Source organism: Arachis stenosperma, chromosome 5, assembly GCF_014773155.1.
Source record: "Arachis stenosperma cultivar V10309 chromosome 5, arast.V10309.gnm1.PFL2, whole genome shotgun sequence".
In the NCBI taxonomy this organism is placed as follows: domain Eukaryota; kingdom Viridiplantae; phylum Streptophyta; class Magnoliopsida; order Fabales; family Fabaceae; genus Arachis; species Arachis stenosperma.
Genome location: NC_080381.1, coordinates 12,640,908 through 12,712,996, shown reverse-complemented (window position 1 = coordinate 12,712,996; position 72,089 = coordinate 12,640,908). Strand labels below are relative to the sequence as shown.

General features: G+C 35.6%; 2 protein-coding genes and 1 pseudogene across 2 annotated transcripts; all 3 read right to left on the bottom strand.

Moving 5' to 3' along the window:
• Positions 1-34,298: 34,298 nt before the first annotated feature.
• On the bottom strand, positions 34,299-37,288 carry LOC130979718 (S-adenosyl-L-methionine:benzoic acid/salicylic acid carboxyl methyltransferase 3-like; annotated as a pseudogene).
• Positions 37,289-48,360: 11,072 nt separating this feature from the next.
• Positions 48,361-59,240, bottom strand: LOC130980436 (uncharacterized). Its single transcript, XM_057904118.1, has 15 exons — positions 59,127-59,240; positions 56,311-56,382; positions 55,605-55,769; positions 55,212-55,302; positions 54,812-55,007; positions 53,153-53,388; positions 52,008-52,458; positions 51,523-51,739; positions 51,343-51,421; positions 50,504-50,573; positions 49,751-50,034; positions 49,157-49,241; positions 48,934-49,074; positions 48,729-48,842; positions 48,361-48,626 (listed from the first exon to the last, which is right to left on the bottom strand). Exons 1-10 carry the CDS (start codon positions 59,238-59,240, stop codon positions 50,557-50,559), a joined length of 1,638 nt encoding a protein of 545 aa, XP_057760101.1. The 3' UTR covers positions 48,361-48,626; positions 48,729-48,842; positions 48,934-49,074; positions 49,157-49,241; positions 49,751-50,034; positions 50,504-50,556.
• Positions 59,241-60,761: 1,521 nt separating this feature from the next.
• On the bottom strand, positions 60,762-67,866 carry LOC130979230 (S-adenosyl-L-methionine:benzoic acid/salicylic acid carboxyl methyltransferase 3-like). The gene is made up of 3 exons (XM_057902614.1): positions 67,746-67,866; positions 67,236-67,643; positions 60,762-61,642 (listed from the first exon to the last, which is right to left on the bottom strand). Exons 1-3 carry the CDS (start codon positions 67,818-67,820, stop codon positions 61,010-61,012), a joined length of 1,116 nt encoding a protein of 371 aa, XP_057758597.1. The 5' UTR covers positions 67,821-67,866; the 3' UTR covers positions 60,762-61,009.
• Positions 67,867-72,089: the final 4,223 nt, after the last annotated feature.

The following is a 72,089-nucleotide window of genomic DNA, read 5'->3' as shown; positions in this document are numbered from 1 at the left end:
AGAATATCGGCCGGTACAACAAAGGCACAGAAAGCTAGGACCAGAATGCTCTCAAGCGGTGGAAGAACAGGTATGAGCTCTACTGGAGGTAGGCTTCATAAGAGAAGTCAAATACCCGCTATGGCTTGCTAATGTCGTTTTGGTAAAAAGTCAAATGGGAAGTGGAGAATGTGCACCGACTATACTGATCTCAACAAAGCTTGCCCGAAAGATCCTTATCTGCTCCCAAACATTGACGCACTAGTAGATGCCTCCTCCGGATACAAATACCTCTCCTTTATGGACGCATACTCGGATATAAAAGTGCAGGGCCGTACTCAACATGAAAAGCCCGACTTGTATCAAAGAGGTACAATAACTCAACGGGCGATTGACAGCCTTGTCCAGATTCCTGGGGGATCCGCAATAAGATCTCTCCCCTTCTACGCCACTCTAAGGAAGGGAAAGGAGTTTGAATGGACAGTTGAATGCGAGCAAGCCTTCCAAGACTTCAAAAAATTTCTGGAACAGCCACCTATATTAAGTCGGCCACGGGAAGGGGAACCATTCATCTTGTACCTCGCAGTGGAAAATCAGACAATAGCCTCAGCACTGGTCCGAGAAGACAACAGTGGACAACAACCCATATAATTTAATACGAAGCTCGGACGGCCATCAAATCTCAATATCTGGCTGACTTCATTGCGGAATTTACGGACATACCAGAAATTCCCACAGAATGGAATCTATACGTGGACGGCTCCTCAAATTAAACAGGAAGTGGCGCAGGCATAATAATTGAAAGCGACCAGGGGACCCAGATCGAACTCTCCCTCAAATTTGGGTTCCCTGCCTCAAATAATCAAGCGGAATATGAGGCACTACTAGCTGGTTTGAAGTTGGCTAGGGAGGTGGGAGCTCAAAAACTTATCATCTTCAGCGACTCACAGGTAGTCACTTCACAAATAACAGACAGCTACCAAGCCAAAGATCCCACTATGAAAAAGTACCTGGACAAAACTAGGGAACAGCTCGGACAACTCGGAGAGTACGAGATTCGACATATACCCTGAAAACAGAATGTCCGGGCCGATGCACTCTCAAAACAAGCCAGCACCAAACCAGGAAGCAACAATAGAAGCCTTATCCAAGAAATTCTATAGAAGCCATCAATCTCAGAAGAAGAAAATAATTAATTACCTCACAACAGAGGCCCTCCCTACAGATGAGAAAGAGGCAAAGAGGTTAAAACGGGAAGCACAATACCATACCATCAAAAATAATACTTTATACAAAAGAGGGATTTCAACACCATTGCTAAAATGCGTGCCGACTTCCAACACTAAGGATATCTTAGAAGAAGTACACAGTGACATTTGTGGCAATCACCTCGGAGCGCAAGAACTCGCCAAAAGTACTACGGGCAGGATTCTATTGGCCAACCCTACAAAAAGAAGCCATAGAATTCGTAAGGACATGTTCGCCATGTCAAAAGCATGCCAACTTCCACACCGCTCCGCCAGAGGAACTCATCAGCGTAACCTCACCTTGGCCATTCACAAAATGGGGACTCGATCTCCTCGGACCTTTTCCTCAAGGATCAGGACAAGTCAAATTCCTCATAGTAGGAATAGACTACTTCACAAAATGGATCAAGGTAAAACCCCTAGCCAATGCCACAGCTCAAAGAAGTTGGAAATTCCTGTATAGAAACATCGTCACAAGGTTCGGAGTTCCATACTCCATCACTACAGACAATGGTACGCAGTTCACAGACGCATGCTTCAGAAAACTAGCGGCCGACTTGAATATAAAACAACAATTCACCTCTGTTGAGCACCCCCAAGCCAATGGGCAAGCTGAAGCTGCTAACAAAGTTATATTAGCAGGGATAAAATGGAGATTACAGGATGCAAAGGGAGCCAGGGCTGAGGAGCTTCCACAAGTCCTATGGGCGTACCGAACGACTCCACATTCCACGACAAAGGAGTCACCCTTCTGATTAGCTTACAGAATAAAGGCAATGATTCCAGTGGAGGTCGAAGAAGGATCACCCAGAGTAATCCATTTTAGCGAAAAAGTCAATTCCCAACTTCAAAGGGAAGAGCTCGATTTACTTCCAGAAATCCGAGAGAAAGCTCGGATAAGGGAAGAGGCGCTGAAAAGACAAATGGCCTCCAGATACAACCGAAAAGTAATACCTCAGGCCTTTGTTGAAAATGACCTTATCCTAATCCGAAACGATATAGGAACAACTCGACCTGGAGAAGGAAAGCTGGCAGCAAACTAGAAAGGACCCTTCCGAGTCATAGAAGTATTGGGAAAGGGCTACTACAAACTTTCCGAACTCGACGGGCGAGAGCTTCCTAGATCATGGCACGCCTACAACCTAAGAAGGTACTATAGCTAGGGATGATAAAAGATCTTGGACAAGGCGCACTCTTTTTCCTGAAAAAGGTTTTTTAATGAGGGGCCCCGCCAAGACCTACAAATCACCTAACTTAGAAAAGTAACACCTCATGTATATTTGCATTTTCCTTTAATAAAATTTGTTCAGATTCTCTACAAATGCTCAAGTCGTATTATTCTGAAAACATTCATCGCCCGATTGTAAAGCTACAGATCGACAGAAAGTGAAAACCGAATTCACTGCGCGATCACGATAAAAACGAGGGCTAAAAACCCAAATTCTACAAAATCGGCTAAGATGAAAACAGAATAATGCAAGAAGTTATAGAAAGTGATCCATAGAAAGGACTTGACGAGGTCCTAATAAAATGGTTTGCTATAAAATAACTTAAAGACTGGCCGGTACAAAAAGTCGGACTAGCCACAACAACCCAAGTTATAAGTAAAGCCCTGGAAAGAGGTCTGGCCAACCCTATAAAAGAGGATTACTATAACTTCGAAGAGCCCGACATGACGAAGTCGGACTCCTACAAAAAGTTACAAAAGATAATCCCTGAACGAGACCTAAAACAAGGTCCAAAAAAGAGGATTATCAAGTAACTCGACAGGGCCCGACGTGACAAAGTCGGCCCGAAAAGAAAAAGTTACAAAAGATAATCCTTGAAAGAGACCTAAAATGAGGTCCAAAAAAGAGGATTATCAAGTAACTTGACAGGGCCCGACGTGAAAAGTCGGCCCGAAAAGAAAAAGTTACAAAAGATAATCCCTGAAAGAGACCTAAAACGAGGTCCAAAAAAGAGGATTATCAAGTAACTCGATAGGGCCCGACGTGACAAAGTCGGCCCGGAAAGAAAAAGTTACAAAAGATAATCCCTGAAAGAGACCTAAAACGAGGTCCAAAAAAGAAGATCATCAAGTAACTCAACAGAGCCCGACGTTACAAAGTCGGCCCGGAAAGATAAAGCTACGAAAGGTAATCCCTAAAAGAGACCTGAACAAAGTCCAAGAAGGAGGATTACCAAGAAAACTCGACAGGGCTCGACCTGATGAAGTCGGCCCAGAAAGACACAGAAATTACAAACGAAATCCCCAAAAGAGATCTAAACGAGGTCCAAAAAGGAGGATTACAAACAAAACCAAACCAAATAATCAAGATGATCATGTCGGACAAAATCCCAGCCTACTAAGGTACCAAGATGAGTGCAAGCAAACATGATATAAAAGCTACTAAGTAATGATAATAAACTCCAGAGGCCATCAAAGACCAGCCCCGGAAGCTCGAGAACTACTTTGTTTTTCAAAATAAAGTTGCTGAACGAGCAACCAAAGGAAGTATCAAACAGTCACCAAAACACCAGTTACAAAGATAAAGAGTTCAAAAGCCCACAAAACGGGCTATACACAAACATGACAGAGAAATCATAGAGGATCCAAAGGCTTTCCAGTAGCAGCATCTTGGGGAGAAGGAGGGCGAGTCTGGAGAGGCACCGCATCCACTGTCCTGTCACCTCGATTCAAGATCTGACAATCAGGATCTGGCTCAACTACGGTCGAGGGGGCTGAAGAAACCGACATAGCAGAAGCTTTAAGAGATGGCGCAGGAGGATGTTCAATGTCATCATCGGATTCATCCGGGAAAATCTTGCCATCCTTTACTACATTATCAAGACTAACGAGAGTCAAATCTGCATCAGGGGCAACAATCCGGAACTGCTCCATCAGGTTCTCATAAGCAGCAGTTACACTGCCTACAAGATGACCTTGGAGCTCGACATAATCAGCTCGGGCAGATTCCAACTCCTCCCTAAGACCCATCAACTCCTTATAAGTGGTAACATAGCTATCCTTATGTTTTAGTGCCGTATCCTCGGCCAATTGCGCAGCAGCCGCCAGACCAACAGACCGGGCCTTCTCCCCCTTCAGCTCCTTTTCCAGCTCAGACACCTTCACCTCGAGCTCCTCCTTCAAAACCTTGATTCGGTCAAACTCTGACTTTGCCTCCTCTATAAAAGCCTTGGTAGCATGAATAGGAAGATCTTGAGCAGTTCGGTATAGAGCCGCTCCCATGTGTGCCAGCGTAATACCGCTCTGGGTAATATAATCCAAATGACGAAGAATGGATACATCATCAGTAGGCATGACACCATAGGGAGCAATCTGTTGATCCACAAATCCAACTGCATCAAATTCGGGAGCACCAAGATTAAACGGCTCGACAGTCCGAGGTCTTTTTGGAGGAGGAGCGATTGAAGGAGCAGAGGTACCAACTGAAGTTAGAGGCGGATCAACCAAACGAACCCGAGGGGTCGGGATCATCCTCCTCGGCCCAAGAGAGCTCGGGACAGACGGCTTCGACAAAGCCTGGAAAGACCCTTCCCTGACCACCTTGGCTGGGACGTTCTGAGCCGCGGTAGCTTTCCTCGCCTTCTTAAAGGCCTTCAACGAGTCATTATTCTTCGACATCTCTGAAAAACAAAGAAAAATACAAACGACTTATGAATACCCAGAAAAGAAAGCAAGAAAACAAAGACAGGAGAACACAGTCTATAAAATACCCAGCACAGCACGAATCAAGGACGGATCTTCCAGAAATTTCTTGGTCTCAAGATGAGGAGGTTCCCCCCAAATATCCTCCAAAGCAGCAACAAAGGCCTGCTCCACCTCATCTAGCATCTCCCAGGTATACCTAGACACAACTACATTTCTCTGCCACTCTAAAGGAAAACGAGGCTCGTCATTCTCATCCAGGAAGAAAGTGCGAGCTCCTTCAACAGCTCGGATCTTGAAAAAGTAATTCTTAAAATCGCTGAAAGACTCATCATACATGGAGAAGACTTTATGCCCCTGGGCCTACCTAAAAGAAATCTAAGAAGCTTTCTTTTTGGTAGTCCCAGGTTTGGTCAACACAAACAAATACAGAAAAAGAGTCAAAGAGGGCTTAATGCCGAATTCATGACAAACCATCTGAAAAATCTTAATAAAACCCCAAGAATTCGGGTGAAGCTGAGATGGGGCCACATTACAAGACCACAACAAGTCGGCCTCAAAGGAAGAAAAAGGAAGAGTAATATCCATCTGGCTAAAAAAAAAAATCATATGCATAGAAGAAAGGACGCTCCCCCTGGGTCAAAGTAGGAAAGCAGACCCGGTCATCAGAGTCAGGTGCCACCAACTCATAATTGCATTCTTGATTCTCACTACTACATATCCGATGGTGTTTTCTAAGTGCCGCATAGAACTCCAAATTAGCCAAAGATATACATAACAGCACAAGGGAGTCCAACCAGTCAGACATTCCCTCAGGAACTTTAGAGGACGCCTCGACAATATTTTTGCGAGAAGACATGGTTAACTAGTCCTACAAGAAGAAAAGAAGATTGGATTACTCAAAAAACACCTCGGACACTAATTGAACAACTCGGGCATAAACGGAGGCAACTCACAAAACTAAAGCATATAGGTGTCAGAGAAACCAGGAAAAGCAAGAAAAGGAAACCCCAGGACCCAATCCAAAAGGTTCCAGGGGCATCCTTTGGAGGCAGAAAGAAGATTCAGGGAAGCCTACAAGCCTACATCTTTTCACATCCCAACAAAAGCAAATAAAGTCATCAAAATAAGCACTGACAGAAATTACAACCTCAGTCCACCCAACAGCAAGAACATGCCAAATGGCCAAACGGAAAAACAAATAAAGGCACAATCTTTCTCAAAAATCAAATGAATCAGACAACAACATACAAAAGCCTTAGGAAGCTTCAAACTGCCAAGGAAACATCAGAGAAGAAAAAGCCAGAAAATGCAGCAACAAAATACAAAAAAGCGAAAAGGTTCAAACTTTCCCAAATATACACTCAAACAAAAACCATACTGCACCAGGAAGTAGAACAATGCAAGCAAAAAGAGAAGATGAACCAACCTGAGAAAGGAGAAGCGCGCGGAGAGCAAAGATAAAGAGACCAAGAGTAGTCGTCAAAAGTAAGAAGAGCACCCACGATCGCCAAGCAAACGTCACAGAAGGAAATGAGAAAATCACAGAGAAAAACAGAAAAGAGAGAAAGAAGGTAACGAAGAAGAGAAACCATTTTTCAAATTCGAAGTTTAAAAATAAAGAGACCCAGAGAAAGCAGAGCATTAAAAGCCCATTAATGAGGGTGTTAAACCCTCGCACGTTTCCAAAGCTAGAGCACTAAATGCAAAAGCGCGCGCTTTTAAAGACGCAGAAACGTTCCGCATTCGAAAAGGAGCTCTACAAAGATAAAGCGACAAAATGCTCGAGTTCGGCTTTCCCCGAGCAGGCTCGAAGTCCAAGACTCGACCTCCAGATAAAGACCGAGCTCGAGCAAGGGCACTGTTCATACCCTGGGTTGAGCTGTCCGACCCGGGATGTTCGACAGACAAAGCGACCGACCTCTTTAGGTCAGGGCAACCCGACCTCTTTCCAAAGAGCTCGGCCAACTCACTAGGAAAGCCCGAAGAAGGGCCCAAATAGAGGAACACGCCCCAAATCCTAAGGCAGCCCAAGCCTACAGAGAGAAGGGCGGTTCCCTTGAAGATAAAGATGACCTCACTTGAAGATAAGATAAGATAACTAACTTATCTTATCTAAGAAGGTCACCCTACGCCATTATAAATACACTGGAGCACCTAGGTATAACTCATACTCTGATTATACTCAATACCTGCTTAATACCCTTGCTAACTTAAGCATCGGAGTCCCTTGCAGGTACCCCCCACCCTCCGGGGACGAAGGATCAACATCATCACCAAGTCCAACGAGTCAGACACAGCAACTCCGACCACCATCATCAGATCGGACTCCGTAGCTCCGACCAGCATAGAAGATCTCGTCCGAGATCGACCTCTAGTTTCAGGTAACCCCCGGAATAGTATGTGACTAGCATTTTATTAAAATATGGCTAACACTTAATAAATAAAAAAATAATCTCACATTATTTAATGTAATCTCACACTATTCAAAATACTAGTGTTGATCAAAAAATATTTTCGATAGAGGCAAAATTGTTCAAAGTAGTAAAGCGGTTGAAGACATAAATAGTTTTTCGAAAAGACACACGTGCAAGCATTAAACGGAGGTTCCCGATGCGGATTTGATTCCGAGGCCTTTCGATGAATAAAGCAAGTCGAATCGAACAAGGTACTCAAGTTAGGTGATCGAAATACGTTATTCGAATAAGTGATTCAAGTAATTATGGTAGTGGAGATGTTAGAGGCTTCCATCACGAGAGAAAATCATGGGAAACAATTAGGCGGGAACGATTACCAAGGAGAATGCATTCAAGATTGAAATCTTGTAATTAATTGTAATTAATTGATAGTTACCTAAAGTGGATTATAAATACTAGGAAGTCTTAAGAAATACGGGTTGGAACTTTTACTCAGAAAATACTCAAGCACACTCACATCCCAGGAAATTCCTAAGTCTACAATCGAGTAACTTTTCTGTAGGGTTCCTTCTATCTTTTCATTCTTTCAATCTATCTTTTTGTAAACTTTACTTTTCAAGTAAATTTATTTTCCAAGTATTCTTCATCTTCATTGTTCAATTTACTTTTCTGCATTTTAGATTTTTATGCCGAAGTTCTTTGACCCAGTCAAATGCATTTTACTGCTTTCTTTCAATTTTAACGTAAACTTTTTCATTTTCATTATGTTTCTTTTTCAAAAACTTAATTTTTCTGTCTCTCTTATTAATTTAAAAGTTTTAATTTATCTTCATTCCTAAATCTCATCTAATCGAAAATACTTTGATGCACTTCTAGAAAACTGGTACCTGCAAAGAGGAGTAGGTTTTGCTCCCAGACCACTAGATATCGAACCACCATCGATTTGCTAAAAATTGACAAAACAAATTGGCATGCCCAGTGGGACAGTTTTAAAATTTCAAAGTGTGTCAAATAAGTATTTTGTGGTGTTATCCAGTGTATGCGATTACGAAGTGGGAAGATCATTCACATGACCAATGAAATGTCAAATGTGAATGGTGATTCGTCTACCAATGATAGCATACCAGTATCTATGCAACAAGTGGACGTTATTTCACATTTGGATGGTGCAATTGGAACTGAAAGCATAGCAGTTACGACTATTCAAACTGGAAACGCTGGACGTAACACTCTTTCACGTGGCATTTTGCCACCATTTCAGCCTCCACTAACCGCTGGCTGGCCTCTATATGGCCTTCCTCCTAGTTATATCCCACCAATGGGTGGTTTTGTTCTGCCTATTTGTTTTGGGAATACAAGTGGAGTGAATAACACTCAAAACCCACAATAGCATTCTGAGTATTTTCGTGATTATAATGTGGGTTCTACTTCGAATGCTGCTAATTCAATGGCAGTATATCAACAACAAGTAGAGAAAAGTCATCATGATTTAGTCAATTTATTGACTCAACAGATGACCACAATTCTGAACCCTATGATGGCTGATCACGAATCAAAATTCGAACGCCTTGCTAGACAGGTTGAACGAATTGCTCGAATCGTTGATTATGATGAGGGTGAAGGACATAATGCCAGAGGGAATAACGAAGGATTCGGGAATGAGTTTCAAAATGAAAATAATATTTTAAATGGAGGAAATCCTTATGTTGTTCTTCATGGACAAAATGCAGATGAAGTTCTGGCCAGATTACGTGCTAATCGTGCGGCGAATGTTATCAAGTTACCAGAATTGTGGAGGAAGTATTGAATCAAGTTGGTCTGAATGTTGGTTTTGTGAACCAACCACACTTTGTGTCTACTTTTTCCCAAGTTGTTCAAATGGCTGAAGTGCCAAGTGGGGTAAAAAATCCAAAGATAGTCACAAAGTTTGCTGGTGAAGTTGGAGAATCCACTACTGAACATGTTGTTTGATATTTGGTTGAGATTGGGAACTTAGCCAATGATGAAAATTTGAAAATGAAATTTTTTTCTTCTTCTTTAACGAAGAATTCATTTACTTGGTTTTCGAATCTTAGACTAAATTTGATAACAACATGGAATCAGTTGAAAACTGCTTTTCACGCTCAGTTTTATCGAGGGGAAATGAATGTGGTAGTTATTGATCTAATGGTTTGAAACGTGAAGATGGTGAAACCATTGATGATTATTTAATACGTTTCAAAAATGCTAGAAGTAGATGCTATGTGTCATTACCTTAAAGTGAGATAGTGAAAATAGCAACCATTGGGCTAGGATTTTATATGCACAGAAAATTGCTTAATGTGCATATTCTTGATTTAGCTCATTTGGCTGAGAAGGTTCGTCAGACCGACCTTATGAAAAAAGAAAAAGAAAAGTATAGGAGTGAGCAACGATTGAAGAGTAATACTTTTACTCGAAAGAAAAAAAGTTGCTTATGTGACCATGGAGTCCTCAGAAGAAGAAATCAATTTTGAAACAGAAGTCGATTTGGCTAAACTTAAGAAAGGCCCTCCTTATGTTTGTTCTTTACTCAAAAATCTTCCTAGTAATGAAAAGTCGAATGATTCAAAACTAAAAAGTGGAAAGAAATATAGTTTTGATATCTTGAAATTTGATCAGATTTTTGATGTGTTGCTTAAAGATAAACAGTTAATTCTGCCTGAGGGTATAACTTTACTTTCGGTGAAAGATTTAAAAGGGAAACCTTATTGCAAGTTTCGCCAAGCATCAAGTCATTCGACTAACAGTTGTGTTCGTTTCAGGGACTTAATTCAGGAAGAGTTAATGGAAGGACGACTAAATTTTGATGATGGCAAGAAAGAAATGAAGGTTGATGCTGATCCCTTCGAAGTTGATGCCAGCTTTGTTGAGCCGTGCTTTGGAGTAAACATGGTTGGCATGTCTGTGACTCTTGATGATTTTGAGTCACAGGTGAGATCGGTGTATCCCCGGGTAGGGGATGGGTTGTTGGACTTTTTGGTTTAACAAAATATTAAAGACCGGGACGTATCTCTGTGTCCACGGTGTAATGCTGTTTTTGATGCCGAAGCAGCGACAATCTTTGAGAAGGAGAGAATGAAGAAGGAATCGGCTCACAAAGAAGAGCAAGCACGCCAGAGGCAACTGATTCGACGTTTTGAGGGTCAGAGTTCTAAGACTCCTCAACAAAGTACTGCTACACCTTCGATCTCAAGCCATAGGTGTTCAGTGGATTCGAAACTGCCAGAAATTTCAGAAAAGGGACCATCTGTATCGACGCAACCCACAATGGGGACATCGAGGACATCCTCGAAATCAGTACCCTTATTATCGTGGTCAAGCCAGAGGTTATCTGAGAGGCAGAGGAGGAAGAAAAAATTCCATTCAAAATAAAAAGCCTCAGGTGGAAGTAAGCAAGGGGGTAACGCCTTCTGTGCATTCTCGAATTGTCTTTACTTCTGATGGGGAGACTTATAACACCCTAATTAGCCTAAGCCTTACCTCGCATCGTAAAGCAAAAGTTAATCAAGGGTTACGATAGTTCTAAGCTTTTACATGTATTATATAGAAGGAATTAATATTATCTAGAAGCCCGATGAAGAATATAGCTCAAAAACAGGATTTGATAAGCGCAAAATGTACTAGCGATGATTCTAACTTAAGGCTCAAAAAACGGGTATAGAATAACAAAACATCATAGTATAATAGTATAATATTATAAGACACTAGCCACGACTCGCGGAATTTAAGCCGGCTAGCCATATACAGAACATGTATAAAACTAGACAGTAAAAACAGCTTATACAAGTTTTGTTCTCTCAAATACATGCCACTAGGCGAAACAAAGTACAAAAGTGAGAGACATATTCAAAATACATCAAAGACTCAAAAGAAATATCTGGATCCTCCGCTTCTGTCACCAACCAAACAACTCACCGGGGTGGGTTGCGACCTGCATCTGAAAAATACAACAAAAATATGGTATGAGAACCGAAGGTTCTCAGTATGGTAACAGTGCCCAGTGACGTATGATATAAGACCCCGGGACGCCAAAGGCAATCCTAGACTCCATATCCATCACAAAAAATTCAACTTAAAGCATTCTAAACCAAAACATCATAGTATGTAATTCCTTAACACGACTTAACCATAGTACCGTAACAGGGTAATCTATCTTAGGGAATTTCTACTCTATTCAAACACCACTGTCCTACAGCCTTCACCACCCGATCCTCCATGCGATCCTATTGCCACCGCCTTCTGAACGTCCTCAATCCCAGTGAAAACACAAGTATATATAATACAAGTAAAACACAAGTAGAAGCATATAAGGCAATTAAGTCAAATAGCAGGTAAGCATGTTATTCAATTAGGAAAGCTATTACAAGTAAATAAAGCATACAAACAGATAGAAAATACATATAATGAATGCATGCCCTACTGGCTGTGATATCACATTGTCGGTTCAACTGCCAACTCGACACATCTCCATGGAGACGTCGCCCTTCGGATTTTCTCATATAGGAACCCCCGAGATATAGTGCTCGGATCACTGTCTAGGTACCGGTGCCTGCACACCCTATAGATCCAAAGGAATGCGAGCGGGATCTCTTGTCTTCGTCCTCACATCTAAGCGCAAGCGGGATTAACTACCGTCCTTATGCCACCGCCGCTACCTCGACAGGTGGGATTAACCACCGTCCCTGCCGGGAGCATAACGTCTCATAATCACAGTAAAAATAACATATCAGTGGTTTTAGAAAACACTTTCAGTATACATAAATCCATCATCTCAATCCGAGTCCTCGACTCATCTCAACCACTGTCCATCATGATTTAGTTTCCAAATATCAAATTTCATCATTCCTCATCTCATGTATCAATCATTCTTCGCCTAACGTCAAACCATTCTCAGCACACTAGAAACCTAGGCCTCCATTTTCTAATCTATCATAAAATCATGTACTAGAACCCTTAAGTTATATCCCATGTTCTAATACTCAAAACTAAGCCCAAAAGCCTTAAAATGGTGTTATAAAAGCTTACAACCTTGTTGAGAAAGTAGAATAGTTGAAAACAAAGCAAAATTTGAGAATCAGGACGTGCATCCGCACAGGGGTGTGCGTGTGCACGCCCAGGAAATTTTTTAAAGGTGTGCGTACGCACAGGGGTGTGTGTCCACGCACAGGGGTGTGCGTCCACGCACAGCTATCGAAACATAAAAGGGTCTGTTCACTCGCATAACCTGTGCGAGCTCCCCAACAGACTGGCCTCCCCAACGTGTGCGTGCGCACAGGTCTGTGTGTACGCACATGTTGCAGTTTTTCCTTTGTTGTGCGCGCGCACAAGCTATGCCAACGCTACAGGTAGATTGCCTGCTTCTGCGTGTGTGCGTACGCACACACCAGAACACTCAGAATTATGTAACTTTGCACAATTTTCAGATTTTCAACACCAACTTTGAATGATCAGAACTTCCTCTACAAAATTCCAAATTTCACAACCTTTATACCGAACTAAGGGGTTTTCAAAGATCTTTAATTCTAAGCAAATTTTAGCCAATTTTGAAAACCGAAGCAAAAGTTATGATCAGACAAAGTTCACCAAAATTTCACTTTTACGCAAAATCACAATTTTTACAATTGCTTTGCAAAACACAACCAAAACCAAACCAACCCAATTCAAACTCCACCTTTCATCATAATCAACCCTCTTTGTCATTTTACACCAAATTTACCACATTTTTCTTCACTTTTTCTCATCCACAACATCCATATCAATATATTTCATATATCAAACTTCATTAACAATTTCCGACTACATTACCAATCATTCAACACCAAAATCATATTCATCAACATAATTCACTCCTCAATTTCACAATTCATTTATTCTCATAATATCACCATCAATCATCATTTCATCAAACATCATCATACAACCACAACCAACAATTCAACAACTATTCAAATCCAATCATATCTTATGGGTCACTAGCCTAAGTGTCCATGAATATTATATACTACATAGAGAAAACCGAAACCATACCTTAGCCGATCCTCAATATGAACCAAATGAGCTTTCAACCAAAATCCAACCACCAAGGTAACTCCAACAAGCACCAACAAGCTCCAAACTCACAATAATCAAGCTATATACATATAAATCACCACAAGATCAACCTAGGGCTCAACATAAACATAATTTCACAAGGATTTAGTATCTCTTACCTCTCCCAATAGATTTGGATGGCAAAACCCAAAACTAAGCAAGGATTAGAGTGAACCTAAACATCCAAAATCACAAAAACTCACTTAGCCATAAATCCTAGGTACCCAAAATTTCGGAGAGAAGAACTGGAAGGATTTCGAGCTTACCTCTAGAGTTTCTTGGATGGGTTTTGTAGAGCTCTTTGCAAGGAACGCGTAGCCGCTGACGACACGCAAATCGGAGCTCTATAACTCAAGATATGAGCTTGGGAAGATTGAGGTGATTAGGATTTCTTCTTCCTCTCTTTCCTTCTCTCAAATCTGAAGTGTGTATGTTTATGGAGGCTAGAGTTCATTAAATGAACCTTTATATATGTTGGACTTCAGCCCAACTTGGACCCGGTTCAACCCGTTAGCATTTTTAGCCCGTTTGGCCCAACTTCGGGCCAAACCTTTAAAATTAACGCTCGATTTTCTGTTTCTAATGTTTTTCTAAGGTTTTTGACGGTTTCAACTTTTTCTTGCGTAGCACCGGGCAGACTTGAACCGGTTCAACCGGTTCAACTGCTGGTTCGTGATTTTTCACAGTTTTTCGCAGAAAGCACATTTTCTGACTCGAAAAGACCCACTGAATCCGAAAATGATGTTTAAAACCTCAAATTCTTACTCTAACTTTTCAGAATCAAATTTGGGTAATATAACCACTTAATTAACCAGTTCGATTAATTGTGGTTCTTATAAGACTTGTCCAAAGGGGATTCCGTCGCCTGCAAAGATGGAAAAGGACAAGGCGATAGCCCAATCCTCAGGAGTCAATAAAAACAAAGATGTGGATGTTGATGAAGAGTATTTTAATGAAGGAGATGATGATATAATCGGAACAATTTCGATCATTCGTACGGAGTATCTGGGTGAATACGAAGGTGATCCAGAGGAAGATTATGATATGAAGGATGAGGAAGCTTTTTCCTTCATTCGAAGTTAGGATGAGCCGGGGTATTTCCTTCGGCCCATTGAAAAACAGATGTCTCATCTCCGCCCACTTTATATAACTACTACCTTGAGTGGGATCAAAATAAACAAGGATTTAATTGATGGTGGGGCATCAATTAGTCTTTTGCCTGAGAGGATGCTAATGAAAGTGGAAAAGCATCCTGATGATTTGGTCTCCACAAATATTGCTGTGACGGATTTTAGTGGGACTTCGACCCCTGCAAGAGGGTTGGTTACTCTGACTGTGATGGTTGGTTCATCCGAATGGAATACTGTGTTTGTGGTGGTTCCATCGAAGACAAGTGATGAGCGGATAATTTGTACCCTTTTTGGCATTGTTTTTAGTATGTTTTTAGTATGATCTAGTTAGTTTTTAGTATATTTTTATTAGTTTTTAGTTAAAATTCACTTTTCTGGACTTTACTATGAGTTTTGTGTGTTTTTCTGTGATTTCAGGTATTTTCTGGCTGAAATTGAGGGACCTGAGCAAAAAATCTGATCCAGAGACTGAAAAGGATTGCAGATGCTGTTGGATTCTGACCTCCCTGCACTCGAAGTGGATTTTCTGGAGCTACAGAAGCCCAATTGGCGCGCTCTCAACGGCGTTGGAAAGTAGACATCCTGGGCTTTCCAGCAATATATGATAGTCCATACTTTGCCCAAGATTTGATGGCCTAAACCGGCGTTCAAAGTCACCCTCAGAAATTCCAGCGTTAAACGCCGAAACTGGCACCTAAATGGGAGTTAAACGCCCAAACTGGCATAAAAGCTGGCGTTTAACTCCAAGAAGAGTCTCTACACGAAATTGCTTCATTGCTCAGCCCAAGCACACACCAAGTGGGCCCGGAAGAGGATTTTTATGTCATTTACTCATCTCTGTACACCATAGGCTACTAGTTCTCTATAAGTATGACCTTTTGCTATTGTATTTCGATCTTTGGAGCTTTTGATCATGTTTTATGATTGAACTCACTTTGGGAGGCTGGCCATTCGGCCATGCCTAGACCTTGTTCTTATGTATTTTCAACGGTGGAGTTTCTACACACCATAGATTAAGGTGTGGAGCTCTGCTGTACCTCGAGTATTAATGCAATTACTATTGTTCTTCTATTCAATTCGCTTGTTCTTTGTCCAAGATATCACTTGTTCTTCAACTTGATGAATGTGATGATCCGTGACTCATCATCATTCTCAACTTATGAACAAGGTGACTGACAACCACTTTTGTTCTACAAGAACCAAGGCTCTAGTGAATATCTCTTGGATTCTTGATACACGATGCATGGTTGATCGCCTGACAACGAGTGCTCGCCTGACAAACGAGCCAGCCATTCCGTGAGATCAGAGTCTTCGTGGTATAGGCGAGAACTGATGGCGGCATTCAAGAAATCCAGAAGGTCTAAACCTTGTCTGTGGTATTCTGAGTAGGATTCAATGATTGAATGACTGTGACGTGCTTCAAACTCCTAGCAGGCGGGGCAGCTGATAGCCATATGCTGTGACAGAGCATGGGAACATTTTCACTGAGAGGTGGGAGGTAGCCACTGACAACGGTGAAACCCTACACAAGCTTGCCATGGAAAGGAGTAAGAAGGATTGGATGAAGACAGTAGGAAAGCAGAGAGACGGAAGGGAAGGCATCTTATACGCTTATCTGAAGTTACCAATGAATTACATAAGTACCTCTATCTTTATCTTTTGCTTTATCGTATACACTATACCCATTTGAGTCTGCCTGACTGAGATTTACAAGTGACCATAGCTTGCTTCATACCAACAATCTCCGTGGGATCGACCCTACTCGCGTAAGGTATACGTGGACGACCCAGGGCACTTGCTGGTTAGTGTGCAAAGGTGGTAGTGATCACAATTTCGCGCACCAAGTTTTTGCGCCGTTGCCGGGGTGTTTGTGTATGGACAACTGACGGTTCATCTTGTTGCTAGATAGTATTTTTCTTCAGAGTTCTTAAGAATGAAATAGTGTTTCATGATGATCTGTTGAAGTCTGGCGGCTGTAAAGCCATGTCTAATCTTTTGGACCGAGGTTTCAACCTATCATCACAAGAGCTGTTGATTTCTATCAATCTTGCTATTGGAGCAATGATCTGCTAAGGTTGGCTGGCCATTGGCCATATCTAGTGTTTTGGACCGAAGCTTTCTTTGAAAGCTTGGCTGGCTGTGAAGCCATGTCTAATTCCTGGACCGGAGTCTTAGACTAACATTGCAATGATTCCTGGAATCCAAATTGAGAATTTTGAAACTTATTTCTTTCATAATTTCGAAAAAGCACAAAAAAAAATACAAAATCATAAAAACCAAAAAATATTTATATTTTGTTTGAGTCTAGTGTCTAAGGATGGCACAAGGGGGAGGATTTTGTTTTCAAATCAATTTTTTTCAAGTTTTCAAAGTTTTTCAAAATCAAATCTTTTCAAATCATCTTTTCAATCAAATGTTTTCAAAATCAATTTCTTCCTTTTTCAAGATACTTGCTAACAATTAATGATTTGATTGAACATTTCAAGTATGTTGCCTTTTCTGTTGAGAAAGGTTTAATGTTTGAATCATATCTTTTCTTGTTAGGCAAGTCATTAATTTTTTTCAAATCTTTATTTTAAATTGTTTTCAATCATATTTTCTCAATCACATATTTTTAAAATCAATCATATCTTCTTAACCTCATCTTTTTCAAAATAGCTTTCAATCAAATCTTTTTACTTCTAATTTCAAATCTTTTCAAAAATCACTTGATTTCTTTCCCACTCTTATTTCGAAAATTAATTAGTGTTTTTCAAAATGTTTTTCAATTTCTTTAACTTAATTTTCGAAATTCTCTTCCCTCTTCCCACATCCTTCTATTTATGGAGTACCACTCCTTCTCAATGCACAATTCGAACTCTCCTGATTAAGTTCGAATTCTTCTACCTCCTTCTTCTATTTTCTGTTCTTCTGACACCTCAAGGAATCTCTATACTGACATAGAGGATTCCACATTTTCGTTCTCTTCTCTTTCATATGAGCAGGAGCAGAGACAAAGGCATTCTTGTTGAAGCTGACCCTGAACCTGAGAGGACCTTGAAGCGGAAGCTAAGAGAAGCTAAGGCACAATTCTCTATAGAGGACCTAACCGAATTCTTCAAAGAAGAAGAAGACATGGCAGCCGAAAACAACAACAATGGAAACAATGCAAGGAAGGTGCTGGGTGACTTTACTGCACCTACTCCCGACTTTTATGGGAGAAGCATCTCTATCCCTGCCATTGGAGCAAACAACTTTGAGCTTAAGCCTCAATTAGTTTCTCTAATGCAACAGAATTGCAAGTTTCATGGACTTCCATTGGAAGATCCTCATCAGTTTTTAGCTGAATTCTTGCAAATCTGTGACACTGTCAAGACTAATGGGTAGACCCTGAGGTCTACAGACTTATGCTATTCCCTTTGCTGTAAGAGCAGAGCTAGGACATGGTTGGACTCACAACCTAAAGAAAGCCTTGACTCATGGGAAAAGCTAGTCAATGCCTTCTTGGCAAAGTTCTTTCCACCTCAAAAATTGAGTAAGCTTAGAGTGGAAGTCCAACCTTCAGACAGAAGGATGGAATCCCTCTATGAAGCTTGGGAAAGATACAACAATTGATCAGAAAATGTCCATCTGACATGCTTTCTGAATGGAGCATCATAGTATTTTCTATGATGGTCTCTCTGAACTATCCAATGTCTTTGGATAGCTCTGCTGGAGGATCTCTTCATTTGAAGAAGACGCCTACAGAAGCTCAAGAGCTAATTGAAATGGTTGCAAATAACCAATTCATGTACACTTCTGAAAGGAATCCTGTGAACAATGGGACAAATCAGAAGAAAGGAGTTCTTGAGATTGATGCTCTGACTGCCATTCTGGCTCAGAACAATATATGACTCAACAAGTCAATTTGATTTCTCAAAGTCTGTCTGGAATGCAAAATGCACCAAGCAGTACTAAGGATGCTTCATCTGAAGAAGAAGCCTATGATCCTGAGAACCCTTCAATGGAAGAGGTGAATTACCTAGGAGAACCCTATGGAAACACCTATAATTCTTCATGGAGAAATCACCCAAATTTCTCATGGAAGACTCAAAGACCTCAACAAGGTTTCAACAACAATAATGGTGGAAGAAACAGTTTAGCAATGGCAAGCCTTTCCATCATCTTCTCAGCAACAGACAGAGATTCTAAACAGAACCCCTCTGACTTAGCAACTATGGTCTCTGATCTAATCAAAACCACTCAAAGTTTCATGACTGAAACAAGGTCCTCCATTAGGAATTTGGAGGCACAAGTGGGACAGCTGAGCAAGAAAGTTACTGAACTCCCTCCTAGTACTCTCCCAAGCAACACAGAAGAAAATCCAAAAGGAGAGTGCAAGGTCATCAACATGGCCGAATTTGGAGAGAAGGAGAGGAAGTGAACGCCACTGAGGAAGACCTCAGTGGGTGCACTAGCCTCCAATGAGTTCCCCAATGAGGAACCATGGGAATCTGAGGCTCAAAATGAGACCATAGAAATTCCATTGGACTTACTTCTGCCATTCATGAGCTCTGATGAGTATTCTTCCTCTGAAGAGGAGTATGTCACTGAAGCAAGTTGCTAAATACCTTGGAGCAATCATGAAGCTAAATGACAAGTTATTTGGAAATGACTTGGGAGAACGAACCTCCTTTGCTCACCAAAGAACTGGATGACTTGTCTAGGCAGAAATTACCTCAAAAGAGACAAGATCCTGGAAGTTTTCAATACCTTGTACCATAGGCACCATGACCTTCAAGAAGGCTCTGTGTGACTTAGGGTCAAGTGGTAAACCTCATGCCTCTCTATAATGAGAAGCTAGGGATCTTTGAGGTGCAAGCTGCAAGAATCTCATTAGAGATGGCAGACAACTCAAGAAAACAAGCTCATGGACTTGTAGAGGATGTTTTGGTGAAGATTGAAGACCATTTCATCCCTGCTGATTTCGTAGTCCTAGACTGGGAAGTGCATGATGAAACCATCATCCTTGGCAGACCCTTCCTGGCCACAGCAAAGGCTGTGATTGATGTTGATAGAGGAGAGTTGATCATCAAGTAATGAAGAATCCTTGGTGTTTAAGGCTCAAGGATATCCCTCTGTCATCATGGAGAGGAAGCATGAAGAGCTTCTCAAATCAGAGTCAAACAGAGCCCACAGTCAAACTCTAAGTTTGGTGTTGGGAGGCCACAACCAAACTCTAAGTTTGGTGTTGAACCCCCACATTCAAACTCTAGTTTGGTGTTGGAGGTTCCATTGCTCTGAGAAAATGTGAGGCTCCATGAGAGCCATCTGTCAAGCTACTGACATTAAAGAAGCGCTTGTTGGGAGGCAACCCAATGTTATATTTATCTATTTCTTTTGTTATTTATGTTTTTTTTGTAGGTTGATGTCATAAGAAGACACAAAATCATTGAAAAAGCAAAAACAATGAAAAACAGAAAAAAATAGCACAACCCTGGAGGAAGAACCCACTGGCGTTTAAACGCCAGTGAGGCTAGCAATTGGGCGTTTAACCCCAGTCTGGCACCATTCTGGGCGTTTATCGCCAGAAAGGGGCACCAGACTGGCGTTAAACGCCAGAAAAGGGCAAGAACCTGGCGTTAAACGCCAGGAATGGGCACCAGCCCGGCGTTTAACGCCAGAAATGGCTCAAAACGTGATTTTGAATGCCATTTGGTGCAAGGATGACTTTTCCTTGACACCACAGGATCCCTACCAACCCCACCACTCTCTCTCTCTTCTTCACTCATTCACCAATCACCTCAACTCCTCTTCTCCAAAAACCCTTCACCTATCAAATCCCATCTTCCTCCTCACCATCCACCACTTCAAAAACCCCACCTACCTCACCATTCAAATTCAACCACTTTCCCACCCAAACCCACCCTCACTTGACCGAACCTTACCCTCCCCCCTCCCCTATATAAACTCTTCACCCCTTCATTTTCACAACCTAAACACCACTTCTCCCCTTCTTTGGCCGAACACAAAAGCCATTCCCTTCTTCCTCATTTCTTCTTCTTCTACTCTCTTTCTTCTTCTTTTGCTCGAGGACGAGCAAACCTTTTAAGTTTGGTGTGGTAAAGCGTTGCTTTTTCATTTTTCCATAACCATTTATGGCATCCAAGGCTGGAGAAACCTCTAGAAAGAGGAAAGGGAAGGCAAAAGCTTCCCACTCCGAGTCATGGGAGATGGAGAGATTCATCTCAAGGGTGCATCAAGACCACTTCTATGAAGTTGTGGCCTTGAAGAAGGTGATCCCGAGTCCCTTTTTCACTCAAAAGAGTGAATATCCGGAGATCCGACATGAGATCCAAAGAAGAGGTTGGGAAGTTCTCACCACCCCATTCAACAAGTCGGAATCTTGATGGTTCAAGAGTTCTATGCCAATGCATGGATCACCAAGAACCATGATCAAAGTGTGAACCCGGATCCAAGAATTGGCTTACTATGGTTCGGGGAAATACTTGGATTTTAGTCCGGAAGTGTAAGGTTGGCATTCAATTTGCCTATATGCAAGGAGATGAACACCCTTACACTAGAAGGGTCAACTTTGATCAAAGGTTGGACCAGTCCTCACATCATATGTGAGAGGCGCACATGGAAGAGAGATTCAAGAGGGAAGCCGGTTCAATTGAGAAGGCATGACCTCAAACCCGTGGCTAGAGATGGTTGGAGTTTATCCAACGCTCAATCATTCCCACTAGCAACCGGTCTGAAGTTACTCTAGACCGGCCATCATGATTCATAGCATCATGATTGGAGAAGAAGTGGAAGTTCATGAGGTTATAGCCCAAGAACTCCATAAGTGGCGGACAAGTCCTACCTTGGCAAGGTTAGCCTTCCCTCATCTCATTTGTCACCTCTGTTATTCATTGGAGTTGACATAGAGGGAGACACCCCTATTGATGAGGACAAGCCCTTACCAAGAAAAGGATGGAGCACATAAGAGACCCCACTCATCATGAGATCCCTGAGATGCCTCAAGGGAGCACTTTCCCCATAAAACTTTGGGAGCAACTGAACACCTCCCTAGGAGAACTGGTTCCAACATGGACAACTAAGGGTGGAGCATCAAGAACACTCCATCATCCTCCATGAAATTAGAGAGATCAAAGGATCATGAGAGAGAGCAACAAAGACAAGGAAGAGACATTGAGGAGCTCAAGCACTCCATAGATTCAAGAGAAAAAGCCGCCATCACTAAGGTGGACCCGTTCTTTAATCTCCTTGTTCTTTATTTTTCTGTTTTTTTCGAAAATTATGCTTTGTGTTTATCTATGTTTGTGTCTTATGATCATTAATGTCTTAAGTGTCTATGCCTTAAAGTTATAAATGTCCTATGAATCCATCACCTTTCTTAAATGAAAACTGTTTTTATTACAAAAGAACAAGAAGTACAGGATTTCGAATTCATCTTTAAAACTAGCTTAATTAGTTTGATGTGGTGACAATACTTTCTGTTTTCTGAATGTATGCTTGAACAGTGCATATGTCTTTTGAATTTGTTGTTCATGAATGTTAAAATTGTTGGCTCTTGAAAGAATGATGAGAAAGGAGACATGTTACTGAGGATCTGAAAAATCATAAACATGATTCTTGAAGCAAGAAAAAGCAGTGAATACAAAAAAAAAAGAGAAAAAGAAGGAGAAAAACGAAAAAAAAAGGAAAAAAAAAAAGAAAGAAAAAGAAAGAAATAAAGTTGTGATCCAAGGCAAAAAGAGTGTGCTTAAGAACCCTGGACACCTCTAATTGGGGACTTTAGCAAGCTGAGTCACAATCGAAAAGGTTCACCCAATGTGTCTGTGGGCATGTATGTATCCGGTGGTAATACTGGAAGACAGAGTGCTTTGGGCCACGGCCAAGACTCAAAGTAGCTGTGTTCATCATCATACTTAACTAGGAGAATCATAACACTATCTGATTCTGAGTTCCTAAAGCCAATCATTCTGATTTCAAAGGATAAGTGAGATGCCAAAATGTTCGGAGGCAAAAAGCTACTAGTCCCGCTCATCTAATTTGGAGCTAAGTTTCATTGATAATTTGGAGTCTATAGTATATTCTTCTTTTTATCTTATTTGATTTTCAGTTGCTTGGGGACAAGCAACAATTTAAGTTTGGTGTTGTGATGAGCGATAATTTGTACCCTTTTTGGCATTGTTTTTAGTATGTTTTTTTAGTATGATCTAGTTAGTTTTTAGTATTTAGTTTTTAGTTAAAATTTACTTTCTGGACTTTACTATGAGTTTGTGTGTTTTCTGTATTTCAGGTATTTTCTGGCTGAAATTGAGGGACCGAGCAAAATCTGATCCAGAGACTGAAAAGGACTGCAGATGCTGTTGGATTCTGACCTCCCTGCACTCGAAGTGGATTTTCTGGAGCTACAGAAGCCCAATTGGCACGCTCTCAACGGCGTTGGAAAGTAGACATCCTGGGCTTTCCAGCAATATGATAGTCCATACTTGCCCAATTGATGGCCCAAACCGGCGTTCAAAGTCACCCTCAGAAATTCCAGCGTTAAACGCCGGAACTGGCACCTAAATGGGAGTTAAACGCCCAAACTGGCATAAAAGCTGGCGTTTACTCCAAGAGAGTCTCTACACGAAACTTCATTGCTCAGCCAAGCACACACCAAGTGGGTCCGAAGAGGATTTTATGTCATTACTCATCCTGTACACCCTAGGCTACTATTCTCTATAAGTAGGACCTTTTGCTATTGTTTTCGATCTTTGAAGCTTTTGATCATGTTTTTGAACTCACTTTGGGAGGCTGGCCATTCGGCCATGCCTAGACCTTGTTCTATGTATTTTCAACGGGAGTTTCTACACACCATAGATTAAGGTGTGGAGCTCTGCTGCACCTCGAGTATTAATGCAATTACTATTGTTCTTCTATTCAATTCCGCTTGTTCTTTGTCCAAGATATCACTTGTTCTTCACTTGATGATGTGATGATCCGTGACACTCATCATCATTCTCACTTATGAACAAGGTGACTGACAACCACTTTTGTTCTACAAGCAACCAAGGCTCTAGTGAATATCTCTTGGATTCCTGATACACGATGCATGGTTGATTGCCTGACAACCGAGTGCTCGCCTGACAAACGAGCCAGCCATTCCGTGAGATCAGAGTCTTCGTGGTATAGGCGAGAACTGATGGCGGCATTCAAGAGAATCCGGAAGGTCTAAACCTTGTCTGTGGTATTCTGAGTAGGATTCAATGATTGAATGACTGTGACGTGCTTCAAACTCCTAGCAGGCGGGGCGTTAGTGACAGACACAAAAGAATCAATGGATTCTATTCCGGCCTGACCGAGAACCGACAGCTGATTAGCCATATGCTGTGACAGAGCATGGGAACATTTTCACTGAGAGGATGGGAGGTAGCCACTGACAACGGTGAAACCCTACACAAGCTTGCCATGGAAAGGAGTAAGAAGGATTGGATGAAGACAGTAGAAAATCAGAGAGACGGAAGGGAAGGCATCTTCATACGCTTATCTGAAGTTCCTACCAATGAATTACATAAGTACCTCTATCTTTATCTTTATGCTTTATTCGTATACCACTATACCCATTTGAGTCTGCCTGACTGAGATTTACAAGGTGACCATAGCTTGCTTCATACCAACAATCTCCGTGGGATCGACCCTTACTCGCGTAAGGTATTACTTGGACGACCCAGTGCACTTGCTGGTTAGTTGTGCAAAGTTGTGTAGTGATCACAATTTCGCGCACCAACAAGTTATAATGCTTTGTTGGGGTGAGACTGGATCTATGGTGTAGGGGTTGTACCTTCTACTGTGCATTAAAGGGTGCTTCTTTGGTCAAAGGATGGCAAGCCTGAAGTCATCAAGGCAGATTCGAGTCTTTATGTCGAATAGCTGCATGTTGATTTCAGGATGTACAATCCTAAGTTGAAACCTCTAAATGTCGGCCGAACACTGAATTCTTATAATTGTGAATGTCGCTATTAGTCTTCAGAAGGCCTCTCGGTGAAGTTGCGTTACCCAGAATTGGAATTTGCTCCAACTGGTTGGGATTGTTCGACTTGAAGATCTCTCAGAGGTTGCCCTATGGACCAGGTTGAGGAAGTTTCCAATTACCTGGTAACATTACATAATTACTTAAGTAATTTTCATTTTGTAGAAAATAAAGATGATTCTTCTGATGAAGTTAAATCACATAGAGTTTGTAGTTTTTCTAGGTATGATAATATCGATTCGACGTCTTCAGTCGAATTTAGTTATAATTTTACTGTTTCTTGTAATGAAAGTAATGATGCAAGCCGGACTGCCGATTTAATAGCAGATGCTCATTGTGTAGAAAATCAAAGTAATATTAATTTAATAGATGATCAAGTTTCTTCTATTTCTGATGACACTATTGATTTCACTTTTGATTGCATCTATGATTTAGAACCGTTAGGTTTCGAAAAATACTTAATAAAAGATGATGATAATTATAAAGGGTTTGAATCTCAAGATCCCTTAGAAGAAATTAATATAGGGACTCATGATGTTGTTCGAATTACATATATATGTAAAGATCTTGTTGATCCTTTTTGAACTGAACTCTTTAATCTTTTACATGAGTTTAAAGATTGTTTTGCTTGGGATCATCATAAGATGCCTAGTCTTGATTGTTCACTTGTGGAACATCGATTAGCATTAAGACCGAATGCTAGACCTATGAAGCAAACTCCAAGACATTTTGCTCCAAAAATCAATGAAAAAATTAAAGAAGAAATAGAACGCTTGATTAAAGCGAAGTTTATTCGAACTGCACGTTATGTTGAGTGGGTTTCGAATATTGTCCCGGTGATGAAGAAAAATGGAAAATTAAGAGTATGCATTGATTTTTGAGATTTGAATAATGCTACTCCAAAAGATGAATACTATATGCCAATTGCAGATATGTTAATTGATTCTGCAGCAGGGAATGAAATCCTTAGTTTTATGGATGGTTATTTAGGATATAACCAAATTTTCATTGCAGAAGATGACGTGTCCAAAACTGCTTTTCGTTTTCCTGGGGCATTAGGCACGTATGAATGGGTAGTTATGCCTTTTGGTTTGAAAAATGCTGGAGCTACGTATCAGCAGGAAATGAATGCTATTTTTCATGAGTTTATTGGAAAATTTATGGAGGTATATATCGATGATGTTATGGTCAAATCGATTTCGGTGAGTCAACACATTGACCATTTAAGAAAAGCATTCATTACCGTGAGGAAGAAAGGGTTAAAAATGAATCCTTTGAAATGTGCTTTTGGTGTATCGGCTCAAAAATTTTTGGGTTTTGTTGTTCATAAAAAAGGAATTGTCATCGACAAAAATAAGGCAGATGCGACAGTGGCATTGTCTGCACCCAAATTGAAGAAAGAAGTACAATCCTTTTTAGGTAAGGTAAGTTATCTTCGAAGGTTCATTTCGAATCTTTCATATCGAACTCGAGTGTTTGAGCCTTTAGTGAAATTGAAAAATGAATCGCAGTTCGAATGGACAGAGGAGCATCAATTAGCGTTCGATTCGATTAAGGCCTATATGTCTAAGGCTCCGATCATGGCGAGTGTTCGTCCACATGAACCTTTGAAATTATATATTGCAGTATCTGAGAGCACAATTAGGTGTATGTAAGCCCAAGACGATGAAAACGGGCATGAACGGGCTGTTTATTACCTTAGCCGAGTTTTAACTGATATCGAAACAAGGTATTCCCCGATAGAGAAATTGTGTTTGTCTTTGTATTATGCTTGTATGAAGTTGAAGTGTTATATGGTGGCTAAATCGGTAAAAGTTATTTCACAAATTGATCTTATTAAATATATGTTAAGTTTTTCAATGTTGTGGGGGCGACTAGGAAAATGGATGTTGGCATTAACAGAGTTTGATTTATAATATGTCCCAGTCAAGACTGTAAAAGGTCAGGTCATTGCAGATTTTCTTGTAAACAATTCGAAAGATTTGAATGACCAGGGGGCAAATGTGATCGATGTCGATGTTGATTATTGGAAGTTATATTTTGATGGATCGAAACATAAAGATGGCGCAGATGTTGGAATTATTATTATCTCGCCAGAAGGTATTCCATCAGAATTTTTGTTTGAATTAAAATACCCTTGTTCGAATAATGTGGCAGAGTACGAAGCTTTGATTTTGGTCTCGAAATATTAATTGGTAAAGGATCTTTGGAAGTTCAAATATTAGGGGATTCTCAATTGGTATTAAAGCAGTTATCAAAAGAGTTTAAGTGCAATATTGAGACGTTACAAAAATATTTAATAACTGCTTGGGAGTTGTTAACTGCTTTTTGAAAAGTTTCTTTGGTTCACATTCCCAGAGTTCATAATGAAATTGCTAATGAATTAGCCCAAATCACTTTAAGATATAGGATTGGTCCAGAAACTCTCAAGAAATTGGCTGGTTCCCATCAAATTTTAGTGCCTACAAATGAAAGAGAAGTTTTGTGTGTAGATGAATGGGAAAGTACTGATTGGAGAAAGCCTATTGCTCAATACTTAAAAGATCCCAGTATTCCAGTCGATAAAAAGATAAAGTTGCAAGCAATAAATTTTGTCTTGATGGCTGATGAGTTGTATAAGAAAGGGATCGATGGGAGTTTATCGAGATGCTTAAGCTTAGATGATCAGAGTATTGCTTTGGAAGAAGTCCACAATGGAATATGTGGTGCCCATCAGGCAGGAAAGAAGATGAAATGGGAGTTATATCGCAATCATGTGTATTGGCCATCTATGATAAAAGATTGTATTGATTATGCGAAGGCATGTCAGGAATGTCAAAAACATGGTTCGATACAGCAGATTCCAGCATCTGAGTTGCATTCGATAATAAAATCGTGGTCGTTTAAAGGTTGGGCAAATATTTGATTGGGTTGATTCATCCTCCTTCATCAAAACATCATAAATTTATCTTAGTAGCGATTGATTATTTCACAAAATGGGTTGAAGCAGTTCCCCTAATAAAAGTTGGTCAAGTTGAAATAATAGACTTTATCGAGGAACATATTATCCATCGATTTGGGATTCCTCAAACGTTAAGCACTGATCAAGGAACTATGTTTACTGGTCAGCGAATAAAAAATTTCGCAGCCTCGAGGAGTGATGTTAGGATTTTTGCTAGTAAAGAATTTTGTAAAAATATAGTCGCTTGTGAGTATAGATTCTAAACCAACAGAAAATCCCTTCGTACAAACGTTTTGGTTGTCACAAGCAACAAATCCCTAAATAAATTGATAACCGAAGTATTCAAACCTCGGGTCGTCTTCTCAAGGAATTACAGGGAGGTATGTTCTTATTATTGGTTATGAGTCTTGTAAATTGGGGGTTTTGAAAGTAAGGAAGAAGTATGTTAAATGACAAGTAAAATAAATAAATAACTGTAAAATAAACTCTTGGCAAGATATGAGAAATTGGAAGTCCTATCCTAGTTATCCTTATCAGATGTGATGAGAATTGGGTTTTAATCCCACTTAGTTAACCTTTACTAAAGCAAGGGAAAGTCAAGTGGACTAATTAGTTTGATCCTCAAGTCCTAGTCAATTCCTGTGGGAAGACTAGCTTTAGAGCGATCTAGATCAATTAGAATCTGCCAATTTCAACCACTGCTGAGTTTGACAACTCAAGAGTTACCAATTAATCAACCAAAGCCAAAAGGGAATAAAATCTACTTGAATGAAAATAATTTGGATAGAGCCCAAGCATCAATAACATAAATTAGAGAAAACAATTATAAGTCTGAAATACCTTAAATTATATTAATTAAGAAAATCATAACATGAATGACATTAAGCCAAATTGGCAACATATATAATTAAAAATAAGAGAAGTCAAAATAAAGGAATATTGAACCTGATATGAAGATGAGATAAATCCTAATCCTAAGAGAGAGGAGAGAACATTTCTCTCTAAAAACTACATCTAAAATTATGAAAAGTGAATTATGAATGAATGATTTGATTCTGCTCCACTCCCAGCCTCTAATCTATGTTTTCTGGGCTGAGAATTGGGTCAAAAACAGCCCAGAAGTCACTCCCAGCGCTTTCTGGTCCGTACAGGTCGCGGCAAAGTGACGCGGAGGCGTCGTCCACGCGTTTGCATGGAATGAGATTCGCAGATGCGATGCATCCGCGTAGAACGCGCGTTCGCGTCGCTTATCTGTACAGCCACTATGGCAAATTATATATCAAATCAAAGCCCCGAATGTTAACTTTCCAACGCAACTAAAACCGTGTCATTTGGACCTCTGTAGCTCAAGTTATGATCGTTTTAGTGAGAGAGGGTCAGGCTGGACAGCTTAGCAGTTTCTTCAACTTCTTGTGTTCCTTCCACTTTTGCATGCTTCCTTTCCATCCTCTGAGCCATTCATGCCCTGTAATCCCTGAAATCACTTAACACACATATCAAGGCATCAAATGATAACAAGAGAGGATTTAAAAAGAAAATAAAAGGCAAAGAAGCATGTTTTCAATCATAGCACAAAATCAGGAAGGAGAATGTAAAACCATGCAAATCATATGAATAAGTGGGCAAAGGCTTGATAAAAATCACTCAATTGAGTACAAGATAAACCATAAAATAGTGGTTTATCAAGGAGTATCAATATGGTTACTTAAACTCCTTATTATGCGCAGGCTAATGGGCAAGTAGAGGCAGCAAATAAGATTTTGATAAGTTTGATCAAAAAGCATATTGAAAATAAGCCTTGAACATGGCATGAGACGTTAAGCTAGGTGTTATGGGCTTATCGAAATTTGCCAAGAGGTTCGACGGGTAATTCGCCCTATAAATTAGTTTATGGGCATAATGCGGTTTTGCCATTAGAAATAAATTTAAATACTTTGAGGGTGTAAAAGCAAAGTAGTTTGCCGGTTGATGATTATTGGAATGCGATGTTTGATGAGTTAAATGAATTAGATTCAAAGCGAATATTGGCACTTGAAAATATAATTCGACAAAAAGAAAGTATTGCTCGAAGTTATAATCGTCGAATCAAAGAAAAATCTTTTGGTATAGGCGAGTTGGTTTTGAAAGTTATTTTGCCAATGGAAAAGAAATCGAAATTTCTTGGCAAATGGTCCCACGCTTGGGAAGGCCCTTTTCAAGTGATAGGGACATATTATGGAAATGCTTATCAGATTAAGGATATCGAGTCAGAAAAAGTAATCAACTCGATTAATGGAAAATACTTGAAGCGATACTATTGTTGGCAAAATTAGAGTTCAACATGCATAATTCCAGAAAAGATGAAAACTGTTACACAAAGAGATATTTAAAAAAAATTCCTGGTGCCAATAGTTTTGTTAAATCAGAGCGTAGTTTTGCCCTTTTGCTATCCAGAGTTGAAAGCGCTTCAACCTGTTTGAGCTTGTCAAATTGGACCTTCTCAAGTTGTTTTTCATATTCTTCTCGTTTAGTCTCAATTGAAACAAGCTCTTGGATAAGATGTTGTTGTTCTTGTTGGGCAGTGGCCAGAGGTTTGGCTATGGTAGCTTGTCTATGATGTATTTTTGCAAGCTTTTCATTAATCTGAGCTAATTTCGCTTCAAGTTTCACTTCTTCTTTGTCATAAAAAGCTTGAATGGAAATAGCATGAGAAATTCTCAGATCGAATTCCTCACGGAAAACTTGGACTAGTCGAAGGGCTGCAATACAACCTTCTATATTTGTTTTGATTTTAGGTTCCTCAGTCTCATTTTCTTGGAATTGAAATTGAAGAGCTACGCTCTCATTGAGAAGTTGTTTGAATTCTTGAATCGAGACAGAATGTGGTGTGTTAACTGGGAGTTCAAAGGAGGAATTCGAAAGATCAGACAAGAGTTGGTTAAGAATTGTATCATTAACCCATGTGGCAGGTGGATGATCTAAGAGTTTTATGAATGATCGAAGCTGTTCTTAAGTGTTAACACTCAATTCGAATGAAGGTTTTGATGAAGCAGGTCTTGGGAGTGTTGGCACTGGTACAGGTACTTCATCTTCTTGGATAACTTGGTCTAGGATGGAGATAAGGTTGGCCAATGTAGCACTCGTAGGAGTGGTGGAGGTACCCGGTATTTCAGATCCTTGTCTAGGGGGAGTTTGAAAGTTTGCCTGTTGAGGTGGACTAGGCAGTTTTGGAGAAGTTTCTAAGACTCTAGATCATGACGAGTCTGAATTTGTCGTCTCAGCAATTCGAGAGGCAGAATTAGAATCTGGAGCCACCTAGTTCTCAGCAGAAAGTGCTGCTTGGTTGTTGGGTGAAGTTGATTCGAGTATCTGAGTTTGTGTTGGAGAATGCTGCGGAGGATCTTTTGTCAAATCAACCACCGGTGTTATATAAGAAGGTGGAAAGGCAATGTGAAGTGGCTGAATAGACCCTGTGACTTGAATTGAATAATGGGATGTGGAGTGCTCTTGATCATGATGCTGTTGCAGGATTGGTTGATTAGGTGCCACAGAAGATGTAATTGAATGAGCATCAGTGTTAGGCTGGTATGAAAGGTACATAGATATAAACAAAGTTCATTTCAACTAAAATGAAACACATATAGAGATGATTGTATTACCAGAATAAGTCTTGGTTTTTGAACTAATTAATAACTGGGATCTGAGTCAGCTGTGTCCTCTGATTGAGGAGAAGCAGCAAAGATGTTCTGAATGTTTTGTTCACTTCCATCAGAACTCTCACTTGATGGTGGTAACCATAACTGATGAGGAAATTAAGATCGAAAGTTAATATAAAAATATGATTTTCAAAATTTGTTAGTTCGAAGTATATAATTATGTGTAAAATAATAAATGGATAATGGTTACCTTTCTGGAAGTCCTGGTAGGAGTCCTTCGACTTTTTTGTAGTTGTCGAGATGAGGCTGTGGTTTCAGCTTTTCTTTTTTGGAGTTTCTTGGGAGAACCCTCGGTAGTAGAATCTATTCGAATGGTAGATTGATGGATTGCCTCTAAAGTACGATTGTACCTAGAGTAGTAGGTAGTCCACCATTCGAGACAAGACTTAGTGATATAGGAGCTGCAGTCATAAACAAGGAAATTAAAATATTCCTTGTGTTGTTGATTTGTTGCAAGGAGGAAATCGAGGTCATATTGAGAAGGTAGAGTAACATGACAAAGTGGCCTATTGTTCCGAGGAAAGGGGATTGGGATGGCCTATGAAAATCCCAATTGTCTGGCTGTAAAGTGAGGAGCGTATAAGGTCACCTTGAGCTTTTCCTTTTTGTGCTGAGGTAATCCTATAGGAATTACTTGAACAGCCAGTAGACTTGCCCAGTTTTGATTAGCTAGTTCACTTTTCTCAGTGTCATGTGGGAAGAGCAATCGATCGAGCCATGCAGGACCACAATTTCGACGCAGAAAAGGGGCAAAATCTATATCCTCATTATCAAAATCTTTATAGGAATGGAAAAGAGAGAAAACAACCCAAAATCGGTCCTCATCTATTTGTGCATTTGAGAAGTTAGGTTTATAATCAGCTAATCGAAAACCTTCGATATGATGTTTATCAGTACCACCACCTCCAGGTTTTGTCATGAATTTTTTGAAAATGGCATTGAGTCATAGTTGGAGGAGCCAGAGAGTTTCACCTGTACTGATTATACTATTGTCTCGGAGATAATGTACGAATTGACCAAGCTCTTCGAAAATGTGCTCTAAAAGAAGTTTGGCTAAGTTGAGAACTTTTCCTTCGTGAAGTAGAGCGGCCAAGGGAAGAAAGAGCTTTGACATCTGGACGCTTCGAAAACAGAAAAGGATTGCATTCAGCCAATAGAACAAGAAGGCTACATGTTCATTATTTGTAATATCAGTGCCTTCTACACCCATTTTATTAGCGATGAAATCGCTATAAGAATTGGTTAAGGTAATATTGTATTGGCGCTTAGGTTGCATGTTAGGTGTACAGTCTGGAGAATTTATTGGGAGCCTTGTGATAGCAGCCACATCCAAAAAGGACATTCCGATCATTCCACAAGGGAGGTGAAAGTTGTTGGTTGTCTTGTTCCAAAAACAAGTTACAGCCCCAATCATCCAAGGTAGCATTGTAAGTGAGAAATGGGAGAGCCTTAGTAATTCTTGTATTCCTAAAGCCCCCAATCAGCACTTTTTGTGGGTTCAAGGCATTTGGTACCAGGCTGTGAAGTCGAACCCTCGAGGATTAATCTTCGGATTATTCCTGAAAGGTTTTTGATTAATGAACTGGGAGATGTTGAAAGCTTGGTTAATCAGTAGATCTTCTCCTTCAGCACTAGGGAAGAAAGGAACTTTTTTGATTGCCCTTTCTAGGGATTCAATCGGTCTGAGGAAACAATGAGTGTCTATACCTACTGTGAAGGAGATTAAGATTCTGGTATCATTAATTTGTAATTGAGGATCGTCAATGACTTCATCATTGACTTGATTTAGAATACGAAGGACTGGTGGAGCTGATGGTGCTATTGCAGGACCTTTACCCTTGTTTTGGGAAGTAGCATGCAAAGAGGAATCGGCCATTATTGAATAGAGATAAAAGGAACAAAAGATTGAAGATTTTGTAACGAGGTTTGATGTAAGAATGATGCAGAGAACAAGGAGTTCAGGAAAAAATTTGATTAAGGGTGAGATTGGTGAGTTTAAAGTGTTACTGTAGACGTTATTGTAGAAGGAATGCCAATAGAGGTAATTTCGCAAGGAAGATGAAGTGGAAGAAAAAGGAAGCGTGAGTATCGAAAAATATGCCGAATGGGTCAGTATTAATGGAAAGTTAAATGATAGTTATTACTAATTTAAAATTGAAGTTTGAATTTGGATCAAGTGTTTTATCGTCCAAATAATGTTATCGAAGGAAAACACATTAATCCAAGGGGGGCAATTTGTTGATCGAAAAATATTTTCGATAAAGAAAAAATTGTTTGAAGTAGTACAGCGGTTGAAGACATAAGCAGTTTTTCGAAAAGACGCACGTGCAAGCATTTAACGGAGGTTCCCGATGCGGTTTCGATTCCGAGGCCTTTCGATGAATAAAGCAAGTCGAATCGAACAAGGTACTCAAGTTAGGTGATCGAAATAAGTTATTCGAATAAGTGATTCGAGTAATTATGGTAGTGGAGAAGTTAGAGGCTTCCATCACGCGAGGAAATCATGGGAAACGATTAGGCGGGAATGGTTACCAAGGAGAATGCATTCAAGGTTGAAATCTTATAATTAATTGTAATTAATTGACAGTTACCTAGAGTGGATTATAAATACTAGGAAGTCTTAGGGAATAAAGGTTGGAATTTTTACTCAGAAAACACTCAAGCACACTCACATCCCAGGGAATTCCTGAGTCTCCAATCGAGTAATTTTTCTGTAGGGTTCCTTCCATCTTTTCATTCTTTCAATCTATCTTTATGTAAACTTTACTTTTCAAGTAAATTTATTTTCCAAGTATTCTTCATTTTCATTGTTCAATTTACTTTCCTACATTTTAGATTTTTATGCCAAAGTCCTTTGACCCAGTCGAAGGTATTTTACTGTTTTCTTTCAATTTCAACGTAATTTTAACGTAAAATTTTTCATTTTTATTATGTTTCTTTTTCGAAAACTTAATTTTTCTGTCTCTCTTATTAATTTATAAGTTTTAATTTATCTTCATTCCTAAATCTCATCTAGTCGAAGATATTTTGATGCGCTTCTAGAAAACTTGTACCTACAAAGAGGAGTAGGTTTCGCTTTCAGACCACTAAATATCGAACCACCATCGATTTGTTAAAAATCGACAAAACAACTAGCGTGCAACATTTCTTCTTACTTAGTATAAACTAGAACGGCTAGGATAGCAGCATAGACTATTTTACTGTTTTATTATTCCGATCCATATAACTTTCCCTCCCCCTTCAAATTAAAGTTGTCCAACAATAATGCATAATAATAGTAATTCTAGATCAATACTACATATGCGTGCGAGTTAATGAAAAGAAACACACGAGCGCGATTGTTTGGTCAAATATAAAGTGATATTGATGAACTCCGTTTTCTCCTTAGACATAGTATCGGCTAAGAGGTCCTGGAACACCCGAAAAGCCTCATCAATGATGGCTTCACCAAAGTGTTGGAGAACCAAAGGTTCTAGCACGGCCCTCATGCACTTGGCTACGTTATATGCACCGCTTTTGTGTTGATTATCACTGCCGCAATGGGTCCAGTGCACGGATGATACCTCGGTGCGGTTGATTTTGAAGGAGCCTTGTTTTAAGATCTGGAGTTTGAGTTCCGATGAGGATGGAATGTAGTTTGGAATGTTAAAGCTGTGAAGTTGATCTTCTTGAATGAGTCCCTTGAAGACCAAGTGATTGAGAGCGTTTGCAAAGAGCTCATAAATGTGAACTGCCGACTCCTTGCTGCTTGGGTCTTCGCTTCTTCTTCCCAAGATTGTGAGAATCATACACCCTCCTACCAACTCCTCTGCGCGGCTCCTTAGAAACCCCGAAATGTCTCTCTCAAATTGCTCGTAGTATGCTTTCAACACCTTTTTTGGTTATATAAATGTTCCCTTTGTTGTTCTTCTCTATACCCTCAGGAACCTACACACAAAATAAATAACCCATATTCTTTGTTATAATTACACCTCTGAAAAGTATAGGTGAACAATGAAAATATTAAACAATATGAAAAATGAATATATCGGATGTTCAATTCATTAGGTGTGCGAATAGTTATTCTAATATTAAGATTTAGGTAGTTAATTTGGAGGATAGTGTGTTTTACTTGAATTAGGCCAATTTTAAAGTTCGTTATTCATATTATTCAAAAAAATCATTTGTTACTTAACATAACCCATAGCATAAATATCTAAATTAATTTTTTATAAATTTTAGTTCATTATTTTTAATGTATATTTACTTTTTAGAAGTCCTTAAAAATTAGATAAATTAACTCATTCGTCACTTTTAATCAAGCTACAACATTTAGTGATCTTCTCCATTCCCCAATATTAACCTAATTATCTTCCATGAGTTTCAACAAAACACAACTATGAGCAAATCTAAAATATAAAGATGACATGATTCATTTTCACTACTAGAACACACCCCGTCAGCGGTGGTGGTGGTCGATGTCGGTTGTCATCAGCTCCTTGGTCACCCAACCTAGAGACTTTTTTAAAACGATATCGTTTAGAAACTCTGTAGTTCTCTATCTCACTTGGTTAAAAGATGTTGCATATTTCATTAAACAGTTGTGAAATTACAAGAATTACTCGTGATGAAAATTCTAACTTTTACTGGCCATGGCATTAAGTCATTAAAATGAATATTAACTAACTCTTAACCAAATTAATTAGTTGACAGGTATGTATGTTTTATTCTATGTCAAAAATGTGTTTTATAATAAACTAATAGCCACCAGAGATATAGCACCATATTTCACATATTTTATTTATGAGTCCTGCTAGGGAGTCAATAAAATATTTGTACAATGTGTAAAATTGTTTATTTGGTAAAATATAAGTTAAAAAATGAATATCACTCGTACTATCCAGAATAACAAGGGTACTAGCTGATTTGACATTAGAACTCTGATATCATGTCATGATATCATTCATCCCAAGAGTTTAAGCTGATGGAAAAAAGTAACACTAATGGTTATATTTCTAATTCATTCTTAAATCTCTATTGTACACATTATACAAATATTCCATTAGCTCTCTATATTTTTTCTTTATTTATTTATTTATTTTTCTTAAACATGATGTAAAATAGAGTCTGTTAGTATAACTATTAATATATTTTTATAGAATAATATAAAATTTTGGAACAGATAATAATTTTATGATACAATATCAAAATAAAAAAAATTATACAAAATTTATTCATCAAACTCAAAAAAAATTGTTGCATAAAAAACGTATTATATATATGTATAATAATTTCATATAATACTTTTATTACTGCTTTATAATTGTCTTTTAAGAAGAATAAAAAATATGACGACTAAGCAAAAATATAAAATAAATTATATGTGAATATAGATATAATTGTCTCACGAAAAAATTTAATTAATAAAATTTTGAATAGAAAAGAGTGTATCGATAAAAAGATATAAATTAAGAAAAGAGCAATACTAGGGCCAGCAATATTTGTGATTGGTAGCCATCAACTAGCCATCAAAATGCAATGCAGGCTATAAGAGGAGTGGACAAAATGCAGAGATCGGGTAGGAAAGAGTCTGCCATAGAAAGAACCAGGAACTCCAGAGATGAAACAAGGACCAATCTTATTAGCTTGGATTTCATTATAGAGCTCATGTTTAAAGGTGGGAATAGACTTGAAGATGGAGTTAAAGTCGTTGGCTGGAAGATCGTTCAACAAGACCTGGTATTCGGGTGAGGGACGGTTCAGTTGTTGGGAAAGTGTTTCTACGAATTTGATAATTTGGGTGACTAGAAAGAAAGTGTTTGGGCCTGAAGAACATCCCAAATCAGCAATGGCAAGGTTTCTTGGGAGTGTGTTGCAATATAGGGTTGTTATTGCTTCCTCTATCATGGGCTTCGCTATCGAAATTGCCTTTTGCTGCAATTAGTTAATAATTAATTACACATTTAATCACACATATATATGTAATATGTTTATTAAAAGCGCATGCTCTTCTTGATGGATAAGATTAATGATAACCTGAAGCAAGCTGTTTCTGGCATAACTGGCTTCCCCCATTCCTTCATTCATATGGAGCACTTGATCAATCTTCATTGCTTAGCTTCCACTCAAATTGTGCAAATACAAAGTAAAATTTGTTTTTGGCTTACAAAATGGAGTTCATGCCTTCCCATTTATAGTGCAAGTTGCTGCCTTTTTCGACTTTGTCGTGTCAACGTCTCAGCATGCATGATCTTTCAAACTTTAAACTTAATTAAACAATGTCAATAATGGATATGCGAATGGTTATCCTAATATTAATATTTAAGTAGATAATTTGAGGGTAGTGTATTTTTATTTTATTGGACTAATTTTAAAATTTATTATTCACATTATTCACAAAAATCATTATTTACCTTACAAAATCTGAATTTAATTTGTTTAAAACTGCTAGTGTCCACACACAACGCATATCTATTATATGTTAAAAAAATTGATTTTAAATTAATTTTATAACCATCTAAAGGACAGAGAAGCATTTATCCGATCCAACGCAAATCTGGAAAGAGAGCATCACTGAATTAGTTAATTACATGATGCCGGTGGGTGCATCTTAAGTATTATTTTCATAGAGAATATTAGTTAGGTAAAGGATATAATAAGGTTTAAAGGAGGTGCGTTGAGGATATTGATACCACAAAATAATGATTATTGTTGGGCTTAAGTGCTTAACAACCCTCATTTTGTCTCGTACTGGCAAAGCAACCCGGATCAGAAATAAAATATAACATGAGTACATGACGATATCATGGTTATTAGACTTATTAGCTTAATTAGAATACATCAATAAGGCATAACAAACTCCATAAATTGAAACGTTGATGACGTGTTACTGTCCCTTTCTGGTGGTCGTAGGTCTTAGTTACTATTGCTAAGGCAGGGAAAATAAATAAATAATTATACAAATTAAACAAGTGTAAATTATAAAATTACCATATAGTTTTAGTAAATATAAATTCACGTATTCTTTTTATTTATTATTTTACATTCAATATTTAGATGATTGAATTTTATAGTTATCACTTATTTAATTAAATTTAGATATTCATTGGCTTATTTTCAATATTTTAGATATTCATTATGCATATAAAATAAATTTAAAAAAAAAAAGTGTTAGGAGTTAATACAACACTATCAATATTGCAGTTAACATTTAACATGAAAAAAAAATCCAAAATGTTTAAAATTAAAATTATTTAAAATTTAATTCAAAAAACATTTGAAATTCGAACTCAATAAATTTTATCTTTAATGAGTTTTATATTAATCTTATCGGTTCTGTTAGGTAGACAATAAAAAATCTGAACAACATAAACAATGGGTTGAAAATTTGTCCCAATAAAATTAAAAACAAAAAACACTCCACCCAAATTATTCAATCAAAAACCGTTGGAATTTTCTCAGCCCAAAGTTTATCTATTATGTTAAATCATTAAGAAAGAAAATACTGGATGCGAAAGTGTACCTGAATTCATAAACATGAATCATGATCGGAAGATTTTGGATTTTGTAGTTCTTTCGATCTTTTTCAACCAAAGCCTTCTGTCCCTAGGCGGCTGAATTGTGACTCTTCTGATGGAGAAAAAGCGACAAAGGTGGCTTTTGGTATGTTGGGACCGAAATCCTGAAGGTACTATTTATATTTGAGCATAGTACCATTAAACCCTAAAACCCAAATAAAATAGTATCTAGAGTCCAAAAGATAATATATCTAAAATCCAAAAGATAATTATCTAAAGAACAAAAGATATAATATATGGTTTTATTCTCATTTAATTCCAAATCAAAAAAGTAATAATGACTTATTCAATTTAGCATTTATAACAATAAATGAGATCACCATTATATAAGTCATTTAATCTATTCTATTATATAAAAATCGGATGTCTGCACTTAATGATAAAGCTGACGTGGCATGTTTCGGAGAGTGTTTCTCAATTTAATTATTTTAACTCATTCAATACAATTTATTGCACTGAATTAATTATATTAACTAATTGATTTGATTAGATATTTAAATATTTCTTTTTTTAATATAATTTATTATAATTTATATTACTTAATTAATTATACTACATTAATTATAATTCGTTATATTAGTGAATTAGTCTTTTCATTTATAAAGTCTAAAATAAAAAAAATAAATTGTTATTTATTATAATTAAATTTATTTATATGCTATATATGAATTAACGTATATTCGATTCTATTATATAAAAATCGAATTTCTACACTTAATGATGGAGCTGACGTGGCATGCTTCCGAGAGTGCTTCTCGATTTATTTCTTTTAATTCATTAAATACAATTTATTATGAGATTAATTATATCAACTAATTGATTTGATTAGATATTTAAATATTACATAATAATTATAATTTATATCAATTTATTTTAATAATATTCCTAATTTATTTCTTTTAATATTCTGGTAGTATTTTTTAATTTATTAAATCAAATTAGATATAAATTATGTATATTAATTAATTGATATTAAATATTAATAAAAGCAATTGAGATATTTTAACTAATATTAAATCAAATTAAATTATATGTATTAAGTCAAATTCAAATCATGTAAATTAAATACTAAACTAAAATATGATAATTTCTTGCTTATTCAAATTAAATGCAATAAATACAAATTAATTTTGTTAGATAATGATGATTTTCTGGTCTTCTATATATAGACCCCAAACAAAATGATAAGAATCATCATTTTTATCGCTCTTGCTATTTTAACTCTTATTTTCTTCTTTTTTTTAATGTAAAATTTCTTTTATGAATAAATAAGAAGGTATGGATAAATAGTATTTCGTTGATTGTTTGTTTATAACTCGAAAATGTCTTAATTTAGGCATTACCGTTGCTAATGGAATTGGATGACAATGTGCTCGGCAAACTTGCAGCTTAAGAAATCAGGTCATGTGTTTAACGTGCACCGATGCAAACTTTTGGAGCTGCTGACTGCCGCTGAATTCATCGTATAGCTGGAGCAAATTATGATATAGTGAAAAAATGTTTATGCATGCATGCTATTCTTCTTTATATATGTATCCCTCTATTTTTACAATTCACATATTTATATATTAGATTCTTTTTGACATTATTTAAATTTAATATTTTTTTCTATTTTTATGCTTCTAATCATTTTTTGTCTTAATATTTTGTTCTCATCAATTTCTATATTTTATTTTAGGTTAACTTTGTGGTTCAAATATAATCATTTATGTTATTATTGAATGTTATGAAATTGACCTGATATTAACAATAAATAATTCGAAAAAGGTATTTTTTGGAACAATTCTCCTAAATTTAAATTGTTACGTTAAACAGATGATAATAAATATTTTTGTATTAAATCTATTATAAAAGAAACTTATAGAAATGTTATGTTATGATATAATTTGATTATATTTTTTTTATCTTCAATCTAAATTATTTGAATGGCATACCATTTATTTTAAATTAATTAAATATCTAAATATCTTACAATTTAATATAATTTAATTTATATAAATACATGATTTTTAATATTTATGTAATAAATTTTAGAGATATTTTTGCAAGTTATAATCTTTTATCTGTATATTTAACTTTTAATAATATTTTTTATTTATTAATATATTATTTCTATTATTTGAGTATCAATAATGCGTTAGAAATATTTTATTGTATAAGTTACTTCGAGAAAAAAAATGATAAAATTTTATTTATAAAAATTTAAACTTGAGTGTTTACTATGATTAAGCTCAAATTTTAATTTATTTTTTATATTATATAAATATTAAATTCTTTGATTAAACACTTATTTGTTTATGATAGGATATTATATATAATTTTTATATTGGCAATTAAATTTCAATTGCTACATAAAAATAATATATTTTAGGTAATTGTATATTTTTTGTTATTTTAAAAATCATTATATATTTTTTAAAATTATTTAATTATGTTTATTCTTTTAAAAGGATTACTATTATTAGAGAACAACGAATGTTTATAATAGTTTAAAATTGAAAAAAATACAAAATACAAAATATTAATATTCTGAATTTTTGAAATATAAATCTTAAAATAAATATATATGATTATGATTAATGGTTATAATTGGAGTTTTTATTTTATTCTAATTTTTTTCAGAACATATTTGCCTTATTTAAGTTTTATTTTTGTATTGATTGCTTTTTTTTATAAAATATCAATTAAAATTTATACCTTGAATAAAATAGTTACGTATCTAAAAAAATGAACAAAAAAATATTTTTATTTTTACTAAAAATTTATGTCGCTTTAGCTTTTTTTCTATATCACATCTTATATTTTTACTATATTTATAAGAGAGTTTTTATTCAAATTAAGAAAATTTTATTTTTAGTTTTAAATATTATTTACTAATATAATAAAAATTAAAAATAACAATAATTACTCACATAATTAAAATAGATATCCTAATATATACATGATCCGATCCTATGTATACCAAGAATTATTATATATAATAAATAATTATTTATTTTTTATAATTACTATTTATAAAATTTATTACATAATTTTTCTCATCTTAATATCAATATTTAATGAATATAAGATACAAAATATTATTTATATTATTTAACATACAAACAAATATCTTAAGTCATCATGTAGAATAAGAAGTATAATAGTGCAAATACTTACTTACTTATTTATTCTATTTATTTATTTTATTATATAAATATTGAGTTTCTGCACTTACTGATGAAGCTGTCGTAGCATGCTCCAGAGAGTGTTTCTCGATTTAATTATTTTAACTCATTAAATACAATTTATTACAATGACTTAATTATACTAACTAATTGATTTGATTGGATATTTAAATATTAATATAATTTATTAAAATTTATATTACTTAATTAATTAGACTATGTTAATTATTGTAATTCATTATATCAGTAAATTGGTTTTTTTATTTATGAAATCTAAAATAAAATAAATAATTTATTATTTATTCTAATTAAATTCATTAAATTGGATGACGCATAACAACGCACACGACGACAGAGCAGACACGACAACAGTAGTAATTGGACAGGTGGAATAACGGCGACGAGATGAAAGTTGCGTATTCTTCTCTATTGCATTCGAAAGCAAGTCAAGCAATATTCTACTCTCCTGGAGTTTTGGGAGTGAGATCATAGAATTGAGGGCAAGAAAAGTTAGGTGACTATTTGGTTTTTCAAGGCTTTCTTTTTTTTTCATATTTCTAAATACCTAAGAGAGCACCGTGTTAAAGATTATATATCCTTCATTTCTTTCTTTTTTTTTAGATGTAGATGAATATAAAATATATTAAAAATTATCTACAAGAAAATTAAATTAAGTTAGACAAATATATTATTATTATTATTATTGAATAAATTAAAAAAATTAATTAAAAAACATCGTTATTCTTCAATTTAACTCTACCTATTATACAAAATCTCTATTTCTATTATTTATTTCTCATTATATCTAGATTATAACTTATTAATAATTATAGATAAAAATTTTTATTAATTGCATTTTAAGTTTTTAATTATATGTCATAACTAATTTTTTTTATCTAAAGTTAATGTAAAATATAAAAAAAATTCACATCAAGTTATCTAGACTCTAGAGTCATTAATAAGTTTTTTGACCAATAAGATGTCATTAAATTTATCTATTCTATTATATAAAAATCGAATTTTTGTACTTAATGATGAACTTGACGTAGCATGCTTCTGAGAATGTTTTCCGATTTATTTATTTTTACTCATTAACTATAAGTTATTACAATAAATTAACTATATCAACTAATTAATTTGATTAAATATTTAAATAATATATAATTTATTGTAATTCATATCAATTTGATTTGGTAGTATTTTTTAATTTATTTATTTTAATATTCTGTTAGTATTTTTAATTTATTTTTTTAAATTTATTAACCCAAATTTATTGTGTTACTAATTAATTAATTTGATTAATTTATTAGTCATTAAAATAATAAATCTATGAATAAAATAGGCAATTGAGATACTTTCAACTAATAATTAAATCAAATCAAATCAAATCATATATATTGAGCTAAATTCAAATCATGTGAATTATGGACCAAATTAAAATAAAATAATTTTTTACTTATTCAATACACTTTTTGTATTTAAAAATAAATTATTGTCTACTTCAATATATGAAATTTTTATGAATTTTTTATTGCGCAATTCACTTTAACACAAATAAATTAATTTATAAAAATTTAAACTTGAACGCTTGCTATGATTAAACTCAAACTTTAATTTATTTTGTCATATTATTATATAAATATTAAATTCTTCGATTAAACACTTATTTGATTATGAAATGATATTATATATTACTTTATATTGACAATTAAATTTCAGTTATTACACAAATATTATATTTTAGGTAATTGCATGTATATTTTTTTGTTATGTTAAAAATTATTATAAAAGTATTGTCATTATTGGAGAGTAACTAATGTTTGTGATAGTATAAAATTAAAAAATAAAATACAAAATATTAATATACTATGTTTTCGAAGTATAAATCTTGAAGTAAATATATATAATTATAATTAATGATCATAATTAATAGTATTTATTTTATTTCAATTTGTTCAGAACATATTTATCTTAAATTTTATTCCTTTATTAATTAGTATTTTTTTACATTTAATTATTATTAATTTATATAAATCAAAATGTATAACTTAAAAAGATAGATACGTGTCTAAAAAATGAAAAAAATATTTTTTTGTTAGTAAAAATTTTATGACGCTTTAGTTTTTTTTTGGCATCATATTTTACATTTTTACCATAAATTAGAGGTAAATTATTAAATATAAATTAGATTTATTATTTATTATCCTAATTCGAATTCATTAAATTCGATTTAAATGGAGACAACTAGGTAACATTATTGCCTAAATTCGATTCAGGTAATTTTAGAATGATTTGATTTATCAACGTAAATTAGCCTAATATGTGATATTAGTTATTGTTATATATAAAAAATGTGACATATTTATGCATTATTTAGATTAGAAGAATTTGTAGAGAAATAACATGCTGGGGAAGAAAATGGATGAAAAAATCAAATTTTCATTATTTGGTTCAACAAAGAAATTGAATGAAAAACATAAAAGTGTATATGAAGCTCACGTAAATTTTTTCTCTTCAAAGTTGCGAAAAAAACTGATTCAAAAATGTAAACATGGATAAAAATACAGAGTTAACATTTGAAATATAATTTATATATAATATATAAAAACATTAATATAATTTTCTCTATTATAATTTTTTCTCTTCTTACTTTTCCTTCCATTCAAGCAAAAGAAAATTTTTCCTCTATTTTCTTTTCATTCATTTTTTTTCATCTAAACAGCACAAAAAAAATATACTTTTCTTTCCATTTTCTTTCCTCTTGTTTTTTTTTATCTTATATCCAAACAATAGTTTAGTGTTTATCCATTTATCTTTTATTAATATTATTATAACAAGGATACATGTAACTTTATAAAAATGATATAACCTAAACTTTGATTTCTAAGAATTTATTGAGTGGCTAGAATAGCTCCACGTCACGAACCAATAAATGCTAGCAATAAGGATGATCACAAAAACAGCCGAAACGGGTATTTATAGGGATTACTCGCATTTTGGAGCTAGATGGGGACCTCTGAAATCCTCACGACCTGCCATGCGAAAATGAATGGGGACTAGGGGTGGCAAACGGGTCGAAATATGTCGAACTGGTCGTATAACCTGCCAAAAAATGCGGGTTGGGCTGAAAATTTATGGCCACCAAACTTAAAAATCCCGCCTACCCTGCACCGCCTAATCCACGGGATTTGGCGGGTTTCGGCGGGGCGGGGCAGGCTTTTCCGCTGGGCCAAACTTTTATTTTGGTAGAGCCATTTTTTTACAAATTTCTATGATGTTATTGATCTACAAAATGATGAAGATGATAATTGAAGAAGCTTTAAGTTATATTTTGAATAATATTTATTTTGCTTTGGACAATGCTGGTTTTATTATTTTGTTTCAAAAAAAATATTTATAATTATATTTATTACACATTTATAATTATAAAGACGTTAATGTACATGAATTTAAAAATTATAATTTTTTATGTTTTTAGAAATTATAAATTTATTGAAATTGTTGTGAAATTATATATTGTTTAATATTTAATGGCTTATAAAAAAAAAGAGATTCCGCCAACCTACCATTAGACGGGTGGGGGGGGAAATTCAGGACCGTCTTACTAGGTGGGGCGGGCTTTTGGCGAGACAGGGCGGACTTTCCCGTTTGCCACTCCTAATAGGGGAACGGACATAAGTACCTGCCCCATGAAACTTATTAAATATACGCAAATATAAAATTATTAATTTATCCTAATTTATATATACGTAAATCCATTTCTTGAATTTAGTAATCATAATTTCTGCCTCCAATTCGAATTTTTTCTTTCTCTTCCAGACTCATTCTCAGCCTTGATCCTCTCTCTCTCTCTAACTCACTTTCTCTACCTCTCATCAAGTCCGTCACTATGTCGTTCAGTATCGTCCTAAAAAATTATGTTATGTTATTATGTTGGATTATTTTTTTATGTTTTCTCCTTTTGAAATGTTATTTTTCATAACGAATATGTTATAAATTGTGTTGAATTATATTGAATTGATTATTTTATGATTTATTATATTATGTCTTTTTGTGTTAATTTTTTTAAAAATTTTCAAAGAATATTCGTAGATACCCGAAGAGATCTACGTTCTCTAAGGGGTAATTAAACAGGAACTTGCAATGACAGAGAAAGAACGGGGACATTTTTTTTAAATAGGAATGAGGGATGGAAAGTGGGTTTCTCACGCTCCCCTGAGTCCTCATTACCATGTTAATTTATTTTTCAATAGAATAAATTATATATTGAATAACAAAAGTTGCTATCGGTTTCTTTTCACACTAACTAATACTCAACGATGGTGTTTCGATACACCATATTACCAAAAAATATTAATCGATCTAATAACTTTTGTAATGACATAAGTTTATGAATTTGAAAATTTAAAAATTATTTCATAAAATGTGAAGTTTTAACAAGTAATAATGTTGATCATATTATTTTGATTTCAAGAATGAATACGATAGCAATAAATAAAATTGTCCCAAATAAATTGCAACAAAGACAAAAATTCATAAGTACTTTTATTAATGAAAAATTAATCTATTTTAAAGACAAATACAATTTTTTTTCTATGGATTTCCTAACTTGCCAAGTCGAGAATTAATCCACCACATATTGATGCTCTATTTATTAAGGGTATGTCGCTAACTAATGGATTGTGATACACACAAGGCAAGATTCAAACTCCAAATACTTGCTTAAGCGGGCAAATGAGATGACCATTCAATAAATTTAAATTGATTAAAATAAATATTAATTATTTTTAATATTTTTAAGTTGTAAAATATTTATAACAATAATTACTATGTATATTTTTTATTTAAATTTAATAAAAAATGTATATAATTTTATGTATTATCCCGTGTAGGACACGGGAACATACACTAGTTTGAAATAGTATAATTTCTGATTATAATTAATATATGTATTGCCCAAAAATAAATTAGAAAATTAAAATAATTTTCTAACAATCTCCCACTTGGGTTATACATATATTCTTTCTTGACATAATCACATCTTATAAACTTTATGTGCGCATCTGAATGCTATTTCCCTTATTACTTTAACAATCTAGTCCGTCTCATACATTAGATATGGAACTACCGCAGCTTTTACCACATTAATGTCGTGACTAAACCACAACAATCACCATCCTAATATACTTAACGACATAGATCAAATTTGGATGAGCAATATGGAAATTACATGCCAAGTGATCTCATGCATGTCTATTTCCAGCTGGTCCAAGTTTAAAACTTTATTGAGATCAAACACAATACAAATATTGCAAAATGAACATTTCACATAACATGAAATAAACCATCAACTTAATTCTGCAGAAAAATAACTCAATATCTGTCATAGGACATATAGCATAAAATAAACTCCCACTATACCAAGGCATCATAAATATTGACACCCATCCGAGCAATGTGCTCATGAAAGACTGTAGGGATCAATTCCTTCGTTATTGAGTCTGCTAGCATATACTCTATTCCTATATGTCCTATGGAAATCTGTTTTTCTTAAACCTTCTCCTTGACAACTAAGAACTTGATGTCTGTATGTTTTGATTTTGTCAAGCTCTTATTGTTATTGGAGTATAGTATTGCTGACTTATTGTCACAAAATATCTTTAATGACCTTTCAATGTCATCTACTATACGAAGCTCAGTGACAAAGTTTCGCAACCATATGCCATAAAATTTGAATCAGAGTACCCAATGATCTCCAAATTTTCTGATCTCCGATAAGTAAGCATATAATCCTTTGTTCTCTTTAGATAATGCATTACGCGTTTCATAGCTGTCCAATGATTCATGCCCGTACTACAAGAAAATAAGCATTTTGCCACGCTTTTAAAGCGTGCTGAAAAGTGCAAAAAAGCGTACCGATAGCTTTTCGCCACGCTTTTTGAGCTATCGGCACGCTTTTGAAAGGGTCACATCTGCCAGGATGCCGGTTGCTCTATCGTCACACTTTTGTCAATCTATTGGCACGCTTTATTTTTTGCCACACTTTTTTCTATTGCCACACTTAAAAGCGTGGTCATATGTAATATCCTATAGCCACACTTTAAAAGCATGTCTAAAAATAGACATATCACCACATTTTTAAAACGTACTCATTAGTTTGGCTTTGGCTACCCTTCAAAAACGTGCTGATAGGTAAAGATATGACTAAGCTTTTAAAGCGTGCCAATAGAGATTTTTTTCAGTTATTGCCACGTTTTTTGAACGTGACCGTTGACTCAACTATTCAATATGGCCACCCTTTTTAGGCGTGGCTATAAATTTATTCAATAACCTATTCTTCTTTTCTAATCTTCCTAATAAAACCTTGCAAATTAAAATTCATATATAATTTTAAATCATAGTGTATGTGTGCCTTTATATTTGTATTTTTATTATTGAGACAATATATAAAATAAGAAAGAAGAAATTGCATATACCAATAGGAAGGGAATAATTTTGATGCACACCAATATGCTATAGACATTATTCCACAAATAAGTTCAGTTCCTCAAAAAGAAAACAGAAACAATTAAAGTGCATAGCAACCAGTAAACTTTACTCTTCATCAAACCAGTAAAATTGTGATCATTATTTGCTACTCAGCAGAAAAATAAAATAAAATGAAAAAAGAATTCCACGTTGGTACTGGCCTCCACTCTGCTCAACAATTGTCATGGCCATTTCAACAATTGGTGCAAACGAAGTGGGACCTAAAATAAATCCATAAGTGTGATTAGGCTCAGTACTATAATACCTAATATAATTCATCAGAGATCCCAGAAGATTAACAGAACATAAAGTAGAAATATAACCTGCAAGTCAAATATGAGGAACAATTTCCCTGTACCAACTCAACACTTCCTGAAAACCATTGCAAAACCCGTCATCTGGATAGCAGCTGAAGACATCTTGATCATGTGTTCATACTGCCATGATATTATAGCATCAACTATTAAAAATTTTAAACTTCAAAGAACAATTATATAACGGAACTAGTATTAGCTTTGAGAGAGATACCATCTCCAAATCCAAAACAAGGAATCAAGTTATCCTCATCAAATGCAGCCAATGTTTTCCCAAGAATAGATATTGCTTGTTCATATGGATTTGGAATATTTCCAGTGTGATGCAAGCTTTTTCGATTAAATGAATTCTTTCCTGCAAACATTATTCAGCAAACTTGTCAGTAAAGCACAATGCATAGCTTCCAACTATAGCTTCAAAGTATATAAGATCTTACCTGTCCATTCATTGCTCATAGTAAAATCGATACCAAGAATAAGATTAGAAGACTCGAGGCCTGCCCGTGCAAGAGCCTCAGTCACCTATATAGAAATATAAGCATGGAAAATACTAGAATGTTAATTAAAATTAAAATTTAAAATAATGTTACAGAATCACCAGTTTTCTTAAAATATACACAAGAAAAAGAGAAAGGAGCACCATTGATTAACAAAGGAATTTGAAGAGTGCAAGGGAATACTATCACAAGCTAGATAATGCTTAATCATATTAAAAAAATGCGCTCATCAAATCTACATCTCTAAATTCATCAGGAGTATATATGTTTTTCCTCAGTAGATTCAGTTTATTGAAACTCAACGGCCACAACTGGAAGCTAGATGAACAGATAGTCATTCACCAATAGTTTTAAGGGCAAAGCATGACAAGCTACTTTACAACCTACTGACTCTTATGATCCTAAAATCCTAATGAATTAAATCAAAAATGAATAATGCCTGCAATTCAGAAGTCAATTACACAGTTCATGATATTAGTCCAGATCAGCATCAGCTAATGAAAATAAATCTACAATGCTTAAAGCATCTCTTACCTCATCTATGAAATTGTAATTATCAGCAATTCTCGAATACTTCCTCTCTAACTTCCTTCTATTGCCGGGGCGGGTGACTTCGCCGCTAGTATAAGATTGTTCATAGCCACAGTTTTAAGTAGTAAGAGGAGGAGGAGCATAATAGGGTTGCACCGTCGGATAAGGAGTTGGTTGTGGCTCATAGGCATGACCTCCCGACCATAAGCTGGCTGAGGATATGAATTCCAGGAAGACGAAGAGGAACTTGAACGGCCATATGAACTCTGCCTCCAATTATTGTCCTACTATATAATAAAAAGGAAATTAATGTACCTAATTTTTTCTAATTTATTGTAATGAAAGCAAATTAATTAAGGAAAGGATATGATGATTGACCATAGCCCAGCCTGTGAAATAAACCAATAATTCAATGATTAAACAAAACTATGAAATAAGCCAATTTAGTATTTGTAGTTCACTGGAAATAAAAAATGCGCAGAAAAGAACCCTAAGCTAGTGCTGCATTTAAATAAGTTTTCAGAGAGAACTTCAAAGACAATACTTAGCTGATGTTGCAAAAATAATAATAATGATAGATAACAAACAGTTTTCATATTCAACTTTCTTTTTTTCTTTTTCTTAACAATCTTACTCAAACAGCCATGGGGACATTTTAGTACTATTCCTGATGATAATAAAAATGGAAGATTTAACATTGAGCTGATCCACTTGGAATTTGAGAAAATGTTTTGCATTTGATCCTTATTAGATTACCTTCAGCGATTTCTTTGAATTCTTGTTTTCACCTTGAATGCCCTGTAGAATGTTCAGCCCATACTTAAGGCTGAACCAATAAAATGTAAAAATAAGTGTTAAAATTTCAGATTAAAGTTCAGATCAGTTCAAGACATTTGCTAAACAAACAGAGGAATCAAAACCATGCTCGAATTCTCAGGAAACAGCTCAAATTCTCAGGAAACAGAGGAATCAAAATTTTTATAATCAATTAACCTAAAAATAGACAATTGAAGAAACAAGTTCAGAGTTCATAGACCCACCTCGGTTTATTAACAAAAGAATTAAAATGGGTGATGCAAAAAACAAAGAAACTCAAGAGAGGGACAGAAAAAGAAACAACCTCATGAATATATAATGTAGAAATTGACCTTATCAGACTTGCCATCACTTTGTACACTGATAAAAATAATAATAGCAGAAGTAGAAGTAGAAGTAAAAGTATTGATACGAGGTGCTCCATTAAATGATTCACATCTCAACATGTAAACTTTTATATATATCAACGAGTTAATAAAAGGTTTAATTCTTGCAAGAAAGAGGATTTTATAATTTCAGAAATCATTGCATCTCTATTATCACAGTTGTAGTTTTATTTACCTCTTTTTACTATAAAAGATGAAGAATGAGTTTTAATAATACCCATGCACCCCTTCAACAAACTAAAGCATGCATAACAAGCATTTGTTATAGAAACATTTTGACAAGTATAGTAACCATCAATTAAGACATTTGTTTCCTGTTTAGAAAATCTTAATATCAAGGTAATATTAATTAAGAAGTAATGGCTAAGTCCAATTGTTCTGACAGTTAAGTACCATTTTTCTTGCCAGAACATGCAATACGACCCCCAATGCTTAGCCCATCAATACAGTTCATGGCAGCAACCCTTATAGCCTGAAATGAAATTCAAAAGATTGAAAGAGAAGATTTATTAGTGTCACTATTATTATCCTTGGCCAATGTTGAATACAAAGGACATGCAAACCAAATAATACCATTCTGTATCTGTGAGATCCTTCGGAGACAGTGCTGCTGAAGGCCTTTTGGTTTGAGGGCTGGCTTCTACAGCTTTGAAGGACTTGTAAGTAAAACTCTCGAAGCTGCTCACTCCGCTGCAACCCTATCTGATCATAATTGAGTTCCACTTCTTGACTTGTCTTCCTTGTCTTAATGTCTCCATTGTAATATCCTTCCCCCCTACTCAACACCCTGCTAAATGGGCACCATGAATAGAAATAAATTAATTTTGAATAGTAGTATTATTGAATTGTGGTGTTGTCTAAGAAGCTATTGTATTGAGTTGTTCATATTAGAGAAGAAGAGGCAGAAGAAGAAACAAGTCATGACATGATGTGTCTCGTCATATGAAGTCCATTGAGGTATTTTCACAAACAACAGATATTCAAGAAACAGAAAATGAAAAAAAAAAATCACAAAACAGAACTGAAATTCAAGGAAACAGTTAGTTAGAAGTTAGTACACGGGTTGGGTAGATGAAGTAGACCAGAATATTGCATAGCTCCACTGGATGCTTCTCACAGACAAAGCAAGCTGTTCTTTGAAGTTTTCCGGCAACATTTCCTTGTTCTTTGGGTTCCGAAAAACATTAATCAGCGTTATGGTGAGGGTTGAAATAGAGAAATTGGCGGAGGGTTGAAATAGAGAAACAAAAAGGGGGAGCGAGAGAGAGCGAGCGCCGATGGAGGCCTTGCGAGCGAGAGTGAATGCCAACAGAGGGATATGCACTTTCACAAGACAAACCTGTTGCTTAGTAAAAATTTTACATATATATATATGAAATAATAGATTAATAGAATAAGTATACTTGAAAAATGTAGAGTCAGCTTCTGTTGCAACAGCCTTGGCCAAATATGATTTACCAGTTCCGGGTGGTCCGTACAACAAAAAAGCTCTCCAAGGCCGTCTTTTACCTGAAAATAGGGCACAACAGAAGCCAAAACTAATTTAACAAACAGAAGGAAATAAAAAGAGACAAACAAACTTAACAAGCCAAATAATATCCTGCTTATAACGCATTAACACAAACACACACAATATTCAATCAAATTTGCAGAAATTGCTTTCCTTGATTTGTATCATATATAAAATAAAAATAAAAAATCAATGGATCCATAGTGCATACTTAGGTGATTCAATTTATCTCAGAATTGTAATGATCTTCCTTGTTCTATATAACAATACAAGCAAAAAATACCCTTCAAACACCCTAATAAAAATGTGCAATTTTGCCTTAAAATTTATTACAGGCAAGATCAAATTAAAGTAGGATATCAGGCATGAAGAACAGAAAACCACCGAACTCATCATTGCTCCTATGAGAAAAGCTATACTCATCATGAACAGATTAAATGTAAAATGCTTTCCAGAGATGTTTAAGTTTGAAAATCAAAATTACTATCTCAGGTAGATGTAAGAGCAGTTTTCATTTTCATACAATTCTAAACTCCTAAAGTAAAAGCAATAATGCAGCACCAATGAACAATCACCATCCAGAAAGTAATAGAAAATGATCGCAATGGAATAATAAGCAGAGAATTAACATTGAAAGAACGCACCAATCATAATCGCAAGTAAACAAAATCGATAAAGCTAGAAAAAACAAACCTTGATGCCAGATGCGGGATGAGAGGCGAGCAGAACCGCGACACAGAGAGGCGAGCAGAACCGCGACAGAGAGACGCGAGTAGCACCATGACCAGGGATGGGTTTGAGAAGATGAGGCTGAACGCTGAAGATGGATGAACGATGCCAAGGCTGGGTTCGATCGAGAAGATGAAGCTGACGGCGCCTTAGCTTTTATGCTATGTTTGTTTGAGAGGAAAATGGAAGGAAAGAAAATGGAGGAAAGAAAATGGGAAGGAAAATGATTATTTTTTATTGTTTGGTTAAGGAGGAAAATTAGAGGGAAAAGAAAATGAATGAACCAATTTTTTTTTCTTTCTAATATTAGAAAGAAAATGGAGAGAAAACTAATATTTCTTTTTCTACTTCTAATATTACCCCTTCACTTTTTAACATATATTATAATATAGGGATAAAATTGTCTTTTATAATATTTCTTTTCTTTTTTTTTTTCCATCCAAACACATCTATAGAAAATAAAAATCCACTCAATTTCTTTCTTTTCCTTTCTTTCCTTTCTATTTCCTTCCTCTCTATTTCTTTCCTTTCAACCAAACATAGCCTTAGGGTTCGATCGAGAAGATGAACGCTGAATTTTAGGGTTTCATTGTTTTTAGTTAGTGTGTAAGTTAGTGTATGTTGTTGGGTAAAATTTGATAACTTAGAAAAAGAAAGGTTAAGTGTGGGAAAAATAGGTGGGAAATTAAATTTTAGGAGAGGGAACTCTATCGGCACGTTTTTTTACGGTGCCAAAATAAACAAGGTATAGCTACACTTTTCAAGCGTGCCGGTTTCTTTCTATGGCCACGTTTTTCAAGTGTGGCAAAAAAAACGTGGCCAAATATCAAATCAGTGGCCACTCGCGTAAAAGCGTGCCGATTTCTCTCTATGGGTACGCTTTTCAAGCGTGACAGTAAGAAAGCGTGCCCAAATTTCAAATAAGTGGCCACCCTCGTAAAAGCGTGCCGATTTTCCTCTATGGCCACCCTTTTCAAGCGTGGCAAAAAAAGCATGGCCAAATCACAAATCAGTGGCCACCCTTGCAAAAGCGTGCCTATAGACCACTTTTGGGCACGCTTTAAAAGCGTGGCAAGAAAAAAGGGTGCCGATAGGCCTTTTTTCTTGTAGTCGATTGCTCAAGTATTTACCCAACACTTCCACTATACATGATATATCGGGACGTATGTAGACTTGAGCATACATTAAGCTCCCTAATGCTGATGCATAAGGTTTATCATGCATTGATGTCCTCTCAAGATCATTTTTTTAGGGTATAGCTTGAGACTGAACTTGTCTCCTTTAGTTACAGGTGTCTCCATTGGTTTATAACTTTCCATACCATATCTACTTAAAATCTTTTCGATATAGTCATTTTGTGATAATCCAAGAATACGTCGAGAGTGATCTCTTAATATCTCAATTCCTAATACAAAAGAGATATCACCAAGAATTTCATTTCAAATTTGTTCGATAGAAATTTTTTAGTTTCATGCAACAATATCGTTACTGGCAAGTCGAATGTCATCAACAGATAAGACCAAAAAGATGTATTTACTCCCACTTAACTTGCGGTATACACACTCATCTATAATATTTACCTCAAAATCATATGAGATAATGACTTAATTAAACTTGTGATACCATTGACGGGAAGCTTGTTTGAGACCATAGATGGATTTTCTCCTTTTTCTGTTGGATCTCCTTAATGACACTTCTTGAGGTTGTTGAGCTTGCTGTATGAGTTGGGATTGAGGAGGATTCTCATTATTTTCTTGTACTGTAGCAGCATCTTGAGCAACAACAATATTCTCATTGTTCTCTTGTACTGCAACTGGATCTACAGTAGGATTCTCATTGTACTCTTATACTATAAATGTATCTTGAACAATAATAGGCACAAAGACCTGATAATTGGCAATTATAGAATCCTCATCAAAAGCTACATTCCTAATATTTTCTTTCCCCCAAACTCAACATCCTTAAGAAATCTCGCATTTCCCGTTTCAAAATAGACCTTAATGTAGGATTGTAAAACTTGTACCCCTGTGAATGCTCAGCGTAACCAACAAAGTAGCAACTAATTGTTCTTGAGTCCAATTTTCTTTCATGCGACCTATAAGGTCGCGCCTCAGCTGGACATCCCCAAATATGCAAATGATTTATACTAGCCTTTTCCCAGTCCAAATTTCATATGGGGTTTTGTTAACTGCTTTGGTTGGCACCCTATTAAGAATGTACACTACGGTCTTTAAGGCTTCTCCCCAGAGTGATTCAGGCAAGGAAGAATGACTAATCATACTTCTCACCATGTCCTTAAGAGTTCGGTTCCTTTGCTCTACAACACCATTTATGCTAGGTTTGCCTGGCATGGTGTATTGCGGAACAATACCACAGTCCCCTAGGAAAAGAGCAAAAGGCCCGAGATGTTGCTCACCTGAACCGTCATATCTTTTGTAGTATTCACCACCATGATCAGACTCGACAACTTTAATTTCTTTCCAAGTTGAAGTTCAACTTCAGCTTTGAAAGACTTAAAAACATCCAAGATTTGGGACTTTTCATGAATTAAAATATAGATACCCGTAACGAGAGTAATCATCTATGAACGTAATAAAATACCGTTATCCATTACAAGAGACAGTAAGGAATGGGCCACATATATCGATATGTATCAGTTCTAAGACATCTTTAATTCTATCGGCACCTAACTTCCTTTCGTTTGTCCTTTTTCCCTTTATGCACTCAATGCAGACTTCAAAGTCTGCCAAATTTAGGGGTCCAAGAATTCCATCTAACACGAGCCTCTGAATTTTGTATTTAGAGATGTGACCTAGGCGTTTGTGCCATAATGATGCCGAATTCTCATTTAGTTTTCATTTTATACGTATTCGCAGTATTTCGTTATTATAGAAATTTAGGTCAAGCCTATATAGATTATCCACCAAATGACCAGAGCAAATATTATTCGAATTATAAAAGAGACTGACTTTATTGTCTCCAAACGAACAAAAATAACCTGATTTGTCCAAACAAAAAACAAAAATCAAATTCCATCTAAATGACGGTACATAAAACGTCTCTAATAAATCCAAGTAAAATCCACTCGTGGAACATAATTTAAAGGTTCATATAGCTTCAACCGCAACTATATCGCCGTCTGCCACATAGATGTATCTTTCAGCATCACTTGGCAGTCGGCTCCACAGGTAACCCTGCATAGTAACACTTACATGAGTAGTAGGAGCAGAATGTATCCACCAAGTATCAATAGGTGCATAATTTAATCTAGCCTCAGAACAAACAAAAGTAAGAATTATACCCTTCTTTACACGCCAAGTGACATATTTAGTACAATCCTTCTTCATGTGTCCCACCTTCTTATCTTGCTGAGTAGATAAAGCCATGTGAGCACTTTGAGTCTTATCTTGCTATAGCCTCTCTTCTTCTTGCACACAGTGAGATATAAGCTCATTTAAAGACCAAGTATCCTTCAGAATGATATAACTCACTTTGAATTGTCCAAAGTGTGCAGAAAGGGAGATCAAAATGAAATACATGAGTAAGTCTTCAAACAACTCTAACTTTAGTGCTTTTAATTTTGAAGCAAGATGAGACATTTCCATAATATACTCCCTTCTATTCCTTTTATCTTTATACCTCATGGAGACAAGCTTGCTCAAAAAGCTACTTGCTTCTGCCTTTTATTCTTAGCAAAGAATTTTTCAACATCTTTCAAGAACTGTTTAGATCTTTATCCTCAGTAATTGAGCCCTGAAATGCCTCAAAAATTGAGCGCTTCATGATCATAATGTTCATTCGATTTGATATCTCCTATTTTTCTATTTTAACCTCATTGAGATTTTCTAGAATAGAAGTGGGTTTCTCCTCTCGAAAGAGCTATATCCAGATCCATACAACCGAGGATAATCTCCACGGTATCCTTCCAAACTTTAAAGTTTGAACCATTCAGCATAGGAATACTGCTAATTTGTGCAGAAATATTGGTAGCTAAAGCCATAGTTTCTATATTAGAACAAAAAAAACATGCAGTAAACATTAGTTAAATAATAGGAAAAAGTCCATATTGAGATATCTAGAACAACATTAATTTTCAATCTTTGGATAGAAAATTAACCGTAAGTGATACTCTCATTGCAGTAATCAAATATTGTCAAAATTCCTGTCACACATTAAGCCTTTCTTTGGACCGACTAAATGCGCACATGGAAACTTAAACTTCGCAACCTATTTATTATCGCATATATTTTCTATTAATTGGCCAAACAATAATCTTCTTTTGGGCCGATTATTGAACGCATAATTAATAGAAAATAAACAAAAGTGTGCAATGCTTATTATTTGGCCAAACAATAAACTTTCTTTGGACCGATTATTGTTCGCATAAATAATAAGCATTACTTTATTCTTAATTAGCTACCCAAATATGTATTTACCATCAATATGTGTATGTAATTCGGCCAAATACAGACCTTCCTTTGGGCTGATCAATATTCGCACGAATTACATATCACTGTATTCCTAATGTTTTGAATAAATCAATTATCATAAAAGAGACTACTTTGGCAGCATAATGTTCAATCAATTTATTTTAAAACCAAATCTTTATAAAATATGTGGGTATAATAATCCAAATTGTTACTAGTTTTCTTACGTAACAATAAAAAAATTATTTAAATTTCAAAAGGAATTAAATTTTAATGGTGTCTTTTCGGTCCTTAATGAAAGACATAATTACAACTGTTCAACAAATTTATATGGCAAATTTTTTTATCCATTAAGATTAGAATCAATTATTATGATTCAATCCATGGAAAATAAAACAATAATGAATTTGCCAAAAGAATGAATCCATAGAGAATGGTATAAAAAAAGGTAAACAAACAAAGAATCTCTTTTTTTATTTTGAAAAAAAAAACGGATTCATAGATTAAATCATAGTGCATACAAAAAGCTTTATGATAAATATGCTAATTCTATGGATGTGCAGTGTTCATAATAAAAAAATTAATTAAATTCTTTTAATTTTACGAATTAACCGCTTCAATATTTGGGATCGAGACACAGACAAAAAATGATATGCACATATATAAAAGAATGCAACATTTTTTTTAATATACCTTTTGTATTCTTTATGTGCTCTTCATGTACTATTTGTGTACTCTTTATGCACTTTTTATATACTTTTTTAGTTCTATTAACATGTGCTACGCAACTAAAAGTAACACATATTTGAATCTAATTTCACAACCTCAAATTAAGACCTCAAATTAAGATTCAAATTATAAAATAAAATAAATTTATAATTTCTTAATGATTTAATCATAGACGGCTCTGATATTACTTGTTGGAATTTTCTCAACCCAAAGATTATCTATGTTAAATCATTAAGAAAGAAAATACTGGATGCGAAAGCATACCTGAATTCATAAACATGAATCATGATCGGAAGAGTTTGGATTTTGTGGTTCTTTCGATCTCCTCAACCAAAGCCTATTGTATCCCTAGGCGTCTGAATTATAACTCTTCTGATGGAAAAAGAGCGACAAATGTGGCTTTTGGTATGTTGGGGACCGAAACCCTAAAGGCACTATTTATATTTGAGCATGACACCCATTAAACCCTAAAACCCAAATAAAATAGTATCTAGAGTCCAAAAGATAATATATCTAAAATCCAAAAGATAATTATCTAAAGAACAAAAGATAATATATGGTTTTATTCTCATTTAATTCCAAATCAAAAGTAATAATGACTTATTCAATTTAACATTTATAACAATAAATGAGATCACCATTATATAAGTCATTTAATTTGAAATAGCATAATTTGTGATTATAATTAATATATATATTACCCAGAAACAATTAGGAAATTAAAATAATTTTCTAACAAAAACCTCCATTCAGTTATTTAAATCTATTATACCCTAATTTACTAAAGCATCAACTTCTTCCTCAAACTCTCTATCATCGCCGCAGTCGCTTGGTCGCCAACCAGTCCCATCGTCGCTGCCGGCATCCTCCTCACCACCTCTAGTGAAAATAACCATTCATTTAAAGATAAAAATAATCATCCGCATACATAATAAATTGAACATTCAACATTTTAATTATATATAACTAAACCTAATTCAATCAAAATAATTATCCATATAAAAATTAAAATAATCATTCACATGGCTACTAAAACGACTATTCTAAATTGGCCATTGAAGTAACTTCGTGATGATAAAAAATTGGTGCACTCCAACAATCATGTACTTTTACTGGATCTCTGGGTATTGGATGCACGAAAACTTCTCTGTCAAGGACAAAGTTAGCCTCAATGTAAAAGTGGGGCCAAAAAAATTATTTTATATTTAGAATAAAATAAAATAAAATTTTTACGGAGGATTAAATTAAATTATATATATAATTTGTAAAGAAAAATTGATAGTTGAGGGAGGTCATTGCCCCCTTACCCTATATGAGGCTCAGCCTCTGCTAATCTTTGCGGTTCAAAATCATAGCCTCTGCGAGAAAGACATAATGACCGGAAATAATTATAGTAAAAGTAGTAGAACTGCGATTCAAAATAAGATATAATGCATTGGATTCTATTTCTCATGCTTGTATATATATTTTTATGGCTTTTGCGGTGTCAGCGAAAAATTGTGGTGGCGTCGGTACGGCTGGTGGGGTGCAACAGCGCGATGTGAGGACGGAAGAATGACAATGGCAAATTTTAGATCGTATATTGGAGGTTATAGTGAGATTAAGAATAATCGTACGTAGTGTGGATGCATTTAAATGCTAATCCTAAATTTTTAAATTTTAAATTAATTAATTAATTAATAATTTAATTTTTAATTTATTCTTTATACTATTTATAATTATCATTGTTTCCTGTACTTTTTCAAACCGCCATTTAGTGATTTAAAAATTTTAATTATTCTTTATATCCTAATTTACTAAAGCATCAATTTCTTCCTTAAATCCTCTTCTAACAAATAAGAAAGAGAAAATCTAAGAAATCATTATTTTTATTAAAATTTGGTCAATACTTAACCAGCAAAAAAAAAAATAAGTAATTTTATACTATTAAATAAAATCTTACATCATTAAAAATACTAATGATAACTAATTAATAATTATAAATCACAAAATTTACTAACCTCTAACACTCCTCTTAAAAAAAATCATAATTATATCCTAATAAAAGTTAAAATATCTAATAATTGTCAGAATCGCTAGTTGAAATCCTACTTGTTAGTTCTTTGTCGAAGACTTATTTCTAGTTGATGAAACTTGCTTCAAAATCCTACTAATTATTAGTTCTTTGATAGTACTTATTTTTCTTAGATAAAATATATATTTTTTAATATTTTTAAAAAATTTTAAAAATATTAAAAATATTAAAGACAAAAACACACTTTACTTTTTTTTTATTTGAAATTTGATCATCTGAAATTCATATTTTTTTTAGAGAAATGTTAGAGAATTAACAAGTTTTTTTATTTATAATTATCAATTAGTTATTATTGATATTTTTAATAATGTGAAATTTTATCCAATAATATAAGACTAGTATTTACTTAATCAACAAAAAAAAAATTGAATAATTTCACACTGCTAAATAATATACTCTCACACTATTTAAAATACTAGTGTGCAACATTTCTTCTTACTTAGTATAAACTAGAACGGCTAGGATAGCAGCATAAACTATTTTACTGTTTTATTATTCTCATCCATATATCTTTCCCTCCCCCTTCAAATTAAAGTTGTCCAACAATAATGCATAATAATAGTAATTCTAGATCAATACTACGTATGCGAGTTAATTAAAACAAACACACGAGGGCGATTGTTTGGTCAAATATAAAGTGATATTGAAGAACTCCGTTTTCTCCTTAGACATAGTATCGGCTAAGAGGTCCTGGAACACCCGAAAAGCCTCATCAATGATGGCTTCACCAAAGTGTTGGAGAACCAAAGGTTCTAGCACGGCCCTCATGCACTTGGCTACGTTATATGCACCGCTTTTGTGTTCATTATCACTGCCCCCGCAATGGGTCCAGTGCACGGATGATAACTCGGTGCGGTTGATTTTGAAGGAGCCTTGTTTTAAGATCTGGAGTTTGAGTTCCGATGAGGATGGAATGTAGTTTGGAATGTTAAAGCTGTGAAGTTGATCTTCTTGAATGAGTCCCTTGAAGACCAAGTGATTGAGAGCGTTTGCAAAGAGCTCATAAATGTGGACTGCGGACTCCTTGCTGCTTGGGTCTTCGCTTCTTCTTCCCAAGATTGTGAGAACCATACACCCTCCTTCTACCAACTCCTCTGCACGGCTCCTTAGAAACCATGAAATGTCTCTCTCAAACTGCTCGTAGTATGCTTTCAACACCTTTTTCGGGCTTGTCCTCGTTATATAAATGTTTCCTTTGTTCTTCTTCTCTATACCCTCAGGAACCTACACAGAATAAATTAACCCATATTCTTTGTTATAATTACTAATTAATTAACATAAAATATAGTTCAAAAATACTTATTAACTTGTTGATGAAAGATTTTTAACCTATTAATTATCTAGCGAGATTGTTTTAATTTCCTATCCGAGGAGTACTAAATAAACAATGATTATTTTGAACAATATAAACAACCACCAATCAAATAAAAGTATACTACATTTTAATTTAATACTACTAATTAAATTTAAGATAAATTTACTTTTTTAACCGTATTAATTTATATTGTTCAAAAATATGGTTGGTTATTTATACTTTCCCTATCCGAAAAATGAGCTGCAATTACGATGTGAATGTATTTTGGTAACTTTGGTCATTACATGTGTGTTAGAATCAGTGTCGAATTGACATGAAGCAATAGCATAAATATCTAAATTAATTTTTTAAAAATTATAGTTCATTTTTAATATATATTTATTTTTTAAAAGTCCTTAAAAATTAGATAAATTAATTCATTCGTCACTTTTAATCAAATTACAACATTTAGTGATCTTCTCCATTCCCCACTATTAACCTAATTATCTTCCATGAATGTTCAAAACAAAACACAACTATGAGCAAATCTAAAATATAAAGATGATATGATTCATTTTCACTACTAGTCAACGGTGGTGGTGGTCGTTGTCGGTCACGATCAGCTCCTTGGTCACCCAACCTAGAGACTTCTTTAAAACGATATTTAGAAACTCTATAGTTCTCTATCTCACTTGGTTAAAAGATGTTGCATATTTCATTAAAAAGTTGTGAAATTACAAGAATTACTCGTGATGAAAATTCTAACTTTACTGGCCATGGCATTAAGTTATTAAAATGAATATTAACCAACTCTTAACCAAATTAATTAGTTGACAGGTATGTATGTTCTATTCTATGTCAAAAATGTGTTTTATAATAAACTAATAGCCACCATAGATAGCACCTGTTATGTTGGGTAACCGGAGGTTAATGGGCTGGACTCGTTAGGTTGGTCCAATCGTACGAGGGAGGAAGCCTTTGAGCGGGTTTGCGCCTTTGGAGACTCCTTCCGACTTGTGAGCTAGCGTGAGTGAATGGAGGGTGGTACCTGCAAAGATACTCTGATGCCTAAGTTAGAGAGAGTGTGAGCAGGTCTAGAGAGTATTGGGACTTAGAGATACCTGAGTGGTGTCAGTGTATTTATAATGGTGAGCCAATAACCACCATTGAAGTAGTTCCACCTTTTAAGGTGGATAACCGTCTCTTTATCTTAGGGGGGTTGCGATATGGCTCCTGGAAGTGGGTTGAGAGATTTTAGAGGCAGTTATTATCTGCCAGCTAATCTTTGCTCCCGACTTCCTTGGAGCAAGTCGTGGGTAGCACCGACTTCTTAGGAGAAGGTCGGTGTTCTGTGAGGCTCAACCCTGTGAGGCTCAACCACTTGATAAACTCTGCTTCAGGTGTCTTTTACGAGATGATTTAGTGAGCCCCCCTCCTATGAATCCTCCCGAGATTGTATGTATGTGTCTCTCGGGGGTTTGTGACTGCGGGTCTCTTCTGTCTTCATCATCTCGCTTTCTTTTTCCATGATTGTCCGACCTATCCGTGAGATATCTATCAAGTCGGCCTTCCCTGGCCAACTTTTCTATCACATTTTTGAGGTCGTAGCAATCATTTGTTGAGTGGCCATATATCTTATGGTATTCGCAGTAGTCGCTGCGACTCCCCCCCCCCCCTTTTTATTTTTGATGGGTCTGGGAGGCGGCAATCTTTCAGTGTTGCAGATTTCTCTGCATACGTCTACTAGGGAAACTTTTAGAGGAGTGTAGGAGTGATATCTCCTAGGCCTGTCGGGGCCGACCTCCTCTTTTTTCTTAATCTCCCTTTCTTTTTCTTTTGCTGAGTGAGGGGGCCCCAATCGCCAGCTGGGCTCCCGTAGCTTGGCATTTTCCTCCATGTTGATGTACTTTTCTGCTCTCTCTTGTAGATCGCTCAAAGAAGTCGGGTGCCTTTTTGATATAGACTGAGAGAAAGGGCCTTTTCTAAGTCCATTTACTAATCCCATGATGACTGCCTCTGTGGGCAGATCTTGAATTTCCAAACACGCTTTGTTGAACCTTTCCATGTAATCGCGCAGAGGTTTCCCAACCTCCTGTTTAACTCCTAGGAGGCTCGACCCATGTTTTACTTTATCCTTCTGGATGGAGAATCGCATTAGAAATTTTCTTGAGAGGTCTTTGATGAGCGGATAATTTGTACGCTTTTTGGCATTGTTTTTAGTATGTTTTTAGTATGATTTAGTTAGTTTTTAGTATATTTTTATTAGTTTTTAGTTAAAATACACTTTTCTAGACTTTACTATGAGTTTGTGTATTTTTCTGTGATTTCAGGTATTTTCTGGCTGAAATTGAGGGACCTGAACAAAAATCTGATTCAGAGACTGAAAAGGACTGCAGATGTTGTTGGATTCTGACCTCCCTGCACTCGAAGTGAATTTTCTGGAGCTACAGAAGCCCAATTGGCGTGCTCTCAACGGAGTTGGAAAGTAGACATCCTAGGCTTTCCAGCAATATATGATAGTCCATACTTTGCCCAAGATTTGATGGCCCAAACCGACGTTCAAAGCCACCTTCAGAATTCCCAGCGTTAAACGCCGGAACTGGCACCAAAGTGGGAGTTAAACGCCCAAACTGGCACAAAAGCTGGCGTTTAACTCCAAGAAGAGTCTCTACACGAAAATGCTTCAATGCTCAGCCCAAGCACACACCAAGTGGGCCCGGAAGTGGACTTTTATGTCATTTATTCATCTTTGTAATTCTTAAGCTACTAGTTCCCTATAAATAGGACCTTTTGCTATTGTATTTGTGGTCTTGGAATCTTGGTAGCTATCTTTAGTCTTATGCTATCTTAGATCATGGGGCTGGCCTCACGGCCATGCCTAGACCTTGTTCTTATGTATTTTCAACGGTGGAGTTTCTACACACCATAGATTAAGGTGTGGAGCTCTGCTGTACCTCGAGTATTAATGCAATTACTATTGTTCTTCTATTCAATTCAGCTTGTTCTTATTTCAAGATATTCATTCACACTCAAGAACTTGATGAATGTGATGATTATGTGACACTCATCATCATTCTCACTTATGAACAAGTGACTGACAACCACTTCTGTTCTACAAGCAAACAAGGCTCTAATGTTTATCTCTTGGATTCCTGATACACGACGCATGGTTGATCGCCTGACAACCGAGCGCTCGCCTGACAACCGAGCCAGCCATTCCGTGAGATCAGAGTCTTCGTGGTATAGGCTAGAACTGATGGCGGCATTCAAGAGAATCCGGAAGGTCTAACCTTGTCTGTGGTATTCCAAGTAGGATTCAATGATTGAATGACTGTGACGTGCTTCAAACTCGCGATTGTGGGGCGTTAGTGACAGACGCAAAAGAATCACTGGATTCTTTTCCGACATGATCGAGAACCGACAGCTGGATAGCCGTGCCGTGACAGGGTGCGTTGAACATTTCCACTGAGAGGATGGGAGGTAGCCACTGACAACGGTGAAACCCTTGCATAAGCTTGCCATGGAAAGGAGTAAGAAGGATTGGATGAAGACAGTAGGAAAGCAGAGAGACGGAAGGGACAAAGCATCTTCATTCGCTTATCTGAAATTCTCACCAATGGAATACATAAGTATCTCTATCTTTATCTTTATGTTTTATTCATCATCTATACCCATTTGAGTCTGCCTGACTGAGATTTACAAGGTGACCATAGCTTGCTTCATACCAACAATCTCTGTGGGATCGACCCTTACTCGCGTAAGATTTATTACTTGGACGACCCAGTGCACTTGCTGGTTAGTTGTGCGAAGTTGTGTTTATGCCATGGTATTGAGCACCAAGTTTTTGGGGCCATTACTAGGGATTATTTGAGTTGTGAACAGTAGTGATCACAATTTCGCATGTCAGTCTTCAAAGCTGGTAACCGACCTTGGAGGGAGGCTATCAAACCACTTCATCGCCGCTTTCGACAGGGTGGTCGGAAAAGCCTTGCAGCGAGTTGCATTAGAAGCATCGGCCAGATACATCCGACTTTTGAAATTGCTTAAGTGATGCTTCGGGTCTGTGGTTCCGTCATAGAGGTTCATATCAAGGCTTTTGAAGTTTCTTGAAACTTTTGCCCTCATTATGTCCTCACTGAACGGGTCCTCTCCTCTTAGGGGCGACTCTTCTCGGTCGCCGCGGGAGTTCTGGCTTTTGAAGGAGGATTCAAGTTTTAAGAGTTTTTCTTCCAGCTCTTTTCGTCGTTCTATTTCCTTCCGGAGGTTTCGTTCCGCCTCTCGCTGTCGTTCTAGTTCCTGTTCCAGTTGCTCCAGACGACCTTGGTGGCCGTGGACCAGCCCCATTAGTTCGGTCGCATGGGGTGGCCCTTCCTTTCCGGATTCTCGTCCTTCCGAGGAGTTTACCTTTGGGTTTTTGAGCCCAGAGGTGCCTTCTCTATGCTGGTCGCTGGTTCCTTGATAAAGGGTCGGGTCTGCATCATTGTTTCCGATATTTGGATTTTCTTGATCGGAATCAGACACTGTATGACCATCTTCTGGTGAGTTGTCCGCCATTATGGGTTGATCCCTCGGTTTCCCGGCAACGGCGCCAATGTTACGTTGGGTAACCGGAGGTTAATGGGCTGGACTCGTTAGGTTGGCCCAATCGTATGAGGGAGGAAGCCTTTGAGCGGGTTTGCGCCTTTGGAGACTCCTTCCGACTTGTGAGCGTGAGTGAATGGGGGGTGGTACCTGCAAAGATACTCCGATGCCTAAGTTAGCAAGAGTGTGAGCAGGTCTAGAGAGTATTGGGACTTAGAGATACCTGAGTGGTGTCAGTGTATTTATAGTGGTGAGCCAATAACCACCGTTGGAGTAGTTCCACCTTTTAAGGTGGATAACCGTCCATTTATCTTAGGGAGGTTGCGATATGGCTCCTGGAAGTGGATTGAGAGATTTTAGGGGCAGTTATTATCTGCCAGCTAATCTTTGCTCCCGACTTTCTTGGAGCAAGTCGTGGGTAACACCGACTTCTTAGGAGAAGGTCGGTGTTCTGTGAGGCTCAACCCTGTGAGTTGGGCCTGTCGTTTGGACCTCGACCTTAGCGTTGGGCCAGGATATGAACAGCACCATATTTCACATATTTTATTTATTTATTTATTTTTCTTAAACATGATTTAAAATGTAGTCTGTTAGTATAACTATTAATATATTTTTATAGAATAATATAAAATTTTGGAACAGATAATTTTAATTTTATGATACAGTATCAAAATAAATAAAAAAAAAAGAAAAATTATACAAAATTTATTCATCAAACTCAAAAAAAATTTGTTGCATAAAAAACGTATTTATGTATAATCATTTCATATAATACTTTTACTACTGCTTCATAATTGTTTTTTTTTTTTGGAAGAATAAAAAATATGACAACTAAGCAAAAATTATGTGAATATAGATATACTCACTAAAAAAATTTAATTCATAAAATTTTGAACAGAAAAGAGTGTATCGATAAAAAGATATAATAAATTAAGAAAATACCTGAGACAACCAATGCAGGCTATAAGAGGAGTGGACAAAATGCAGAGATCGGGTAGGAAAGAGTCTGCCATAGAAAGAACCAGGAACTCCAGAGATGAAACAAGGACCAATCTTATTAGCTTGGATTTCATTATAGAGCTCATGTTTAAAGGTGGGAATAGACTTGAAGATGGAGTTAAAGTCGTTGGCTGGAAGATCGTTCAACAAGACCTGGTATTCGGGTGAGGGACGGTTCAGTTGTTGGGAAAGTGTTTCTACGAATTTGATAATTTGGGTGACTAGAAAGAAAGTGTTTGGGCCTGAAGAACATCCCAAATCAGCAATGGCAAGGTTTCTTGGGAGTGTGTTGCAATATAGGGTTGTTATTGCTTCCTCTATCATGGGCTTCGCTATCGAAATTGCCTTTTGCTGCAATTAGTTAATAATTAATTACACATTTAATCACACATATATATGTAATATGTTTATTAAAAGCGCATGCTCTTCTTGATGGATAAGATTAATGATAACCTGAAGCAAGCTGTTTCTGGCATAACTGGCTTCCCCCATTCCTTCATTCATATGGAGCACTTGATCAGTCTTCATTGCTTAGCTTCCACTCAAACTATGCAAATACAAAGTAAAATTTGTTTTTGCCTTACAAAATGGAGTTCATGGCTTCCCTTTTATAGTGCAAGTTGCTGCCTTTTTCGTCTGTGTCGTGTCAACGTCTCAGCATGCATGATCTTGCAAACTTTAACTTTAACTTCTATTTCAACAGAATTTAATTTGTTTGAAACTGCTAGTGTCCACACACAACGCATATCTATTATATGTTAAAAAAAATTGATTTTAAATTAATTTTATAACCATCTGTATAAATATTTTTATACTAATATTTAACTATATTTTTATAATATATATATAAAAATATTATTTTTAAATAATAAATATAAAAACTAATTTAGTTTTATTTGTACAATAAATCTTGTAGCTAACTAAATATAAAAAGTATACATATTATGATATTAAACTTTTTTTATATGATAATAAATTAAATAAATGAACAAAATTTTTATATAAAAAATAATAATTAAAAATTTTATTATTTAATTTTTTTTACATGAGAGTTTGGTCTTTTTGACCAATAAAAACTTTTGATATTAGATTTAAAATTAACAAAAATAAATAAATTTTAAATTTATTATTTAAAAAATATTTAAACACGTAAATTTAATTGAACAACTGTATAAAAAATTTTATACTATAGATATATTAAAATTAAATTTTTAAAAATAATAATATATAAATCACATATATATTATCAAATTCGGGCCTTTGAACTTTTTCTTCCAACAAAAAAAGCCAATACTAAATTGATAACTTATACAATTCTATATCGTCAATTCACCACAAATCCTTTTCATGTTCCAAAAGAATAAAAGAAAATAAAATAGTTGTTGCCACAAACAATAATCACTAGATAAAAATTAAAATGTAGTCTTTATTGATAAAAAATATTATATTAAATAGGTCGATTCAACGAACTTCATAAACATTTTTTGAGGCTTATATATGACCTAAGCTATTTAATTAATAGGTTCTACAAAAAATCAAATTTCATCTATTTAAAAAAAAAAAAACAATTGAACTGAGTTTCTGAGTCGAACGAGCTGAGCCACAAACTCAATTATTGGATAACCTGATCCACATAGCTACTTGGGAACGGGAGCCACGCACGTAAGTGTAGTGTGATTCACAGTTTACACGTTATAAATTCCGAACTACTTATATGGATTGATACGATCTATCAAAATAAATTCCTACATATTGGCAACGTGAATGTTTCAGGAAATAAGGCACCGTTTGTTTAGTGGGTGGGTCTACTAAATTTTGAGACATCGGTGATACACTTACATCTATATTTTATCTTTAGTTTTTAAATACATAGAATAAGTAAAAACAGGTGGTACATATTGGTACACAAATATATAAAATTTGTGTATTGTCATTTTATTAAGACACTAAAACATAAAAGTTAAGATACAAATTTTTTTATTTTTATTCTTAATAGTAATAACTGGTGATTTTTTTTTAAAAAATAAGGATAATATTGACATTTATAATTTATGTTCTGTTTTGAGCATAGTTACCAAATAAAATAAAAATTTTGTGTCTTCTTATGTATATATCTTCAATATTTATGTATTTGTGTCTATGTCTTCACCCATACATAAACCAAACATCCCATAAGGGCCAGGTCATGTGTCTCATAAATAAAATTAACACATATAAATAATTTATATGTGGTAGCATAATTTAAAGAAAATATTAAATAACTATCAAAATTTATTATTTTTAGTCATTAATTAATTATTAATATTTAAAAATATAAGATAAAATATATTGTTGGATTAAATTAAATAAATTAAACTAAAAAATAAATTAATAATTTAATGATGGACAAAATAATAAATTTTAATAGATCATAGCATTTTTTTAAGGTGAAAACTTAAGTACAGTCAACTTTATATAAAGTTAATAACTAAAAATTGTTAAATAAAAATTTAGTCAAATTAATTAAATTATTTAACAATTTTTAATTATCAACTTTACGTAAAATTGACTACACCTGAATTTTTACCTTATTCTAATTTAAACGATGGGATTAATCAAATGACTTGGGACCATATCAGCAGCACGAGCGTGTATCGGATGTGTGGCTACATGATGATTGCGGCCCTTCTAGGCCCTCGTTTCATAGCAATAGAGAGGAATACGGTATAAGTACTAACTACACATGAAAAGTCCATCCAACATTAATACAAAACTATAGAATACATTTACTTAAAGAATTTAATTTTGATATACTTTATACATATATTTAATTAGATAATGGTACATTAATAAAAATAAATATTATTTATATTAATTGCGTGAATGATTATAAATAAACGAATGTGATTGTATAACTATATAAAATACTTCCTCAAAATTAAACTCTTACTTAAAACGAACAAAAATAGAAGAAAAAACCATAGCCATGCAACTATCTAAGAAACAGCACTGTACCCATAAGCATCTGATAACAAGGGTAACGACAATTATATGGGAACATACACTATGAAGAATATGAAGACCATGTGCATGGTTCAAGCAACATAACGCACATGATCATTGATTAACCTAGGTTTGCATCATATATGTAGCAAAAATGCATTAAAAGCTACTAAAAGAAAACTTATACTCTGCGCGTACTAGAAAAATTTACACTTATTGTTATAATTTATTTTTCCTTTTTGAGTGTAAAAACCTTATTATTTTACCGTAAACATCTGGCTATAAAAGGCTAGCCTATTGCAACTTATCAAGTAACCTAGATCGCTCTCACTTTTCTTCGTGTTTGTGTGTGTTTTCGGGATACACATAATACGTTCTTGCTAGTTTCTACGAAGTCAATCAGTAGCTAATTAGCCAGCATGCAACTTAGGGTTAACGAGGTTATTAAGTATTTGATTATATATTTACTGAAGAAACACAATATGTAATATAAGAACTATAAATATGAATTCGAAATGTTGGGGGAGGTATCCAGTGGAGACCCCCTTGAGGTCTTATAGGGGGGTTCCACTCCTAAGGTGCTTAGGCTAGAATTAGGGTTCTTGAACCACACTTTTGTTACTAAAAGTGTTGTGCTCGCAGCTCGCTATCTATATATATCTTTCATTTATTTTTTTAGAAAATTCTATTATGCCTATAAAATTTGTGCGTAACTTTACTAACAAGTGAAAGGTGAAAGAGTAGATTCTACTATTTATATTTGTATCAAATAGTTAAAAATTTAGACATGTGAAAAGATATTTTAAAAAGGAAGAGATTAGAGTAAATACTCAATTCGGTCTCTAACCATTTGAACGACGAACAAAACACCCCTTGACGATATAAAATTGACCCACCAAACTCTAATCACATACGAAATCGCTTATAGCAGATCCTGCAATCGGATGAGAGAAGGTAGAGCGATGACATGTTAGTTTTTCCGTCACGTGAATATTGTCTTCCTCCAAATTACAACTAATTGACCCCTCTTAATTTCAGAAACGGTGTCGTGAAAGCTGGATTGAATCTTCTCCAAATTAGGATTCAGATGTTTGTTGGAGCTACATTTGAGGATTACTATATGCAAGTCATGACTGAAAAAGATGGTGGTTGCTACTCACGAAGCAAAATCGAGACGGTGCCGATGCACAAAACGAGGGTTCAAGTACGATGCTGGGCTCGACCAGTAGCTTCCGAAAAGGTGCGAACAGTAGGAAGAAAAAATTTACAACACCTACATATAACTGCAGAACATATGCTATACTGTTTGAATCAAGCACCATAGACAATCCAAACAGACTCTTTGGTGCACGAAATTGTGATCATCAATGGCGCCATCAACATGGTACGCTCAATTGCAATCTCAACTCTTTATCACAACTTCGCACAACTAACCAGCAAGTGCACTGGGTCGTCCAAGTAATAAACCTTACGCGAGTAAGGGTCGATCCCACGGAGATTGTTGGTATGAAGCAAGCTATGGTCATCTTGTAAATCTCAGTCAGGCGGATTCAAATGGTTATGGAGGATTAATGATTAAAAGATAAATAAAACATAAAATAAGGATAGAGATATTTATGTAATTCATTGGTGAGAACTTCAGATAAGCGTATGGAGATGCTTTGTCCCTTCCGTCTCTCTGCTTTCCTACTGTCTTCATCCAATCCTTCTTACTCCTTTCCATGGCAAGCTGTATGTTGGGCATCACCGTTGTCAGTGGCTACAGTCCCGTCCTCTCAGTGAAAATGTTCAACGCGCTCTGTCACAGCACGGCTA

What these genes read in the sequence shown, in the direction of transcription:
- LOC130979230 (XM_057902614.1), bottom strand. Translation starts at nt 67,820, where the DNA reads ATGAAGACTGATCAAGTGCTCCATATGAATGAAGGAATGGGGGAAGCC. An exon ending in CCAGAAACAGCTTGCTTCAG is followed by an intron (nt 67,644 to 67,745) that starts GTTATCATTAAT and finishes AACTAATTGCAG; the next exon opens with CAAAAGGCAATTTCGATAGC. An exon ending in GCCTGCATTGGTTGTCTCAG is followed by an intron (nt 61,643 to 67,235) that starts GTATTTTCTTAA and finishes TATTCTGTGTAG; the next exon opens with GTTCCTGAGGGTATAGAGAA.
- LOC130980436 (XM_057904118.1), bottom strand. Translation starts at nt 59,240, where the DNA reads ATGGTTATTTTCACTAGAGGTGGTGAGGAGGATGCCGGCAGCGACGAT. An exon ending in ATCCCGCATCTGGCATCAAG is followed by an intron (nt 52,459 to 53,152) that starts GTTTGTTTTTTC and finishes CCCTATTTTCAG; the next exon opens with GTAAAAGACGGCCTTGGAGA. An exon ending in ACTTCATCTACCCAACCCGT is followed by an intron (nt 51,740 to 52,007) that starts GTACTAACTTCT and finishes GTGCCCATTTAG; the next exon opens with CAGGGTGTTGAGTAGGGGGG.